This window comes from Glycine max, chromosome 18 (genome assembly GCF_000004515.6).
Source record: "Glycine max cultivar Williams 82 chromosome 18, Glycine_max_v4.0, whole genome shotgun sequence".
NCBI lineage: Eukaryota > Viridiplantae > Streptophyta > Magnoliopsida > Fabales > Fabaceae > Glycine > Glycine max.
In genome coordinates this window covers 48,327,960-48,388,368 of record NC_038254.2, presented here as the reverse complement: position 1 = coordinate 48,388,368, position 60,409 = coordinate 48,327,960, and the positions used below count along the sequence as shown (strand labels likewise).

The following is a 60,409-nucleotide window of genomic DNA, read 5'->3' as shown; positions in this document are numbered from 1 at the left end:
TGAATTAAAGATGTAGAAAATTATACATTGAAAAAGAACAAGTTATAACGTAAACTATTTAGTTAATTTTGAAGATGATATATATATATGAATTCGCCAAATCATTCAATTGATATAAAAATTTAAAATCCTAAGAAGACATTCGAGATGCTGTTAAGAGAATAAAGTCCATCACTTTATGATAAGAATATTCATATGAAAGTGAATATGAGAAAGAGTGGAGGCCTCGGAATTACATATTAAGGATTTACATCTCAATTTCATTAGTTTTTGGTGTTTGTAATTTCTTTTTGACTATCACAATTCATGCATATTTTTTAAAATTACAATTTACTTAGAATGTATTTTTTAAGAAACCAATATTTGTTCTCCATAGATAAATATTGTACTTTTTATTAAAAGATTAATTGATGCATTGATCCAAAGTAACTCCTAATCAATTTTAAAATTCATGGAATCAAATGAAAAAAACCGAGCACAAGAATTTTAATTTTTTTTAGAAAAGGGTTTTTAATTTATAATTCTTAAATATAATTATGTCAGTTAAAAATTATCAGTATGTTTATGATACGTGCAAAAACATGTTCTTTTCCAATTATTAATAAGATAAAGAATTGAAAGTAGTATAATTATAGTTTAACCATAGGGTTGACGGTGTATTAAAAGCGCCAACCCTTTCCTGTATCTCTCACCCCTTCAACGCAAGAACATATTCTTTTCCAATTATTCACTCGCGTCACCATAGAAGAACACCCAATCTTCCTGTAACGTTTTCACTCTTCACATCCTTTCACTGCACCCATGTTTTTTTGCCTAGTGATCGTTCTGAGTAGGGTCAATCCAACGTATTTATAGATCTAAAATAAATTTTAAAATGAGGTCTCTTTTGGTTTAATATTTTTTTAACAAAAATTAATATTTTTATTAAATATTTATATTTTATTGAAAATTTATTTGTTTTAATATTTTTGCGTTCTTAATATTTTTTTATAATATTTGTATCAGGAGTACAATTAATTATGTTTGAAAAATATTTTATATTCTTAATATTTTTTTATAATATTTATTTTAATTTCATTTGCTAATAAATTTATCAATTCATCTTTTAGTCTACGTTTAAAGTAATGATTATGAATTTTATTATTTTTAACTCGATGAATATGTTCTTGCATTATAGGATCAAATTCTACAATTATTTTAATTATATTTAAAAAGTTTTATTACTTTCTTTGTAAATTATTTCATATGTTCCTCAAAATGTTAAGTTATTTTTTGGAAGAGTTTTAATAACTACAATAATTCTAAATAAAATATTTCTTCAATGTTTCCTATCTCTATTTACTTGTTCTTGAACATACTTGTCAATTATTTTATTTTTTAGTAACCTTGTTTCTAAGTCAATTTATAAATTCAAATTAGCAATTTGCTCATCATTACTTATCTCATGATTCTTCAACTTATGACTAATATTTCTCCAATTCCTATTACCTTCATTAGCTAATTTAGTTGTACTAGGAATAAGATTAAACAATTTGCAAAAGAATCAAAAGATTTTATCCAAGTCTTGAGAATAAATTAATCATCTTCTTTCATGTTGTTTACCATTAGATAACTTCTCAATATAAAATGATGAAGAAAAGTGCTTTGAGAATTCATCCTTAGGAAAATTTATATTAGTAATTTTAATAGGACCTTTTTCTACTAATAAATCTCTCAAACTTGTACTAATATTTGTCCATTGACTTGGATCATATATATTTTTAATAGTTATTTCTTTTAATTTATTAATTTCTTCTTTCTTTTCATTTTGAGTTTGAGAATCGATATAATCTTATTCATTAACTAATAATACTCCTTCGCTATCTTCATTTTCATCAATTATTACATTGTTAACTTATTCATCAACTAATACTTATTCTCTATTTTCATTTTCATCAATTTCTATATTGTTAACTTGTTCATTCAACGAGCAATTAACTACACTTTTATATTTATTTTTATCTGTTTTGATACATCTATCTAGAGTCCTTTTTGTGATTCAATTAAAGCATAAACTTTTTTCTTTTTTTTAAGTTTTGAATAACCAGATTCAAATTTTTGAGTTGACACTTTGAAATTAATAAAACAACTAATGTATAAAAAATAAATAAAAATTAGAAATCAAGATTACGAAAAATGTTTAAAATAATAAAACCTAATTGCCAACTTGCAAAAGATTTGCTTTATATACTTCTTTGAGTTAGATACTTTACTGCAATGCTCTCTAAAGTTCGAAACTAATAAATGTAAAACAAAAATATTTTAAAATTTCAAGAAATTATACAAAAATAATACTGTAACTAAATTATAAAAATTACAATCGTATTTCAAAAAGGGAAAAAGAGAATAAAGGATTCAAATGATTTAGCCAAATGGATAAAAGAATTATTAAAATAACATGTGTAATACATTACATGTTAATCGGAATAGGAAAGTCAAGCAACAAATCAAAATTAAAACAAGGAATATTGAGAAAAAAAATCAATAAGCATATTTAATCAAATGAGAATAAAGGAAGGAATAATCTACACAAACAAAGAACCACAAAGTATAAATGAGAATGAGAGTGATATTTCAGCTAATTTGGAAGAGAATAGAGAGTGACTTTTGGATTACTTTCAGTAATTAAAAAAAATAAGAAAAAATATTTCAAATTAATTTTAATGAAAATTGATATGTTTAGATTGACAGATTAATTAATGGAAACGAGTGAGTAATTAATTTTAAGAAAATTATGGGTCTTATCATAAATTAAAACTATATTGTTTCTGTGTTATTTTTTATGGATATTATAAGAAAATATAAGTCTTATAATTATTAATATATTTTTTTGAGGCGTAATTTTTTTGGGAGCCTAAAACAAGGACTTTAGTTGCTTTACTCTTAGGCTGATCATAGTTAGGAGTTATTTTGCCCTTATAGAATCGTTTAGTGTTTTTAGGTGTTCTACTGTTTCTTTTCTTTATTATTATTATGGCTTAATTAAATTTTTCATACTTAGAATATAGTTCATTTTAAAAAAATTATCTAACATTCATTTTTTTCTCATATACCTAAAAAAAAATTGTATTTCATTTTAGTACATGCCGTCATGCTGCATTCGTTAAGTAATGATATGACAGAAGTGTCACGTCATCATGCTTAATCACTAACCACATAAGCACAAATCTCTCCACGTCATTAATTTTCATTTTTAAATATTTAAAAAATGAAATTTAAATCAAGCTGGGTTACTTTTTTTTCATTTTTGAAACCCTAAGACTATTTGGAGGCATTTGGGAATTTTGAACCCTAATAGAGGCTGTTCGATTCCATTTAAATTTCATTTTTTAAATATTTAAAAACAAAAATTAATGACGTGGAGAGATCTATACTTATATGGTTAGTAATTAGACATGATGACGTCACACTCTGTCTGTCATGTCATCACTTAACAGATACAATCTAACGACAGATACTAAAATAAAACGAAATTTTTTTTCAGGTATATGGGGAAAAAAATAAATGTTAGGTAGTTTTTTTTTTAAAACAAGCTTTCATGTATGAAAATTTTAATTAAACCTATTATTATTGTAGAAGTTGCAAGGAATGCTTGAATTGTTGTTTTAACCTTCTTCCTCTGCGAGCTTTTTGTTGAAATTCACTGTGAAGTTCTATTATTTACTGTATTCACAGGGCTGAGCCATAACTTTGGTTTAATTACGAGTTTGTTGCGTTTGTGCTGCAATTTTGCATAACTCAAATTGAGCCTTTTTTCACAAACAAAACAAATAGACACTTTTGCCATTGTGCTGCTACTGTTAAGAATAGTCCCACATTGGATAATTCATGAACATGATAAGTGCTTATATAGCTGGGTAGACCACCCCCTTAAGAACCGGTTTTTAAGGGGACCTTTCGGATGCCTTGGCTGCACTATAAATTTAATATGGTATCAGAGCCATACTTCATCGGAGCAGAGAGGCAGAAGCATTGTGAATACCATTAAAAATCACTATTTTCACCTCACCCAGGCCAATTCACAGTTACAAGTACTTCTTCCATCGCTCTTGCCCTTCCTATGAATTACATTGAATGGGCACTAGAATCTAACTCAGCTTTTGCTTCTGCTTTTTCAGTCTCATTATTAGTGCAAGATGACTCGTTCTAAAGCCAACAACTCGAAGAAACAGAAGGGCATTGACTTCAAGGTTTCCCCCATGGCCCTAGCACAACTCTATCATACACATTTCTGCATGTGTAAAACTCTGTTTATGAGTATTTTGTAGCCTTTTTACATGAGGCACTTGTTCAAAATTTTCAGAAAATAAGGCGAAAGGTTGGGAGGAAACTGCCACCACCTAAGAATACAAAGAATACTGATATTAAATCTAAAGGTACCCCTTCTGTTCCAAAATTCAAATAGTTCTGCTCATCACATGTTCATTTACCAATGGGTGTGCATGGTTTGTTTAAAACCAAATCAAATCCAAGTTAAAACTAGATATATGGGTTGGATTTTGAAACCATATCACTTTTTTCTTTTTTAAATCTGGTTTTGGTTTTTGGCCAAATTGATCTTTGGGCAAAACTTGATTTGGTTCAAAACCGGTTCTAAAACCAGTTTTTAAACCAAACTTTATTCTGAAACCTGTTTTGAACTGATATAAAATTAGTTTTATATATGAAGTTTGTAAAAAAATGGTTTTGAAACTGATTAACTGAACCATTTGTTAAGAAGTAATTAACCGGTATGGTTTGAAAACTGGTTTACATTATATGGATTTTTGAAATATGGTTTGCTTTGGGTTATGGATTGGTTTAGTTTAATTGCTTCTTTTGCAGACCCTCTAGTCTACTACCATTTTTTGTGTTAGCAAAGCAAATTGCAAGAGACATGGTAAAGTTTGTTGTATCAACTTAATAATTTGTTTGTTTTTGTTGATGCAAATAACAATCTGAGTTGTTTTCTTTTGCCTTACTTTATAGTTTTCTCAACAAATAAAATAAAATTCTACACTATCCTGTCAAATTAAAATATATTCATATAGTACAGAATCTCTCTTTTCCTCCCTCCCTATCTCTCTCTTACAACCCAACAAATGAAATTTCTTTTTAATTGTTTTTCAAATTTTATTTACTAATGACTTTAATGTCATGAAATAAGTTAGCGAACATTTCTTCAACAGCAATTGTTCTTCCGGAACAGAGTATAGCGGCACAGAAGACGGGTTTGACCGTAAACAAGAAAAGTTTGACTTTAAAAGAACTTCTCCAGCACACATCATATCTCATCACAATCCAAAAGTTCTTAGAGGTATATTTATTTTTTTATAATATGTTGTCATTATAGAATTGCCTTTAAATGTACGTATTAGTGTCATTAATCCTCTATAGAACTATAGAACAAATTTTAAATGGGCAAACTTTTTAACAGGGACTAAAAATCCAAATTTGAAATAAGTGAGGGACAAAATGCTTATTCAGTCCTATTTTTAAAATATATATATAAACATGAAAATTTTGACTATCTTCATATTGTTAATTTCTTTACAAAGTTAAATACAATCACATTGGATAGTTATAAATCAACAGTTGAATAGAGTAAAATCATATTTTATATAAAATTATATATGATGCAATATTTGGTGTATATTATGCTGGTATAATTTGATCTTCCTCCATATGTGTGTGTCCTTTTTGTCTTAGATTACTTTAGAGTTGTAACTTTTTCTCTCTAACTTGCAGTGAACTCTGGATCAAAACTGGTAAACTTTGTTAGAGGAACTCGGCATCAGTTTTATGAATCTCAGAGCATACTTGGCATCATCATCTACTAACATACTTTTCCCAAGTTTAAGTTGCAAGCAGTTTTGAGGTCTGCCTGCAGCCACTTTGTTTCACTTTGTAGAAATCTAAATTTTGCCTTTTGCTTCCAGTTGTCCATAGCAATGTTTTGTTCTATTAGTTAGCCTTATGTGATGAGGGTCAATGGCTTAGACACAGTAGATACTACATAGGTTTTTCCTATACAAGCAAGTATACAACAATAATGTTATGAGTAAAGATATCTGACCAAAATCTTGATGGTAATATAACTTTAAAAATTATATGAAATTATTTAAGCCTATATAATTATCTTAAGGAAGATAAATTCTTTTCATTTGTTATTAGTCCCTTTAAAAAAGACTAATAACAAATAAAAAACTATTAAAAAATAAATATAAAATTTATTAATTTGTCAAGAAATAAAAAAAAAATTGTCAAAGATCAAAAATAAAATTATTTTTTTATTAGAGACTCAATGCAAAATTTTTTTTTATCAAAAAACAAACATAAAATTTAGATATTTATCAGGAATTACAAGCATATTTTAGTTAAATAAGGATAATAGTTCAATGTATATGCACTCCACAGTATAAATTAATTTTATATTGTCATTCAATCATAAATTATCATTTGAATTATTTTAAGATAGTTATTTTAAAAATCAACAAATTTATCATATATTATGAGTTGGAGTTGGTGTATAAATTTTTTTATACTTTCACTTTGAGTACATAATACTTTTTCTCGTTGAATAATCATAATCATCCAAATATGCTGAAGCAATTTTTAAGACAATTACTGGATATAATATTATTCAAGATAATTGTTACAAATAAAATTCATTTGTTGATGGTTGGAAGGTCAATTTTGACATATATGACTCTTATGGGGTATATTTTCATGTTTTGCATTAAATTGATGAACCAACTAGGAACCACACTAATATGAATTGATTCATAAGACTATTTAGTAACATGAACAGTGAAAGAATCAATTTCCATGCGAGAAACCACACTTGCATCCATGCACCTATGGAGGGCACCTTTAAGCCTCATTACTCTCCATCGCATCTCATCACCTTCCATCGTTTCCATCAACCTTCTCACAACATTCTCAACAACTGAAGCACTAACCAATGTTGGTTAATTTGAAAATCGAGATAATACTGGATAAGTCTGAAGTCGTGTATAACACTTTCAGATTGAATCAAATTTCGGGGTTCAACCAAAATTGTTCAATCGGATAAAATCAGAAGATTATAATTCAAGAGTTTTGTTTTGGTCTTGTATGTTTTGTCACCCGTAATGCTTTCTGAACCAGAATGATTATTTATGATCAAAGAACAGGTAGTTTTTGGCGGTTGATGAACAGGTGGTTTTTGGCGGTTGATGGAAGTTTTATCTTTTTTAAAAACTGCCTTTTCCTGAAAGTCACTTCCATGTAATTTCCAAAATTTGCCTAAACCGAACATCTCGTTATTACATTAAAACAAGCGTGCACTCTTATTTTAACATAATAAAGAGATCAATTACACTAAAATGTCCAACAAACCTCCCCCATTTTAGTGTAATTACCGATTAAATCACCAAAATCATAACATACCACAAACTACTGCATAGATGAAATATCATGACGATTGAATTTCATCTTAGCAAATTACACGTTTCAAATATTCGAATATCAGGGTGTCACTAAGGATTGAACCCTTTCTATTCATAATGAATACATGAAGATAATCTGCACAATAGTTTATAACATTACTCTTGCTCGACACTAGTTTACTAGCCTGTGTCCCTATCCTTCATAAGCATATCAAAGCCAAGTCCCAGCTTCTTGAAGCGGCTAAACTTCATGCTTATATAGGTAGTCCTTTTCTTTCTTGCACCTGCAAATGTAATTTTTCAAAAGAACCATTGAGGAGTTATACTTCAACCTCCTTAACTTACAGAACCGAACACATACCTTTTGGGATACTTTTGATGATGTGTTCCAATCTCTACATGTTAAGCTTTCCACATTGAATTCAGCACCTAATGTCATATTAGATGGGAATTGGGTATCTTAACATAAGAGATTTCAGATGGACTTTAATCCTAATCCCACAGCCGGCCTTTTCACGAGATCTCTACTTAACCCTTTGGTTAAATGATCAGTCAAATTATGCTGAGTTCTCACAAACTCCACTGATATCACACCATGCATGATTAACTCCCGAACCATGTTGTGTCTAACACCCAAGTGTCTAGACTTCCCATTATACACTTGACTATATGCCTTAGCCAAAGTAGCCTGACTATCGCACCTGATAGACATGGGAGGTATAGGTTTGGGCCACAATGGAATCTCATAGATCAGATTTCTTAGCCACTCAGCTTCTTTACCAGCTGCTGCTAAAGCTACAAATTCAGATTCCATTGTTGAATTTGTAATGTAGGTCTGTTTCTTGGATGCCCAAGAGATAGCACCTCCTCCAAGGAGGAATACCCAACCACTTGTGGATGAATAATCTTTCATATTGGTTATCCAACTTGCATCAGAGTAACCTTCAATAACTGAAGGAAATCCAGTATATGTCAAACCATAGTCAATGGTTCCCTTTAAGTACTTGAATACTCTATTCATAGCTTGCCAATGATGAGAACTGGGATTACTTGTAAACCTACTAAGTTTAGCAACAACATAAGCTATATCAGGCCTAGTACTAATCATTGCATACATGAGTGATCCTATCGCCCTTGAGTATTCAAGTTGAGACACTGCTACACCTTTATTAGGTAATAGCTTTAGGTTAGGATCAATGGGAGTACTTACCGGAGAACAATCTTTAAAATTAAATTTCTCCAATATCTTCTCAATATAATGTGATTGAGAGATGGAAATGCCATTGTTTCCACGTTTGATCTTTATTCCTAAGATCACATCCGCCTCCCCCATACCTTTCATATCAAACTTAGAAGACAAAAATGCCTTAGTTTCATCAACTTGATCTTGGTCGGTACCAAAGATCAACATGTCGTCTACATACAGACAAATGATAACTCTTTTGCCATGAGTATCAAACTTGCTGTATAGACATTTATCTGCTTGGTTTAGAACAAAACCACTAGACAACACAACCTCATCAAATTTTTTATGCCATTGTTTAGGCGCTTGTTTCAAGCCATAAAGAGATTTCATCAGTTTACACACCTTATTTTCATTTCCTGGCATAACAAACCCTTCAGGTTGTTTCATGTATATCTCTTCATCCAATTCACCATTTAAGAATGCAGTTTTCACATCCATTTGGTGAATCACCAGATTATGGATAGCAGCAAGTGCTAACAACAGTCTAATAGTGGATATCCTAGCAACAGGAGCATATGTATCGAAAAAATCAATACCCTCCTTTTGCCTAAAGCCTTGGATAACCAATCTGGCTTTGTACTTGTCAACAGTACCATCCACTTTCATCTTTCTCCTAAATATCATCTTACATCCTAATGGCTTACATCCAGGAGGTAAGTCAACAAATTTCCAGGTATTATTTTGCATGATGGAATCCATCTCACTTTGGATTGCTTCTTTCCAAAATACAACATCCCTTAAAGCCATTGCTTCACTAAAAGTCTTTGGGTCTTCCTCAACATTAAGGCAATATTGATATTGAAATTCAATATCATTCCTTGACCCTTCAACCAAATAGAGTTGAAAGTCATCACCAAATGACTTAGCCTTTCTTACTTTCGTACTCTTTCTAGTTTCAGTACTAGTTGAAGGTATATCCTCAATATTAACTGAGACTTTCGACATGGAATTCATGTCCTTTGGCCTAGGTATAGATGTAAACCTTTGTTCATCAAAGATAGCATCCCGTGACTCTATAACCGAGTTCACAGCAACAGAATCATTAGATTCTAGCACATAGAATCTATATGCTTTAGAATGTTCAGCATATCCAATAAATATGCAATCTATACCTCTTTCACCTATGGTTTTCCTTTTAGGTTCTATAATCCTGACTACAGCCCTACATCCCCAAATTTTGAGATAACTCAAATTTGGTGTCTTTTTGTGCCAAAGTTCATATGGGGTTACCTTATTCATTTTGTTAGGAATTCGGTTCAACAAGTAACAGGCTGTCAACATAGCCTCACCCCAAAATCCTTCACTTAAACCCGAATAGGATAACATGGAATTCACCATTTCTTTCAAGGTTCTATTCTTCGTTTCGGCTACACCATTCTGTTGTGGTGTATAGGGAGCTGTAGTTTGATGTATTATTCCAGTAGATTGAAAATAAACCGGATCATAATACTCACCTCCCCTATCCGTACGAAGAGTTTTGATTAGCCCATTTTGATGAAGTTCTACCTCTTTCTTATAAATTTTAAATTTATCAAGAGCTTCATCTTTTGTATTTAATAAATATACATAACAATACCTTGATGCATCATCAATAAAAGTAACAAGATATTTTTTATGACCTAATGATGGAGTAGCATGCAAATCACACAAATAACTATGAATAAGGTCTAAGACTTTAGTCTCACTTTTAACATCCTTAAAAGGTTTCCTAGTGATCTTGGTCAACATGCAAGTTTTGCATTTTTCAATGTTCATATCAAAAGGAGGAATCATACTTGTTTTTGACATATCTTTTAATCTTTTGTAATGAACATGTCCTAATCTAGCATGCCAAATTTCTGATTTTGTCATATTAGTTATAGAACTACACGAGGCCATACAAACAGATTCATGAACAAAAGGAACATCGATGTTTAATTTAAACATTCAATTACAACGATAACCAAATCCAACAGACGAACCATGTCTTGACAAGATGTACTTGTCACTTTCAAGTACTTGCTTGAAACCACAATTATTTAAAACCATACCAGACAATAAGTTCTTACGAATACCAGGTACAAATAAGACATTATCCAAATACAAACTTTTTCCGGAAGTAAAAACTAAATTCACACAATCTAATTCTAGGATTGGTTCAGTTGCAACATTGCCCATCTTCTCAATAGAGCCATCATCGATTGGTCTAAATTCCTTGAACCAATGACGATCTTTGAACACATGGCTTGTTGCTCCCGAATCAAACCACCAAGCAACGTCATCATCCTGCACATAGAATGCATCAGATATTAGTGATACATGATTTGAATTCGTATTCGAATTAAAATTATTCACTACAATCTGACCTTGTTGCTTTTCAGGATCATTAGACCCACTTGGACCAGCCTTGTTCTTTCCTTTGAACACCCGGCAATCCCTCTTTAAATGACCAGGTTTCCCACACTTTCAACATCACAATTTTGTCTGTTTGTTTGGACCTTTGTTCTTATTTCCTTGAAATTTTCGTTTGTTACCTTTAGCATTGTAATTTTGCTTAACTGTTCCACTTTCCTCTACCATATTAACGGAAGAGGAACCTGCTACGTTTTTATCATTGACTTTGTCAATTTCCTGAGCCCTCAGCGACTCCTCAATCATGAAATGACTACCGAGTTGAACCAGAGTCAACTCTTCCTTCTTATATTTCAAGGTATGCTTGAAGTCTTTCCAAGAAGAAGGCAGTTTATCAATTATAGATGAAACTGCAATGGATTCATCCATTTTCAAATCATGTTGAGTAAACTGACCCAAAATCCGCAGCAGTTCATTATATTGTTCCATAACAGGCCTCAAATCAATCATTTTGTAATTAAAGAAATTACTAACTAAGAATTTGTTACTTGAGGCATCTTCTGCCATATACTTGGATTCAAGAGAGTCCCATAATTCCTTAGCAGACTCAACATTTTGATAAATATCAAAGAGAGAGTCAGACATACCATTCAGAATGTGTCCACGACAAATGTAATCGTCGTTCTCCCATTTCGAACGCTTCCTTGTTTGATCCAGAGTTTCGTCTTCCATAAACACCGGCATTGGTGTACTCAGCACATACACCACCTTCAATGTTGTCAAGAGAAAGTGCATCTTCTTCTGCCATCTTCTGAAATCCTGCCCTTCAAACTTGTCCAACTTCGCAAACTTGCTTGTCATCTTCGAACTATCATTCGTCATCTCGAAAAAATTTGATTCAATCTTTTGTTGGTTAATTTGAAAATCGAGATAATACTGGATAAATCTGAAGTCGTGTATAACACTTTCAGATTGAATCAAATTTCGGGGTTCAACCAAAATTGTTCAATCGGATAAAATCAGAAGATTATAATTCAAGAGTTTTGTTTTGGTCTTGTATGTTTTGTCACCCGTAATGCTTTCTGAACCAGAATGATTATTTATGATCAAAGAACAGGTAGTTTTTGGCGGTTGATGAACAGGTGGTTTTTGGCGGTTGATGGAAGTTTTATCTTTTTTAAAAACTGCCTTTTCCTGAAAGTCACTTCCATGTAATTTCCAAAATTTGCCTAAACCGAACATCTCGTTATTACATTAAAACAAGCGTGCACTCTTATTTTAACATAATAAAGAGATCAATTACGCTAAAATGTCCAACAACCAACACATTCCTTTTTGCCCAATCCTTCACAACCAAACCAACCTTGAGCACCTATATATGTCATCAAAACCGTGTTTCTTGGCTGGTCAAAGTGCATAGGTCATGCTGTTATTGGCACCCCCATGGTTAAGCTCTCCAAATTAACAAGAGTTTCATCCACATGCAGTGACTAATAAACCCTCCTGTTGAAAGGTGGCTCTGAATTTCCAATTGGGGTGCCCAGTCCCTCACAACTAGCCCCATGCCTTCAACTCTCTCTTCAAACTCATTTGGAAGCTCATGCCTTTTTTCCCTCATTTCCATTAAAGATGCCTCCTTTATTAGCATCTCCCAACACCCAGATAAACTTGTGCTTGCTTTTCTCCAACACTGTTGCAATCTCTTGGATTTGCTCCTCTGTGAAACTTGTTGTGGTCCCAAAAAACACATATATAACCAAATTTGGCTCTTGCTTATCAAGCCATTCCATGCATGAGTGTCTTCCTTTTGCATCTTCTTCTCAATACCTGCAGGGTTGAATGGCCCCAATGCCCAAAGCTTCTTGCCACCACCCTCCAACAACTCAATGTAAGGACCTTCGTATTGGACTGTTGACATGATAATTCAAGTTTATCTTTTAGTTTGTTTTCATTTGAAATCAAACTTAATTTAAGTTATAGATAATTTAATAGATAACTTAGGGTTCTGTTATTCTCTTTTATTCTATATATACATCTCTTGTGCTTATATGTTGAATAAAATCCTATTTTATATTCTCTATATGGTATCAGATTAGTTCCATGCCTAACAACATTTTTCAATCCACCAATGACTTCCCTTACCTCCCTGATAGAAATCACCACGGCCTATGTTATGATGAAGCAACCCAGCACAGAAGAATGGCTAGCAGACAAGAAGGAGACAAGCACTAAAAGGAAATCAAGCAGGCCACACCACTTGGATGATTTCGTGACTCATCCTGCACCTAAAAGCTGAGCTGGCAGTATGTCATTGGAAGGAGAAGATGCCTTGTCTGCTAGAATATCCATTCTGTTATTTGCTCCCTAGGACCTGCTGAAAGAATAAATTAGTTGTGCATTAGATGCTTATATATATGAAGCGAGAATGTAATGGAAAGGCAAGCAATAAAATCAGAAATTTCCTCTCTTAATCTCCCTTTTCTGGAGGTCTTCTAGTCCTCGAATTCTAGGGAAGCAATCCCTCTCTAAATTACGATTTTCTTGTAGTGAAAATTACGTATACGTACTTGTGTATATATATTTTTTATTTCGAGATGATCTTTTAATTGATTCGTAAGTTCCTGAAATATTTGACAATTTTAATTAGGTCCCTAAACTATTTTTTTAATTGGATCCTTTCGGCTAATTGTTGTTACAAAAAATTAATAAACACTTCTTTTGACCATTGATAGTTAGACTTGGAACTGACATTCTTGTTAGATGACTAAGGATGTTATGGATGATGTTTGGAAGAGTCTTGTTGTTCGTTATGTAGTTAAATGTTTTCTACAGGTAGGAACCATGTCGGGTTATCATAACAATAATTTCTTATCTAGGTGTATGATAAGATGGCTAGCATATTCTCTTAAAGACTTCAACTACTATTCTATCACTGTGACACCCTCTACCTCGACATATATATAAATAAACAAAATATATAAAAATATTGGTAACCAAATTCACACGGGTAAAAGGTTCACATTCACTTCATTATTATCAATTAAAACTTATTGAAACATATTTGGCTCAAAATAAGGCCATCAAAATTTACAGAGATATTTTATTAAATCAGTGAAATAAAATAAAATAGACTAACATCATGCCACTAATATAAAAACTTATGTCCCACTGTCACATTCTATCAGAGCGTTGTGTCTCGACGTCCTTCAGCGTAATGTTCCTTAAAGCAATTCACCTAGTCGTCTGCTCCCCCGAACACAAAGTTCAAGATCATCACAAGATCCAAACACAAACAACACACGGGGAGTGAGTTATCACATTCCTAACTAATAGAGAAACAAGACAACTAGATATACATATCATATAAACTAAATAAAATTTACTTACACGTAATTCACGTAATTCCACCACTTTGTCATTCAAAGTTCACTTTTCATCCATCAATCACACTTTTCAATCATCAATCACATTACACAAAAATCACATTCTCTGATCAAGATATAATAACACATCAATTTCATAATAAACAATTAGCAAGCGCATGAGACAGTTATGCTAAGACTCAAGCCTATATGCAATGTGGTACCATGTCAGTGAAAAACCACCCTGGGGCGCTTAGGAGTACATAACAAGACACACCACATAATAGGTTTGCCAGGTCACTCTCACTAAGCAAGATCATAGGGAGACCAGTCAGGGTCACGATGTTTTGCGAGAATGCTCCAACCATATGGGATCAGCATAGGCTTAAAGGAGCACTCAAACCCGGTGACCCCCAAGGCCTACACTCCGAAGAGTCCGTCAGGGCCTCTCCCTCCTGATTCAGATCCAACCCCTAAAATCATTTTAACACACAGACACTGCTAGTGAATTATACAATACCCACGACCTCACACTTGTGTCTTAAGCACGTACAACATATTGCGCTACAATTTAACACTGGTTCCTAAATAGGAACCTACACTTTCTCTTTAACACTGGTTCCTAAATAGGAAACCTACACTTTCTCTTTAACACTGCGCATTTACACTTTTCTCAAGATAACACTGGTCGGGTTATTGTACAATTCACAGCTTACAACACAAATAATGTCACATCAATAGTTAATCACACACTTATTCACAACCAAAACTCATTCACAATTTCACATCTCATAATGTTACAATCCACCATCACATGTTTTCACATATCTCACAATTCAACACCTGTTCTACTTTACACTTTTACTCAATCTCAATAACAATATTATAATCTCAAGGCAACATATCATTCCACAATTCATCACATATTTCATTTATAAGCACTGTTCATGAATTATACAATACCACGACCTCACACTCATGTTTCAAACATGTTTAACACAATTGCGCTACAATTTAACACTGGTTCCTAACTAGGAACCTACACTTTCTCTTTAACACTGCGCATAAACACTGGTCGGGTTATTGTATAATTCATAGCTCACGATATAATTAATGTAACATCAAGTGTTAACACATCCACTTATTCACAATCGAATATCATGTCCACACTTTAACATCTCATAACATCACATCAACCATCTCATAACATTGTCAATGATATTCATAAGGTACAACATACACATGTTCATGAAATTTAACCATAATATTCTCAAACTCCAACACTTAATAATTTTTGGAATCATACTACAACACTCTACAATATTATTTACATAAATTATTAATATAAATAGCTACCTCTATATCTATAAACTGGCATACATCATATTGAATCACAAATTTCAAAGTAAGCTTTCAATGCACAAGAAAAAGAGAAAATACAAAATCAATATCTCTCTCTAAATTTCTCCTTATTTTATTTCATCAATTCATATTAATTAGAAAAAGTACTCAATTTATAGGGTTCATGCTCAACATAATAGCATATCAATTTCACAACAATTGGTCTGTCAAACATATATAATTCACTGTAATAATTATAAGGATAAAATGAAATTGCAAAAACACCCAAAAATCCATTCCAATTGATATCTCTAAGGATCCCTACACATGTTCTCACTATTTCCCAATTGTGAATAACTCATCCCTTACCTCTAAGCGGACTCACGTGTCTTCCGACAACGATAACGGCATCTATAGCAGTTCCTTGAGATTCCTCAAGTTTTTCCTCCGATTGCTCCGATAGAATTCTCGAACGTCAGAGAGACGGAGAAGAGATTGAAGCCTCCGCTTGTACTGTCTCCATGCGATTCCTTTTTCTCCCACCACGAATATTATCTCGCAAATCCCAACGTTTAGAGTATGCGAAATTGAATTTCGAGCAACATATCCAAATTTCATGAATATCCAACGGTTAACGAAACCGGGATCGTAGTTTTACCGAGACAGTTTTGGGTTTCTGCGGGATAATAAAAAGTTACAATGCGAAGGGGTTTCCTCTAAGCTCAGACATGATTTTGCAATTCCCAACGGTGAGAATGCTCGAAATTGGATTGCGAACGTGGTGCTCAAATTTCACGACGATCCAACGGTTAATGAGTCCGAGATCATCGTTTTTCTGAGACAGGTTTTGTGGGCTGCGGAAAAAAGAAAAGGTTTTGAGAGGAGAAGGGGAAAAACGAAAATGAGAGACAGAGGAGGCTGAGGAGTCTGTCTGAAAAACCTAGCATGTTGCTATTTATAGCTAGGGGCATTTACGACCTATTATTTACTCTATTTATTTATTTTTATTATTTTTACTAAAAAAATTCTTAAATTATTTATGAAAAAATGGGATGTTACAATCACCATAGGAGAAGTTCCTCATTGATTTTCCAGTTTATTTTGTTGTGTCAACTACATGTATGATTCTAAATTGCAGTTGCATTGTGATTGTGGTTGCGGCCATTGTAGTTGCAGGCAGTGCGACTGCTATGATGTGGATTGCAGCTATTACAGTGTGGAATTGTTATATGTTTGTACTAAATGTAATAAAGAATTTTACAATTGTTCTAATTTTACAATTTTACAGTTATCTTCTATTCTAATTTCATTGAAGTCATTGTGCATAATTCAACATGTATCCCACTGTTAATGTTCTCCTCGCAACCTTTGTAAGTAACAATTATCATCTATATTCTAAACAAAGAAAACATGTATATATAACCGTTAGAATGAAGAGATAAAACCATATATAAGACATCAAAGAACAAATGTAAAACTAAATCAAAAGTTACTCTTATGCTGAGAAACCATGGAGAATTGAATCCCCATTTATGATTGAACATACAGAAACTATAAGCAACACATATCTTCAGGCACAAGACTTCTATTTTGAGACTGTTACAAAGAATTCAATGAATTGGAGGCAAGCCTATATAGTTTTCAATGCACATAATAAAGTAGTCTACTCCCATTTGTCATTGCCAGGGAAGGCCCAGTTGGAAATATTAATAGTTGACTTTCCATCAGGTGCAATTGGATCATATGGTGAATCTTCATCAAACTCACTTGGCATTGATTTCCAATATAGACTTGGTTCCCATTCTGCATCTTTGAGGACCTTCAGTATCTCTTTCAACACTATCTTGCTTCCCTCGGATGACAAGTGAATTCCATCACTATAAAATAACAAAACCACCAAATCAAATGAAAGAAAGGAATATGCAAATTTGAACCTTTTCAATTGAGGGACACTACATATGAGAGCACACACTTACATGAAGCAGACATCTTGCCAATTATCTCTTTTCTTAATAGCAGACCACAGATCAATGGCCTTGATATTCATCTCACGGCACACATCCAAACATGCCTCTGAATATATTCGACAAGCTTCATTTGTCCTTGATGGCTTCCCATCACTGCGTTCACTCCAACAATTTAAATTAAAAAAAATTAGGATAAAAGTGTTAGAAGTTCATTTTGAAATTTCTAATAAGTTAATCTTTATGATACAACATCAGTTTCCAGTAACGACAGGGCTTCTCTAAATAACACACTATTCATTTATTCATATTTAAATATATTATAATTCTTGCCCTGACCTTAATGAGCCTCTAGGACCCAACTCACCTAAACTGTTATCTACCAAAAAAATTTATAATTCTTAAACTTTCTTAAGAGTTCTATAAATAAGTGATGTATGAGATGCAAAGTAAGATTAGAAAAAAGAATTTAACATATTTTCTTCTCATCTTCTTGCTCCTAAAGTATCATATCTGTCTTTCTTTACCCTTTTATAAAGTCTAACAAAAAAAATGTATAAGGTTTTAGGAAAGCAGCCAGCCAACCTTTAAACTAAATTCAACTCTTGTTTTTAATTTGAAGGTGTAATCTTTTTACATATCACCCATGCTACATAAAACAAACCTATATAGTTCATGATATACAAGTGCCGGTTTGAGAAGAGAGCGAAGGTATGCACGTCACTGTAATCATGGCTTGGACATAAGTCTAGGCATCATTTTATTGATCAATCTAGCATTATTTTTGTGAACTTATAACAATCAAATAGAAAATCTATTGCAGTCAGAACCTGTTTGGGGTAATTGTTGCATCATTGATGGGAGGAGCACTGAGAAGTAGAATGCGAGTGTTCTCTGAGAGGCTCTAACAAATCATTTATTATTTGTGTCAAACTTTTGCAGCTACAATAATTAGAAGGGAAAAAAAATCCCATTTGTGCAAGCAGTGAACAAAGGTAAAAAAAGGTTTTATTGGCACTGGATGAACAAGTTTGGTGTGGAAAACAAAATACCTTGAGATGGTTAACAATCTTCCTCAAATTTTCAATGTATTCTTGGAGAGGCACATGAGGACCTAGGCCTGATGAGTGGGGAGTAGAAGAATCATTACCACCAAAGTAGGCAATGACCAATGAAGGTTGTACAGGGGCATCCTGAATTAGAGAAGTTGACAGAGTCTTATCAAGAATCAAATTAATCACATAAGCCATTAATCAAAAAGTTCATCATTGTACATTTAATGATAATTAAAGATCAGAATAATCTTCCAAATATGTCGAAGCAATTTTCTAAGACAAGTAAAGGATATATTTTCAAGCTAATTGATGCAAATAAAAATCATTTGCTGAAAGTAGGAAGGTTAATTTTGACAGATATGACTCTTATTGAACTTTCGAGGATAAAATGTAGTAATAACTGTTGGTTTGAAGGTTAACAACAATTGAGATTATAATTGAAAACATGCATGTATAAAATAAATTATGAAAGTAAATTGTAACCTGTAAACTTTTAACCAATAGTTTAATTTTCATGCATTATTAGTAATATTAATAAATTAGAAATAATCTTAACTATGATTGACAAATCTATGATTGAATGATGGGGTAAAAATCTTTTATATTATCAGTATTTTCTAATTAAATTATGTAATCAACCAGTTATTACCACACTTTAGACGAACTGATTTTGACCTCTTTTGTTAAAACACCCCATCCCACCGTACCCTAAAAGAAATTAACATTTATTAAGAAAGGGAAACAAATTTCACTCAGAAGGGGAAATTTCTTATTAACAGAAGCACTCAGATGGTGAATACCATACCTTAGGAAAGATTTTATCCAGAACCTGCAGAGCACGCCTTGAATTCCAACCAGCATATCCTCGCAAAACTATATCAACCTATGTCATGCCAATGTTGAATAGGTTAAAATCATTTGCCAATGTATTATTGCTCCCAAATTCAGTTCATCTTTCTACTGACGTTGCAAAAACTAAGGCATGGTGTTACATTGAGTGAACTCTTGTTCCTTTATACTTCAAATATAATGCAAAAATAAAATAAGTTTCATATAGTCTAAAAGAAACACATTTATATGAAGATTGGCATCGAGCAAAACTATGGGGAATTGACAGAATACACATTCCTTTGATAAGTTATGAATGTAATGAATCAGCTAAAGAGGAGACGTACATACATAATTTAAAATGATCTTTTTTGACAAAAAAAAGCATTAGAGTAACTTGCTGAAGTTTTGCCAAATTTCTCCGGATACTCCTTTTTCTCTTTCTATTTTTACACTAACTTCTCTAATTATTTGAAAAATATTACACCTATATTTCTTGTACATTATACTCACCTCCCTTAATTATTTGAAAATCATTATACTGTATACCTTCATAAAGACTAGGTTTTAAATATCGGTCGCGGTCACGTTTCATCGCATTTGTTGATATCGCGGATAAATACCGATGCAGTCTCAATTGTGATCACAAACAATTAAAAAATCTTGATATTTGGCCCAAATCACGGTTGCAGACCGTTTTTTAAAACAGAGGTTGCTGTAAACATTAAAAAAGTAGGAGAGTTGTGTGCAATCTTAAGAAATCACAAGGAGAATTAGTATAATTACGCAAAAGTTTATAGAGAAGAGAGGCTGACCATTCCAAAACAAGGGCATACACAAAACTCAACAATGACTTTCAAATATTTACAAAAAAAAGTTACCAATAACAAAGCAGCAAAGTCGTTATCGTAATTTAAAAGTTGACATACATACATATCAGAAGCATTCTTTAAGGTTGAGGTCATAACTCAATATCACATATGTACACGATCATATCCAATTTCATACACGATCATATGGGAAGAAGAAAAGTACCTTGCGAGCATACAAGTGAGAAAGATCAGCCATCCAACCTTCATCATAAAGACCATACTGAACAATGGAAGAACCGAACATAACAAACTGAGGCCTTAATAATGGTCCTGACATCTCTCTTTCTCTCTCACTCTTTCTCTTGAACGTTGAATATATACTAAAGATATAGTGAGCTGAAAAATTATTCACCTACTCACATATCATTTCCTTTTTTTTTATCTTTTTAAGATGCTCTTACTATTCTTTTATTTAATCTTTGTTCTTGTTTCTTTAGCATTAAACGTGGAATCCGTGTTGAAGTCAGAGTTAATATTATTTGGTGCAAGGATATTTTAAATTGGATGGGTAAGATGATCATTTTAAAAGAGAAAGATCAGACGAGGGAAAAAGGTCAAGAAAAGAATATTGCCACCCAATGCAATTGAGTCCGTGCATGGCATGATTAGTTGCTCTGTAAGAGAAGTTAGTTTTATTCTGTTTTTCTGTTTCTTATTCAGTTATGAGTTTCAAAGAGAAGAAGAGAGTTCACTCTCTAATGTAGAGATTCTACCTAGCTAGGAGTAGATTAGCTAGTACATGTTTATGGCAATTGACTATCCAAATCACTCAACAATTGTAATGGGGGATCTGTGTTCTATAATGGAAATTGATGCATGCATATACAATCATGATTATTGACTGCTAAAAGAGAGAATAAAGAATTGTAGATATGATTGGTAATATAATATGATAAGAAAAAATATAAGAAGAAATACTAGATATTAACGGGATATTTATGAAGTTCAGGTGTCTACATATAATTATTCAAAGATAATAGGTAAAAAAAATTAAGGCTCACATAACAATAAAAACTTTCATATTAATTTTAATCCTCTAATTAATTTAATGATTTTTAACCAATACTGCGCTGGCTGCACGTTCTGCAGGGAACCACGTGAAATTAGAAAATTTGTGTCTAAGGTAATCCACTTGTTCAAGATTAAATAGATATCTATTCACATGCGCACAATCCACATGGTGCGATTTTTTATTAATTATAGGCTTCAATAATATTTTGGTTGTTGCATCTTAACATTTTTTTATGTGATTTATATCCAATTATTTTTTTAGTTGTTGAATATCTCCTTTCTTGATCAGCCAAAATAAAGTATATTAGATAAGGATACCAAACCCATATGCAAAATACATAAAATGAGCTGTTCACCAACCTGCAGACATACCAAAATAACTATAGTAGTTTATTCAATCCTTCTATAACATATCCTACAACATTATATTGAGAACCTGTAATCCCTTCAAACATTATATGGGATTCATTGACCATTCATAAAAAGATAAAGAGAATTTTTTCATTTTATTAGACAACCATATTCAAGATCTAAATTTAATCAGCTCAAATACACACTTGACATTAGGGACCTCATAATAGAAAATAACATTGTTTTTATGTAGTCAAATAGATTAAACCGAGACAAACCAAACAAAAATTACCATGCCTTGTTCATTTTCTTTAACAATCGCATGCATGTTGTAAAAGATGGTCTTTAGAGACCATGGACAACAACACTAGGATCCTAAACACCCCATAGCAGTATTTCCAAATAAGTGACGAAAAAAAAAAAAGAACATAGTATGGGTTGCTGTTTTCTCCTCTGTGCAGCAAAATGGAAAAGAGTATTCAAGGTCTTGTATCAAAATGTTCCTTCATTCTCCCTCAAATTTGCTTTTGTTTGAATCCTAATAAGCACCAATTTCCACCCAAATATTGAAACATTAGAGGGCACTTGTGTACTCCAAAAACAGCAATAACGACAACAAATGGAGCTAATTAAGATGCGATCACACAACACCAAAAGTAAGTTTCGGCGGAAATTATTTTTCCCTTTTCCGACAATAGAAATGATCAGTAAAACATTTAGCTACAATATGATTTTGGCCAGGGTTTCCGCGGTCGGTAAAGGCCTAATTTATTGCCTGTAAAAACCAAATATTTTCAGTAGCATTTTAGATGGTCGCTACAAGTTCAAGATATGGATTTAGTTTAATTATTACAGGCTGAGACTATCGTGCGGAACATGTTGCCCTTTTTATTGGGAGTTATATTTTACCCTGAATTTTCATATAAGAAAATTAAAATAATAATTGATGGCATCAACAAACACATAATAAAAATATTATCATAGAATAGCATAACACAGAATAGATTTCTTTATACATAGTTTCTTAGAGAAGCACATCCCAACAAGTCAACTGCTATTACATGATTCTCTTTAATTACAAAATAAGAAAGTTTCACCAAGAGAACAAACACATTAAGTAGGATTGCTTCCCAAAAAACTGATTGAGGTACTCATCCACAATGGTGTATTTCAAATCAGGATATAGAGCTGAAGCTTCCACCCCAAATGCAGACTAAAGTCTTATGAAGTACGGACACCTCTCTTGTTTGCCATGTTGGACATGATTTCGACACCGACACACTTTGGCACTAGTCCGATGCTTCTTATTAGGTGTCTAATTTAAAAACTATTTTTGTTGATTTGAACATTAAGTTGTCACCTTTACACAACTCATACACTTGAAAAAACATAGAAGTTTGATTTAAAAAGATGAATATACCATCAATTTAGATATTTTGATATATGTTCCTCATATTTTATTTCATTAGAGTCTCTATGTTTGTGTGCATATGCTGTCTCCCCACGTCCTAGATTTTAGATGTTAGCTGTGTAGAAGTGTCCGTGTCCAGTGTCTGTGTCAAAGTCCATGCTGAACAGCTCAAATCTCAATTTCATAGTATGATCCCCCTTTCCATGAGTGGTTGATCCACAGGATCACAAGTTGTGACGACTCTGAAAAGAAAAAAAAAGGTAAGTTATCACTATTAAATCCAGCACGTAACCTGAATAATAATCACTCACTAGCCTTGAATTTGCTTCAGAAGTTGCTGCTCTGGGACATAGATTCTTTCAATAGTTATACCGATCTCTCTCCTGAAGAGTAACAATCTCATTAAACAAGGTCTTAGCAGGTGGTCTAATGTACAGAATTTTGTTGAAGGTTCTCATAAGTGGGAAGGCCGAGGTTATCCCTGGTGTTCCCATTTTCAAGTAGCGGACTCACCAACAACATCATTTAACAGTAGCAAACACTGATTTAGATTGCTAGCGTATTTTCTTAATGCTTCAACAACTATTCTGTCACTATAGGCGAATTTCCTCGTTTATTTTCCAGTTTATTTTGTAATGTCAAGTATATGTTTAACCTTTAATTTGATAGATTGAAGACATAACCATAAGACGCTGAAACAAATTTAAATTGGCTCATCAAAGAACAAATGTAGAACTACAAATTAACAGAAGTTTACAAACACTTATGCTGAGAAACCATGGAGAAATGAATCCCCATTTATGATTGATCACATAGAAACAACAAGCACCACATATCTTTAGGCACAATACTTCTATTTTGAGTTTGCTGCCAAAGAATTCTATGAACTGGGGCAAGTCTATATTAGTTTTCAATACCCTTATTAAAGTTTAGTCCCATTTCACATCGTCAGGGAAGGACCAGTTGGAAAGATTAACAGTTGATCTTCCATCAGGTGCAACTGGATCATAGGGTGAATCTTCCTCAAACTCATTTGGCATTGACTTCCAGTGCACAGTTGGTTCCCATTCTGCTTCTTTCAGGACCTTCAATATCTCTTTCAACACTATCTTGTTTCCCTCAACTGAAAAATGTATTCTGTCGCTAAAGAACAACCAAAACAACAAATCAAGTGAAGGAAACACATATTTAAACCTTTTCTATAAAGGGGAATATATGACACTATACTTACATGAAGAAAACATCTTGCCAGTTATCCCTTTTCTGAATATCAGACCACAGATCAATGGCCTTGATATTCATCTTTGTTGGTTTTGAGAAGAAAATTATAAAAAACAGAGGAAAGAAGAGAGACAATGCGTATGCGGAGGAAATAGAATTATTCTATTCTAATTCCAAATTGTTCTCAACAGCGATACAATAAATAGCAAAAGATAAACTAATTAGATGACAAGATATTAGCAAAATAGAATATTAAAACTAACTTGCTCCTTAAAGATAAGAACCACTTATTTGACTAGGCTAATCCATTAAAACTGCCTTACTCCTAAAATATAGAGAATCAACTTATTTACTAAATCCTATTTTAAAAATTGAAAAATAAAATATTATGCAGTTACAAAAGTATATCTTCAACACTCCTCCTTGCTTTTGGAACTGCAAACTCCAATTCTTTGAGTTCAAGTTTGTTGATAGGTAGTGACTTTGTAAACATGTTAGCCAGTTGATCTTTAGACTTACAATAAATTAAGTTCACTTCACCACTTTGTTGCATCTTTATCAAATAATAGAACTTGATGTTGAAATGTTTAGTCTTCCCATGACACACGGGATTGTTTGCAATAGCAATGGCTACTTGATTGTCAACAAAAAATTCAGTTTTGTTCTTTTGAGCAAATAGAATGTTTGGCCTTGTTGTAGTGAGATACATTAGACATCCAATCAAGCTCCCATAATATCCTTCATTAATGTTATCAACACCTTCTTCTTTTTTGAACTTCTCATTTTGATTCATTAGTGTGCTAGCAGATTTGCATTCCTCCATTTGAAACTTCATCAAATTTTCTTTTGCATATTTCCTTTTTTTCATGTTTAGCATTCTTTCAAGATGACAATGATCAAGTCTCTTGTGCCAGAGTTTCGTGGGTGTGACTTGAGTGAAATAGGTTGTATGCTCCTCCTCTGCTGGATCAAATGAAAAGCTTTTACCTTTCATTTTAACCCTTAGAACTTCCCGGCAAAAAATGTCATAGATAAAGCAATGTTGATGTTCAAAGGACACTTTAAATCCCTTTTTAATCAACTGACCTACGCTTAGCAAGTTTTGGTCAATGTTAGGTACATAAAGAACATCTGATATTAATTTGATACCTGAACACGTTGAAATTGCAACAGTTCCTTTTCCTTTTACTGGAATATGGCCACCATTCCCAATTCTGACCTTTGAGACATTAGTTGGCTTCAAATCCTTGAATAGAGTCTTATCATTTGTCATGTGGTTCGTACAACCACTATCAATCAACCAACTTTCACTTGATTCACTACTCAAGAAGCATGTGGCCACAAATAGTTGGTCCTCCTCTTCTTGATTAGCAATCTGAGCTCCCTCATCATGGTGATTTTTGTTGGGGCAGATCATCGCTTCATGCCCTATCTGGTTGCACTTGTTACATTTTGCATCTGGTCTCCTCCAACATCTGAAAGGTGCATGACCTTTTTTGCCACAATGCTAACAAGGTGGATAATTTTTCTTTTTATCCTTACCTTTGTTTTGGTTATTTGCACTGTTTTCGCTGCTTGTTGGTTGATTCTTCTTGAAAAAATCCTTTTTGCTTTCATCAACTTCATGATGTTTGGCGGGTAAAGCACCTTCGACAACACGATCTTGCCTCATCAACCTTCACTGCTCTTGAGCTTGCAGGGCATGTAGCACTTCTGTCCATGTGATTTTCGACAGATCTTTTGTGTTCTCCAATGAAGCTATAGATGCTTCATACCTCTCCGACATCGTTACCAAAATTTTCTCTACAATTCTCGAATCAGAAAAATCACTTCCCAACAACTTTATCTTGTTGGCAATACCCAACAATTTGTTTGAGTATTATTTGATTGTCTCTGACTCTTCCATCCTTTGAAGCTCAAATTCCCTCCTTAAATTCAACACTTGCATGCTTCGTATTCTATCATCTCCAGCGTATTCCTCTTTCAGATAATCCCAAATTGCTTTGGGTGATTTAAGAGTCATGATTCTGATGAATATCATTTGTGAAACACCAGTGAACAAACATGACCTCGCCTTTGCCTTCTTCATCTTTCTTTCCTTGTGATTTTTAATTTGGGTCGTGGTGGGATTTTCAGGCAGCGGATATATTTCATAATCCTTTTCCACAACATCCCATAAATCCAAAGACTCCATGTAGGATTGCATTTTCACTTCCCAAAGATCATAATTCTCTCCATCAAAGATTGGAAGAGTTATGTGAAAAAAACTTGCTTCACCTTCCATGGTAGAGGTCCCGTAAGAATAAGGCTCTGATACCAATTGTTGGTTTTGAGGAGAAAATTATAAAAAACAGAGGAAAGAAGAGAGACAATGCATATGCGGAGGAAATAGAATTATTCTATTCTAATTCCAAATTGTTCTCAACAGCGATACAATAAATAGCAAAAGATAAACTAATTAGATAACAAGATATTAGCAAAACAGAATATTAAAACTAACTTGCTCCTTAAAGATAAGAACCACTTATTTGACTAGGCTAATCCATTAAAACTGCCTTACTCCTAAAATATAGGGAATCAACTTATTTACTAAATCCTATTTTAAAAATTGAAAAATAGAATATTATGCAGTTACAAAAGTATATCTTCAACAATCTTGCGACACACATCCAAGCATGCCTCTGAATGTATTCCACAAGCCTCATTTGTCATTGTTGGCTTCCCGTCACTGGTTTTTTCAGTCCAACAATTTATCAAAGTTAAGAATGTAAATCCAAAATGTTAGACTAAAAGAATGTTGAAGGTTCTAAGAAAGCAATTTAAGATTCAACTCTTGTTGTCATGTTGATGGTGTAGAATTTTACATATCAGTCATGTTATTTAAACAAGCCAATAAAGTTCATTACATACAAGTGTAAGTTTGAGAGAAAAAAAAAAGAGGTTAGGAAAGAGTTGGATCCATTATACACTAAGGTATGCATGTCAGTATGTCCCTATAATCATAGTCAGGACATAAGTCTAGGCATCACTTTATTTTTATCCGTCTACCACTATATCTGTGGAATTATAATAATCAGATATAAAATCAATTGGAATTAGAACCTGTTTGGGGTAATTGTTGCGTCTTTGATGGGAGGAGCACTGAGAAATAGAATGCGAGTGTTCTCTGACAGGCTCTAGTAATCATTATCATTTGTGTCAAACATTTGTAGTGACAACAATAAGAAGAAAAGGGAAAAAAAATATGACACAGGTAAAAGGTTTATTGGCACTAGATGAACAAGTTTGTTGTGGAAAATAAAATACCTTGAGATGGTGAACAATCTTCCTCAAATTTTACTCATGTTGTGAGAAATATTTATGCATAATTTGTTTGTGTTTTGAATAGTTTATGGGGCTTGAATCGAGCCCATTCATGCTCGCGAAACAGAGGTTTTTCACGAAGCACGGTCATGCTTGATGAGTAGCACGATTGTGCTTAGTGAAAATCAATTGTTTCTGAAGTCATGCATGATGAGAGCACGCTTGTGCCCATCATCAAGTTCATCAAGCACGCCCATGCTTGATGAGCAACACGCTTATGCTTAGGCGCAGTGATGAGTTGACCTTGACCATGTGAGCATGGTCGTGCTCCTTGAGCATGACCATTCTGAGTTGCATGAGCACGCCCGTGCTAGAGTGGTTAAGCACGGTCGTGCTTAACCTGAGAGCGCTCATGCTCAAACTCCAATGACATATATGATTTTAAATGTTTATTTTAATGAGATGATTAATCATATGGACATAACATATTAATATTATTATTGTGTGATATGTATATGATGCATGAGGCATGATAACATGGGATTATGAAAGTGTGATCAATTATGTGTAAGTGGCAAGTTGAGTATGTTAAATTGTGAGATAACACGTGTATTAAGATATGTGCATTGAGTTATGAGCTATGGACCGTACAATTACATAACTATGGGTCTTTTGAGGACAACGAGTTTTTGCACAACGAGTATTGTGATGGGATCCACTATCGGAACCCGACAAGTTGAATCACTTTGAGGTGCGACGGGTTAAAATTATTTTGAGAACAATTGAGAAGTCGTGTATTTTGTATAGTTCATAGATAGAGTTTGTATGTTAAAATATTTTCTAGGTTAGACCTGAATCAAGAGGGAGAGGCCTTGACGAACTCTTCAGAGTCTAGGCCTTGGTGGTAAACATACTTGATTTGAGTACTCCTCTAAGTCTATGTTGATCCTATATGGTTGGAGCATTCTAGATAGAGTGATCCTGACTGGTCTCCCTATGATTTCACCTAGTGAGAGTGATCTGACTTATCAGTGTGTGGTCTATCTTGTCATATACTCTTGGGCACCAAACGAGGTTTTTCACTAACATGGTATCACATATCATCTAGGATTGAGTCTTAGTATATTTGTTATAGAATGTTTGTGTATTGATCATTATTGACTGGTTGAATGATATTGTGTTTTAATCCTTGAGTACATGAATGATCTGAAAATGTGTGAGACATGTTGTGTTGAGACGTGATGTTACACAATAAGTGGTGGAATGACGTGAGTTGTGTTTAAGTAAGCTGTATTTTATTTATATGATATGTATATCTACATGTTGTCTCACTTCTCTCTATTAGATAGTAATGTGATAACTCACTCTCTGTGTGTTGTTTGTGTTTGGATCCTATGATGATCTCGAACCTTATATTCATGGGAGCAGATGATTAGGTGGATGGCTATGGAGAAGCTCATGCTAGAGGATGCTGGGACACCATGCTCTAATAGGATGTGACATTGGGGCTTAGGGTTTTATGTTTTTTTATCATATGTTAGTTTGCGATATGCAGTTGAACATGATTTACTTCTAATAGGATGGTACAATCTTTGTTTGAAGCCAAAACATGTTTTTATATTCTTACCGATAAGTTTTAACTTGGTTAATTGGTGAATATGAACCTTTTACTCCGTTGAGAAGTTTTATATTGAGTTGTGAAGTAAATATTTTTAAATTATTCCCACTATTCTATGTTTCCTTTCCTTATATGTATGTCAGGATAAAGGGTGTCACATATGTGTTATATAATGTTTGTGGGTGTTCTATTTGTAAATTCATAATTAATTTTTAGTAGCCTAATAGGCAGGGTTATCAAACTCTCGAGTTAACTCGCTAACTTTTACGAGTTTACGAGTCCACTTGTCCTCTGCGAGTTGACTCTTGAGTAAACTCTTTTTTTAGTAGACTCTGAGTAAACTCTATAAACTCTAAGTAAACTCGATAGACTCTTGAGTTTATCACCGAGTCAACGAGTTAGAAAATTAAAAAAATTATACCAAAATGTAAGTCATTTTTTTATTGTTTTCTATGTGTTTAGCATTAACATATCTTCATTTAGCGTGTGATTCTCAAATACAAAATTCTTACCTTTAATAATATCAAACCCTTGTTCTCTAATAACATCAAACCCTCAATGAGAATGATTTACCACTACTATAACCTCTATAAGTTATTGTCTACTAGTGATGTGTTATTACTAAACTTGGTTATTTAAATATTTTGAACTTTATGATTTACTGATTTGCTTTATTATATTGTTGAAATGTTTAATTAGTATGTTATTTATAGATATTTTATTATTATTTTTATATGAAGTAGACTCTTACGAGTCGAGTCTATAGAACTCTCACGAGTCTGCGTAAACTCTCGAGTTTGATAATCTTGCTAATAGGAATTTTTTATTTAATCATTTCAGCTTTAATTATTCAACTGTGGATTCTGTGACACCCTCTACCCTCACAAATAATGAATAAAAGGAGATAAAATCATGCAGAATTTTTAAAAAAAAAATGCATTGACTTTAAACTAATTTCAAAAGATAAAGGGTTCACACTCACTTAATGAAAACATTGTAGGAATTGTTTGAATAAAACAAAGTTATCTCGGCTCAAAACAAGGTCATCCATGCTAAATAAAGAAAACTAAAACAGAAAACATAACACAATTATATTGTTTACGGAAATTATAACATGCGAAGTAAAATCCTATGCCCTAATGTCACACTTATCAGAGCATGTCTCTATCACAGACTAAGTCTCTCTGGCTCTATCATGAAACTCATCATATGATGGCTCACCTGAAATAAAATGGCAATCAGCCCAAACACAAACACACACCAGGAGTGAGTTATCACATTCATATATAATAAAACAGTAGAGCATGTGAAACATATAATACTTAAAGCTGAATTTAAATAAATAATATCACTTCACTAAATCACACACATTATTCAAATCCATTCAAGTTCACACACTCTAGGAGATGACATCAAATCACAATTGTTAACTCAATGAAAGTCAAACACAAGCGTTATGCAACAAATATTCTAGACTCAAGCCTACATGCAATGTTGTACCATTTTTCAGTGAAAAACCTCGTCGTACGCCTAGGAGTAAATGACAAGACACAACACACAATGAGTATGTCAGGTCACTCTCACTAAGTAAAATCATAGGGAGACCAGTCAGGGTCGCACTGTTTTGCGATAATGCTCTAATCATGTGGGATCGGCACAGGCTTAAAGGAGCACTCAAACCGGATGACCCCCAAGGCCTACATTCCGAAGAGTCCGTCGGGGCCTCTCCCACCTGATTCAGGTTCAACCCAAAAAAAATTTAAACACACAGACTCTACCTATGAATTATGCAATGCACACAACTACTCAATTGTTTTCAAAATCTCAATTATTATTATTTTTTTCAAAATAATTTTAACTCATCGCGCCTCAAGTGATTAACTTGTCGGGTTCCCACAGTAGATCTCATCACAACTCATCGTGCATTAACTCGTCGCCCTTAAAGGGTCTTACAGTTGAGTGATTACATAATTCATAGCTCATAACTCAAAACATACAACATCTCAACAATCATGTAATTCACAATCCATTACGTACCAAATGATTATCACTTACACATCATCTCAATCACATTTTCATAATAAAATAATTTATCACATCTCATGCATCCTACACATATTATTCAATAGTAACATTTACTTGACACAAAAAAATATAAATTAAATTGAAATATATTAATAATAAGAATTCATGGTAGTATATACGCTCTAACCAAATGAAAACATTTAAGGATAAAATAATGATATGTACCTCTAAGTCTCGATTAATTAACCAGTAAGAATTTAACTAATAGGTAAGCACAAATTATGATCAATGAAATATATCTAACCTTAAAGCGTATAAATATATTTATATGTAATAATATATGTAATACAGCATAGTACAGTTACACGAATTAACAAATATGTATATATATGTAAATTTGTAAAGCGGAACCCGTAATTGTTGCACAGCCTTTATGAAGTAATAACATATAATTACATAAAATAATATTTGCAATAGTATTAAAGTGGAAACCATAACTATTGCAAAATCAATGATAAAGGAATATTTACAACATATTTAAAATGGAAAACATAACTATTGTACAGCCATTTATGAAGAAATAATTGTAATTACTAGCTTATATAACATATATAACTAAAAAGAAATAAAATAAAAAATTTTATAATAATATTTAATTTATTTATGAAAAGCAAATAATTTCTATAACCTCATTTTATTTGTTATTATTATTGTTGTTATAGAAATCTCAAACAGCAAAACGGTACCACGAGGAATCATGTACAAACACTTTCACCCAAAAAGCTTAATATCTACTTTATATATATATTTCAACAAAGCCTAGTACGTACGTGTGGTTCATAAAATTTGATTACAAACAAAAAGGAATACAATTATTTGAATCAAATTTTTCATTCCAATGATAACAATTCACTGACACATTCTAAAAAAAATGGTAAATTACAAGCATCAAACAATGAACAATCATACGCATTAATATACAAAATAAATCAAGTAATAATAATTGACAATTTAAAAAAAAATTGATATACACTAAAGAATATCATATCAATATGCACTAAACAGGATCATAAAATTTTATAATAATAGATATTACATTCAATTTAGCGTATGAAAAATTCAATTTGAAAGGGTTCATGAATTAAAATTTTATAAAAACAATTCAAAATACCCAAAAATTGATCCTCTAGGGATCCCTATACATGTTCATTCTAATCCCCAAGCGTGAATAACTCATCCCTTATCTCGATGTAGTTCTCCGTTAGCAATTGTGGTGTCTCTGGTGCTCTCTAGAGCTCATCCTCCGATTGCTCTATTAGGGTTCTTGTGTGTCATAAGGAAAAGAAAGGAACAAAATGTGTTTTCTAAAAGCTATTCTAGGTTAACATTTGGCTTATATAATGGGAAATTATGACCTATTTACTTTTACTTATTTATTTATTTATTAATTTATTAATTTTATTTATATATTAAAAGTTACGGCTGTTACAGATTCTTTTGAGGCTTTGTTGGATGAACATGTTGAAGTAGATGAAAATAATATTCCACCTAATGAAATTGAAGAAGATGAACCTAATTTGTCTTAAAGGCCAAATAAAAGGTCTAGGAATCTTTCATCTAGTGTGTGGAATTTTTTTGACAAACCTGTTAAATATCCTTATGGAAAATTGAGGGTCAAGTGTAAGTATTGTAAGAAAGACCTTATGGGTGGTGGGAGTTTGAGTGGAACTTCAACTTTAATTCGTCATATGACAAGATGTGAGAAAAAGCCACATTCAATTGCAGAGTTTGATGTCAGGAAAATTGTGCTTGATCTTACTGGAAAATTAAGAAGTAGAATAATTAATCAAGAGGTGTTACATGCGAATATTTCTATGATGATAATTGAACATGATCTGGTATACTCTTTTGTTGAATATAAGAGGTTTAGGGAGTTGATATTGTATTTGTTTCCTAAAGCTAAGATACCCTCTAAGTGTGTTGCCACTTTGCGTGTGAACAAATTATACGAAAATGATAAGCTAAAGTTGAAACATGTTTTGTCTAAACTACCTGGTAGAATAAACTTGACAGTAGATGTGTAGACTTCTTGTACTTTAGAGGGTTATATTGCATTGGTTGCACATTATGTTGATCAAAATTGGAAGTTGCAAAATAAAATACTAAATTTTGTCATTTCCCTCCACATTCTAGGCATGAAATGGCCAAAATAATTTATAGTTTCTTGAAAGATTAGGGGATTAAACGAAAAATCTTTTCATTGACTTTAGATAATGCATCTTGTGATAATAAAATGCAAGACTATTTGAAGGATAGACTTCTTTTTATTGTGTGGTAGTGATTATTTTTATATTCGATGTATTGCTCACATTTTAAATCTTATTGTTCAAGAGGGGTTGAAAGTTGCTAGTAGTAGTATTCATAAAATTAGAGAAAGCATCAAGTATGTTAAGGGGTCGGAGGGAAGAATGAAGACTTTCAAAGATTGTGTTGCTAAAGTGGGTGGTATTAATACCAAGATGGGTTTGCGTTTAGATGTTGTTACTAGGTGGAATTCTACTTTTTTTATGCTTGAGATTGCACTTTTGCACCAATGTGCTTTTATTAGTCTTGAATTTGAAGATAGAGGCTATCTGAATTGTCCTACTAATGAAGAATGGGATAGGGGTGAAAAATGTATGAATTTTTGCATCCATTCTATCAAATTAGTGAGTTGGTATCTGATTCTTCTTATCCTACATCCAATTTGGATTTCCTGCAAGTGTGAAAAATTGAATGTTTGTTGATTATAAATGAGATTAATGAAGATTAGACAATTAAAGCCATGACAACTGAAATGAAAAAAAATTTGATAAATATTGGAGTGTTTATAACATGGTTCTATCCTTTGGGTGCATTCTAGATCCTCATTTCAAGTTTGGATTTTTTAGATTTTGTTATTCAAAGTTTGGTCTTGATTCAATGGCTATTGAAGCAAAGTTGAAAATTGTGAAACACAAGTTGTATACTTTACATAATGAGTATGTTAAGTTGTATTCGGAAAAAAAAAAAAAAAAAAAACACACACACACACACACACAACTTGCAATGTTGCTTCAAGTCAAAGTTCATTACAAGGGACTTCATCTATTAGTACTTTTGCTAGTGGAAAGTCATCAACATCAGAGTGGCTTACTGTGAATGTAAGTTCATGTTTTTCTTTACTCTTTTAGTCTTTTTATTTTGTTTATTTTACTTTTTTTTTACCTTTACTTACTATTTTTTTTAAATAACTTAGGATTTTATACAATATGAGAATGAAACTTTGTCAGGTGTGAATAAATCTCATTTGGACACATATTTGGAAGAGCAAAAACTTTCTTCTCAATATCATCCAAATTTGGATCTTTGGCAATTTTTGAAGGAGAATAAAGCTAGGTTTCTAGAACTTGCATTGATGGCTTATGACATTTTAAGCATTCAATTATAACTACGGTTTCTAGATCAAGATTTAGTATTAGTTCTAGGGTACTTAATAAATACTGAATTGCACTTCTTCTTGAAAATGTGGAAGCCTTCATATATATTAGAAGTTGGAGATTAGGATTTGATGGTAAATGTTATATTACTTTCTTAGATGTTACATTAAATTAATTATTATTTATCTTTTTAACTAACATACTTATTTTATACTTATGATGTTGTGATAAGTTGTAGGAAAAGAAAATGAAAGTGTGGAAATTGAGAAGGATAGTGAAGCTAAATCAAACATGGAGTCAAATGTTGTGATTGGAAATGCTTGAATCTTGATTATGTTTGTTTGGTGTATTTGATTTAAGAATGTTTTATGTTTGATTTAATTGTGTGTATTTGTATGTTTTAATGGTTAACACTCTAAGGATGTTTTAGTTAGTTTGTATTTCAACTATTTTGACTATATTTTGTATTTATGTGATGTTGGACTTTGGCATTTATTAAATAAGTTTAATCTTTATGATATTTTACATTATGTTTAAGACTGTTTAAATTTTATGTTAAGATTACTTGTATTCTCATTTTTAATATATTCTTTTAGCTATTAAAAAAAACTTATATTTTAGCCTAAAAAATAAAAGTAAAATTAGTCTAATTTTACATTTTTTTTTTAATCAAAAAAATAATTTAGGCTCGCAAACTGGTTTGTTTATCCGCAGGCTTTGCATTTCGGATACGGATTTTAAAAAAATCATTTATTTCACAGACCAAATTTATCCAACCGGTATCGAACATAGGCCTCATGGACAAGGCCTTAAATAAGTCACACCGTCTGTATACTCATCCCTAACTAGACCTTGACATCATATGTAACTACTAGAACCAAAATGTAGCATTTCACACACTTGATGGACCAAAATGAAACCTTTTTTAAAAAAAAACTTTAAAGTACTAAAATAAAATTGTTTAAAAACATAAAAGAACAAAATAGAATCATTTAAAACCACATTGTTTCAATTAAGATGCCACATCATTATTTTAATGAGCATTAACCGACACATCATATTTTTCTGTTAACATATTTAATGTTTCAACCAAAAAAGACCAGTACAAAATTCTTTAAAACATAAAAAATTAAAATAAAACTTTTAAAACTTAAAATAAAAATATCAAAACATAAATGATGAAAAGTAACATTATGACCCGACTTTCAAGGAGTACGTGCATCCTACTAGTACTTGCTAGTTTTCCTCACATTAATTGACTATATGGATAAATGTCATTGAGCTTTTGTTTGCATTCTAGAAAATGGTATAAGTAACTAGCTATAATTCAACCAAAAACAAAAAAAAAAAAAAAAAAACAAAACTAGCTAGCTATATGTTTGTCTCGTATAAGCTTTCCGTATCCTTGAATTAAAAAAGTTCAAATCTACTTTCCCTTGATTTGGTGGTTTGATTATTACTTTGTGTTTAATTAATAGTTTAATTCTTATAGTTTCATCATTTACACATTTTAGTTCTTATAATTTTAAAGTGATTTTTTTGTCTTTATAGTTTACATTTTAATTCTTTTTTAATCTTTGTAGTTTGAACGTGATATTTTAGTCAATTTTCTTCTAGTCTTTATAATTTGAAAGTGATTTTTTTTAGTTCCTATATTTTATATTTTAATTCATTTTTAGTCTGTACTATCAAAATATGAGTAAAATTATCGATTACAATTAACTACAAAAATACTAGCAAATAATTCATAACTAATCTATGTAAGATAAGCTGTAATAAAAAAAGTAGCTTATATTTTATAATTAATTATTTTTATATTTTTCAGTAAGGACTAAAAGGTAATTAAAATACAAGACTAAAAAGATCACTTTCAAACTATAAGAAGTAAAAAAGAATTAAAATAAAAGGTATAAGAACTAAAAATATCACTTTTAAATTATAGAGATTAAAAAAGAATTAAAATGTAAACTATAGAGACAAAAAAATCATTTTTAAACTATAAAGATTAAAAAATACCAATCTTAAAACTATATATACCAAAATGAGAATTTATCCTACCGCTAGTCAATCAAGGGAAGCAAGATAACATCAATATATTAAAGGCCTAAAGAAGCATAATGGGAACAAAGTATTTGCTAGAAAACAATGTCAAATGGGGAATTAGCTCATCATGATTTTCAACATATGCGTTCTGCAAACTTTATTAATTGGATTTATATTAGGATTTACAATACCAAAAAAATTCCTGCACATAGCATATCTCCTCAAGACATGTTTTCAATAACAGTCTCATCAATTGGCGGAAAGAACAAAACCTTCTCCTTTTACTCCTAAAAACCTTGATCGAGAGAGTAAGAGTGGAAAGAAGATCCTAAACCATATAATAACATAATCTTAGTTTCCATCCATCATAGACCCTAGAGTACTTAGTCCTGCATCATAATCTAACACACTAATTAGGCTTTAACCTAATAAAGATACGTGTACTCGGTTATTCTTAAACTCAATGAATGATATGATAGACATCTAGAAAAATCAGAATTTTATGAATGATAGTGACTGAAATATTCACGAATATAATAAGATGAGATTGTTGTATTTATTATAAAAAAATAAATAGTTATTTTCATTTCTAAATGTATAAGTTGTTGATAAATTTATCTTTGAAATATTAAATTCAAAATTTAATCCTCAAAGTATATAAAGAGCATCAAATTTATCTAATTATTAACTTTTATCTATTATTATTAATAAAATAGCATACAAGACATAGAGAGACAAATTTGTCACAAAATTGATTATCAACACGGTCATGCCGAACATGAAAGAAAATGTCAGTAAATTATTATTATTAAACTTAAATTCACTAATTTTTTATTGAACGAAAATGTCAGTAATTTTTTTTGGATCAAAATATCAATATGTTTGTATTGATCAAAATGTCACTAAGTTATCATTATTGGACTAAAATGTCATTAATTTTTATTGGACTTAAATATCAATAATTTTTTGTTGGACCTAAATATCAATATATTTAGGTTGGACTAATTTATTAGACTCCAAATGTTTATTAGTAAAACAAATATACTAATATGATTATATAAAAAAAAACGTTTGAAAAATTAACACAAAACTGAAACATGATACAACATTAAAGATTAAATAAGAGACTTCTTCTAATAAAATTTCAATTAACATCATCGAGCACTTTTGTTTAGATATTTTATATTATTTTAAATTTTGAAAAAAATTAAATAATATATACGCAAATATTAAAACTAAATAACTACAAAAAACTAATAAAGCTATATATATATATATATATATATATATATATATATATATATATATATATATATATATATATATATATATATCAAATGAAAGTATAACATACTTAAGATGAAATAAATTCATAAAGTAAAATTCATCTTTAAATTTTGTAATTTCTATCTATCATTTTAGTTTACCTTAAATAAATGAGTAAGTTTACATTATGATAATAAGCGTAAATTTGTTAAAATTATTTTTTTTTCTGTTTTTTAAGGCAACTTTTTTATACATAAATATACCTTCTTCCTTAAAAAATAATCTTATAATCTCGTTTAAAGTATAGTCACAATTAAAAAAATTCATTCGTTTCCAAGTTTGTTTAGTATATATCATATCAATTCCATAAATTCAAGTTGAATGAGTGATATCTCTTGAGTTACCAATTAAAAAAAGGATAAATAATCATTTTCGTCTCTAAATGTATAAATCATTGACAAATTCGTCTCTGAGAAATTAAAATTCAAAATTTGAAAAAAAATTACCTTCAAATTATATTTTACCCTTAAATAAAATAAAATTTGAGATCCAACAAATTAGTCTAATAGATATGTAGGTCTAACAAAAAATTGCTTATATTTTGATACAATAGAAAATTAGTGACATTTTAATCCAATAATAATGAATAACATTTTAATCTAATAATAATAACTTAATAACATTTTTGTCTAATGAAAACATATTAACATTAAAATTACTGATATTTTTGTTTAACAAAAATTACTGACATTTAGGTCCAACAACAGTAACTTAATGACATTTTCATCTAATCTATTCAACATGATTGCGTTGATAATTAATTTTATGACAAATTCGTCCCTCGATGTTGTAGACTATGTTATTAACAATAACGGATGAAAGTTAACAATTAGATAAATTTGTCACACTTTTTACATTTTTAGAGACTAAATTTTTAATTTTAATCTTTCAAGGACAAATTTATTAGCAATTTACACAAAGAAATTATATATCAAAAGTAGTGAAAGTATATAGCTACTCCAAGGAGAAGGGAAAGTATATAGCTACTTCAGCGAAAATCAAATGCAAAAGAACTTCAAAACGGTAATACACAATCTGAAAGCCCTACTAAGAAACCTATTATACAAAGAATGAAGTACAAAAACAAGTATGATCATTAAAAAAAAAACACCCTGCTCGTACAATTTTCTATTTGGTAAGGGTTGTGTTACCTCAGTGTTGCCGGAATCCAGTACTCTTTGCATACACATAATAACAGTTTAATTACATAACAAGTGGGATGCAACACAATCAAACAAAGGAATGATACATACAACGGCAACAGAAGCAGCAAAGGCCAAAGTTGCAGCACTAGCACCCAACTAATGATTCGACCGCATCAGATTATTCTACTCAGAGGATGATCAGCTTGCTCTATAGCTTTCAACATAAAACAACTCTAGGCCAAAACACATCCAAATATAAAAACCACTCTAAAATGATGCAAGGAATCCCGATGGCTCACTTCAGAAAGTGCTTTTCCAGGCCAAGCCATACCTCATGTAGACAATTGGAACCTGCCACTAGGCTTTTTTCTTCTCCATCCCTGATATTTCCATATTCAAAACCTTTTAGTACAAGCAAGATATTAACATACATGAAAAATAGGGGGAGAATAACACTTAGCAGAGGTAAACTTACAAAGGCGGCGTAATACACAAAGGTCAATCCAGCCAAAACAACAAATGCAATTTGGAATACATTGTACCTGTAATGTGATAACCAATAAGTCAAACTATATTATACTGTGTTTCTACCAAATTTATAGCTATGCAAAGTTTACAGGTCCTCATCTTAAATTCGCCATGGATAACAATAAATGACACATGAGGCAGGTTATGCTACTTACACACTAAAAATATAAATAAAAAGAAAGAATTTACAGTCCTTTTGATCTCTAACATGTCGCATCAATTTACTGCACGCATTATCCAATCCAACAGCCTACTTATTTAAATACTTTAGTTCGTCATTTTTTAGTATTTGAAGCACAATTCCTGATAGAACTTCAACAGAAAATATGGGATTTGTTTGAATTCAAATTGGAACAATAAGATGGCAAACCCATTGTGTGCTCTAGATTTACAACATAGTGAAAAGAAGGGACCATTTTTGCCCCACCAGAAGGCAGAGCAGGAGAGGCAGAAGAATCCAGACTGACTCACTTGTACAAATATTTAATTCCTCGAAGAGACTCCAAAGTGTGACCAAATATTTCCTGGGCTGCAGTTGCTTGAGCATAGTAGGCAAATGCTGTGGAGCAGAACTGGATCACACTGAAAAGGTAAAACAATAGAACTTTCAGCAAGGTTGTACAGCACCCCATTATCATGACAACATAACAAGTGCCTTACGCTTTATATAGAACACTAAGTGCTATACTCCAAACCATTTGTTATACTGCACAAACAATGACTTAATTTCCCTTTCCACTTCCAAATTTAATAATTTCAAAGGGGAAAATCAAATCCCAACATATAATAGTATCCCCATTTTAAATTTCCATTCTTGTGAAACTCTTCATACAATGTGTAGCCAAAGAATCAAAAGCAATACAGACAACACTCGGAGGTAGAAACTTTAACTTCAATACAGATAACATCCCATTTGGAATGTACAGACATACTGACCTAATGGAACAAAGAAGAATAAGGCCCACATTAAACAGAAAAGAGTTCATGAGAGTTGCTCCCCACCTGCCAGAGATAAGATCACATCATAAGATACAAAAGGTATACCAAATTACAAAAAATGGAGCACATGATGATAAATCTGTCAGCACAATTTTATTACTTCATGGGATGTATAGTAATGAAAACTAGTCTCAGTCCAAGCATCATGGCACCAGCAATCACAGCAAGGAGAAGGTAGAAGCAGAAAAATGCAAATGCAGCAGTGCCAAGAAGACCTGATGAAAGAACAAATTACATATATCATCTAGATTAATTGAAAGAATATTACATATAATATAATGTATCAATTATTATACATAACTGAAGGAAAGAAAAATAGCCTGAGTTTTCCAACATACCCCAGACATCATCTAGCTTAATGAAAACTTCATTCAAGAAAGGAGAAAGTGGAGGATCAATTAATAGGTAGATAATAATATGAGCGACCCATGCCACTGAAACAATCAACCTGTTACAATTTTCAAATTTTAGGTTAGATAAGAAGCATAACACCTGTTAAAGTAAGCAATCTTTGTAAAACTATGTACAACAGTTCAAAGCAACATTATTCATTATACATTTATACATCATACATTATAGCTTACCCTAAAATTCCCAAAACAAATTTTGCCAGGTAACCAAGAACTGTTAGTGCCCATGTTGTCTCAGCCTGTATTCATGCAAGCTTAGTCAGAGGGAAAAAAATTGCACGTTGATTATGCCTGAATTAGAACGTTAGAAATTTGATTACTGACCTTTTCCCCTTGTGGATACACCTCTTCAAGAAGCTTTACATCTTCTTCTAATTGAAACAACTCCTAGAAAATTATGTGAGATGGACAGGTAAATAACTAGTATCACACAACTATGAATATGTCAGCAACTGCATACTTTCTACCACAAACTATAACAGCATGCATCAAATTATTATAAGGAAAGCCCGAGCTAACACCTGTTTCTGAAAATTTATATGATAAATCACCAATATTTGTTTACCTTCTCAACTTCCTTCACATTTTTACGAAACTTTCTACCCTTTGAACCACTTCTTTCTTCCTGATGGAGTGCCTCAGCTGCTTTCTTTAGTTCTCTAGCTTTTTTACCCAGTTCAGTGGCTTCCTACAGTAACCAGCCAGCCACACCATAAATATAGTATGGCATATCATATAACCAAATACACACATAATCAACCATTTAATATATCTCCTTCAGTAACAATATAGCACCTTGATATACTGTGAGCGAGTGATAACAGCCTTTGGACGCCGAATAAATGAAAATATAAGTCCTAATGGAAGACAGGCAATACCAACACCACCAAATATCTGGATTGAACAGTGAGAAAACAATGGTTAAATATCAAGAATGGGAAAAGAAGTACTTAATGTGATTTAGTATGAAAGGCTTATTTAAATAAATCCATTAAGAGACTGCTTTTGTTCAGTATTTTTATTTTATTATATCTAACAAAATCTCAATTGCTAAAGAGAATAGAATAATACAGTAATTCGCTCAGTCTCACACTTACAGAAAAAAGTATAACCACAAGTATTTATTTATCCAAAACAATAATGTTAACCAAACAAGTCTAAAAACCTATGCCAAATATGAAGCAGGAAAATTGAAACAGGTGAATTAAATTTTATGAAGAATGAGCTTACAGCGAAAAGCACAGATCCAACAATTGTAGCAAGTGCAACAACATATTCTGGAAAGGTAGTACGCATGGTCCATGTTTTCTCTGATGAAGGACTAGCAGAGAATGCTGAGCACTGGTTTGAGGACAATGTGGGGAAAAAAGGAGTATGAGCAACAGCAAAAATATTACCTCTGAAAACAACAAAACTAGCCAACAGAAAAATAACAACTAGTGCAGAAAAAGACCTGATGGGCACCATTTCCGATACAAGGTTGACCACTACTGAATGTCCATGTGCTAGGAAATGAAGTTGTGGATGAAGAGAGATGCCTAACAGTAAAGTCCACCTTACCCACGAGCCCTAATATATCAATCATGGAATAGAAGCATAAACAAACACAGTTTAAAGCTACAATTAAACCACATCAGATTTGACATATTTACTCAAGATTGTAGGTCTGGATTGTATTGTATCTTTATCTTTATTGAATTTGAAATGACGAACAAAAATGACTATCCTTCTTGAAGCAATGACTAAATTCTGAATCATGACTTTAACTCTTTAAGATGATTATGAATTATGTAGTATTTTTTACACCTATAAATATAATTTTAAATATTTTAATTGTTTACTTTATGTAGAAAGGCTTTACGTATATGTTCCATTTCCAAGCCAACCTACATCAAAAAGTGAACATTGTCCAGGAAACAAAACAGGTTTAATTAGTTGAAATTTTCAATAACTTTGTTTTTTGTCTCACATGACTCCTTCCTGCCTGTCCTGTCCTATGCTACAAACCACATGCCTAACACAATTTCACTCACATAAACTTTTAAATAGTTCCTTCTTGCAATGCAGTGTGCACTATTATTGCACAAAGACCAACCAACAAACTGAGTTCTCCTTGCTTAACCCCTGCCCATATTGTGTTACCAATAATCCACTAAATACCACTCCTAATCCATCATCACATAGACATTACTCCTCACTTGTAAAGCACAAAACTTTGGTAAGCATCACTTCCCCACTTCCTTTACAAAAAACCCTGCAAATTATTCATATTAATTTTCACTCTCCACTTCTATTTACCAGCCCATATCTTTCCACACAAAAAAACTCATCTTTTCACATTAAGAGGTTGTTCTACAAAAATGGCCTTCAAACAAATCCAATCCATTATCCAACCACCCAATGTTGACAAATGTAGCAAACACACCAAGTATCTCACTTCCCATAATCCTGTTAGTCCAACACTCCCAGTCTATCATCCCACATCAAGAACCACAGCACCCAACTCTGCTTCATTCACAAAATCTCTAAAACTTTCACACTACCATCGCTACAAAGAACAACCCGATAACTCCCTGAAAATGTGATAAACCCCACTCTCTCTCTAGTTCTAATTTTCCCCCACAAGCACTACTAACACATGCCCACCTTTCCTTTCCATTTTAAGATTCATTTTAAGAAACCGCACAACCAAAACACCCATCATCTAATCAAACCACCCAAGGTTCCCATTTCCAATTTTCCACAATCCCTAGTCTCCGATAACACAATTCAACTAATAGTGTGTTTGGAATAGATTCATGGTGAGAAATAACCAATTACTTTTTAATGGTGAAGGCAAAGCAACAAATAGCTGCTTCCACTTTTTTTAAAGCACCACCATGATTTTGAGGAATAGAATTGATTGTTAGGTCTTATCCAAACACACTATAAAGCATACAGCACGAAGCGCGCACAGAGAGCAAGCGAGAAGGAAGCATACCATACAAAATACCCAGAACGAGGGCGCACACTATAGCCGTGGTGACCATCCACAACAAAGCACTCTTGATCCTCTTTCCCACACTCCTGCACACAAAGTCACAAACATTTCATTCAAACCCACGAAACACTTGACGAAGATTCAAATTTCAAACAATAACAAAAACCTCGTACTTGTCCTGGTCGCCCTCGTAGAAGAACATGGCGAAGGGGATGACGAAGAAGACGAGGACGGCGTCGAGGATGTAGACTGCGAGCCAGAGGTCCTTCATGGGGAGAGTGAGGCTACACGCGCCGTTGTAGATCGCGTGGCGGCACGCCTGGCGATTCGCCACGTCCGCGGGGAGCATGAGGATGGAGATAGCGGCGACGGAGAGGCCCAAAACGACGACGAATTTGGGGAAGTAGGCCTGGTTGGCGTCGTCCGGGTGCTGGTAGTTCACGAGGAGGTACACGTTCACCAGGAACACGATCACGCACACCACCACCGCCACGATCACCAGGGCGAGGTTGAAATCGCCCATCTTCGCTACGATCGTATCAGAGGAATGCGCGGAATTGGGAATTAGGGTTAGGGTTTGTTCGGATCTGGTTTAGAGAGAGAAAATGAAGAGGGAGAGAGAGGGGGGGTGTGGGGGGAAGGAAGGGGGATTTGGTTTTGTCTCCGGTGGTGGTTTTTTGCTACGGTTAGAGGTGGTGGTTTTGATGTGAGGGGGAATTTACCGTTGCGTCCTTGTGACCGTTGGCGAGGGGAGAGGGGTGAGGAGGGAACTGTTTGGGGTATGGGTGTAATTATAAATGGGTGGTTCGCTGTTGCAACTTGCAAGCGAAATTCAAACCAGGCTGTACTCCAAATCATAAAGGTAGGGGAATTGGTGATGCTGAGGTGGAGTTCGGTAATCCCCGTACTCCAAATCACATTGGGTTAAGAAAGTTTGAGTTTTCTTTTTTTTATTAACAATCTTTTAACTAAAATTCAGAATTTAATCTTTGGTTTAAGCATCAAATCACAACTGAAGGTACATTACTTTATCCCAAAATAAATCAGATGAGAGAAGATTAATTAAATATCAAATAAAAAATATTATATACCCATAATTAAACAAAAAAAAGTAAAATAACTATAAATATTTTAAGTCCGAAAGATTTTCCTGTTAGATGAGGACACCATTCCCTTCCCTAAATTTTCTTACATTAAAAAGTCTCGATTAATTTTGTATTTAAACTATCGTTTTAGTTGAAAAATTGTGTTGAATTAAGCAATTGCATTATTAAAATTTTGAAAATAGAAAAACTAATCTCTTATAATTTATTATACTTTTTTTTTGTATAACCAAGTACCTTCCAGAGCCTCACTAAACCCCTTAGCATTGGGCCTTTGCATTGGGTTGGTCTATTGAAGGGTAAGATGTTAAAAATATATTTTATAAAATAATTTAAAATTAATGAATCACGTTGGTATTGAACTTGTGATTTTGATGTTATTAGTAAAACATTCTAACCAATTGGATTGATAGGTCAATTATGTTAAAAAAATAATTAACGTAACTATATAAAACACTAAAATTTTTAATATATATATATATAATACACATATAAGTTCACACAATAAATTTATAACGATTAATTTTGATATAATAATGTATATATGTAAACTTAATTGTTATAAAATTTATTATTAGATCAAAATTAATTGTTATAAAATTTATTATGTAAACTTATATGTGTATTAAATATATATTAGAAATTTTAGTGATATATATAGCGACATTAATTATTTTTTGATATAATTGACTTATTAATTCAGTTGGTTAGAACGTTGAACTAATAACGCGAAAATCACAAGTTTGAGACTTAGATGGATCATTAATTTTAAATTAGTCTGTAAAATATATTTTTAATATAATATGGGTCATACAGATTACCAATTCATGAATCCCATACAGATTGCTTATATAAGGGTATTTTAGGCTTTTTCCTCTCACGGCTAGGTGTATTGGAAAAATGATGGGTACATGAAGAAAATCTCAATGTTGTAACTTCATATACAAGAAAAAATCAATCTCACACTCTAGTTAAGGAAGGAGAGTGACAAGCCTATGCCTTTTATTATTTAATAATTATTGGGTTTCTCTAACATAACTAGGATGTTGTTGGGTGCACCAGCCATATTGCTTGTGCACCCAGCAATAAATGGATATTCTGAAAATACCCTTACATGGTTTCTTTTTTCTTTTAAGTTTTTTGTTTATTGTTTGTAACGCATTCATTCCTTCATTTTGTTGGTTTCTTTTGGATTTTTTATTTTCGTGAGAGGAGAGGTGCATTGTGGCTACTTCGATCGAGGTGAAAATGTTATGGAGGTACGTCGGTAAGTGGTGATTGTGGCAGTGGTTGGTGTGGTTGTTAACAGAGGTAGGTCGCATTTTTCGTTTTTTTATTTTCTACATATTTTACAAATTAAAGAATCTGTAAGTTATATAATACTTCCAAATTGAATAATCTGTAGGTTTTATATAACTTACGGACTACCAATCCGTATAAGTTATATGGATTATTCAATCTGTATCACCCATACGAATTGATTAATCCATATAAGTTATACGAATTTATAATATTAGTTTTAATTAAAAGAAATATTTATTGTTTTTTATTTTTAAAAATTATAAATATATTAATATGATTGTTATAAAAACTAATGTGTCAAAAAATTATTTATTTATTTATTTATTTATTTCAAATGTAATTAGTATTACTATTTTAAATATTTTTAAATAAGTGTAGTTTGATAATTAATTTGTAAGTATTTACTTTTATATCTTGGAAATGGTATTAATTGTAAAATAATTTATGCTTATAATTTATGTATAATTTATATGAGTTGTTATGGTATAAAATTGATTTTTTTTTTGTTATAATTTCATGAATTAGAATTAAGTTCAATAATATGATTTATTTTACTACATATGGTTAGGTTATAATTTTTTTATGTATTATATGGTTATCAATTTTAAGTAGAAAAAGTTGATGTTATTAGTTTTTAATATATAGGGTTATCAATTTTAATGTTTTATATTATTATATGCAATAAAAAATTACCTAGGGTTTTGTGTAATAGTATATGTATGGTATGGTTGGGGATTGTTTGTATGTGATTGAAATTTTTGAATGTTTTGTTAAGATGGACGAAAACCAATGGATGTATGACAACATAATGTCTGAAGAAGATAATATGAATGAACAAAATGAAGACGAAGCTGGTGTGAAATCAGAACATGTTGATTGTTCTTATGCGTTCAATACTTCTCAGGTATTAATATGATTTTATGTTGTTAAAGTAAGTTATTGAATGTGTGTTGAAGAGTACAGGTGTTTGGATTGCATTGTAGGTGTTTGCTATCCGTGATGACGTTTTGAATTGGGCTCAAGCTGTTGCTTATGAAATTGTTTTTGTGGTAGTCATTATGAGGTCAGACACATACACTGGTATGAGAGGAAGAACTTCATTTGTCTTAATTGGTTGTAAAAAGAGTGGTCAATATAAGTCCAGGAAGAAAGATTTTGTAAGAAGAGATACTGACAATAGGAAATGTGAGTATCCCTTTAGGCTGTGTGGGAAACCAGTGGTTGGAGGCCAAGGATGAATAGTAAAGTTAATGTGTGGGAGTCATAATCATGAAATGATAAAGTCATTAATTTGGCATTCATACGTTGATCGATTGACTAAGGATGAAAAGATAATTATTGCTGATATAACAAAGTCAATGGTGAAACAAAAAAATATTCTGATAACGCTGAAGGAGCACAATGTCAATAGTTATACAACAATCAAACAAATATACAATGCAAGAAGTGCATATCGTTCTTCCATAAGAGACAATGATACTAAAATGCAACAACTAATGAAGCTTCTTGAACGAGATCAGTATATTTATCGACATAGATTAAAGAATGAAGATGTTGTACGTGATATCTTCTGGTATCATCCTGATGCAGCAAAGTTATGCAATGTCTGTAATTTGGTATTTTTGATAGATAATACCTACAAAACAAACAGGTACATGCTTTCGTTACTTGACTTTGTTGGTGTGACACTAACGGGAATGACATTCTCTACAAGTTTTGTCTATTTGGAGGAAGAACGTCTAAGTAATGTGGTATGGGCTCTAGAACGGTTTCGAGATTTTTTTTTCTCAAACGTGATGCCCTCCCTAGAGTTATTGTTACCTATAGAGGTCTAGCATTGATGAATGCAATGAAAATTGTATTCCCTGAGTGTACCAACTTGTTGTGTAGGTCAAGAATGTGAAAATCTTAGGCATCAACAACTTCATCATCAACAGCTGCTTCTTGAGTCTGTTCGTAGACCTCGTTAGCTGTGTCATCCATGTGATGAACATCCTCAGCAATAGAGGCAACTTCTCGTTGCCTATGTACAAATGTTATGCGCCTTCGCCACCAGGGAGTTTCATCTTAATCACGGTTTACTTTTCTCCCAAGGTTCTTCCTGTAACCCTGCCTAAAGTCTAACCGAAACATCTAGTTCTAACCATAATATGCACATTTAAATCATCATATCAGTTTATGTCAAAATTCAAACAATACTTCAATCAATTACTATTTAATAATTCATAAATAAAAAATTATTTTTTTTATATATTTTTAATTAATTTTATGTAATCAAAATAACTTCGTTATTAGAATACAACTTAAAAAACACTATATTTAATTAATTAAATAAAATAACAAAAAATATGTGTCTCCTTGCATATTTTTTTACAAAAAAACTAATACACAATCATTATCAAAATATTTATAATTAAAAAAACAACTATTTCAAAACAAAAATCAAAATAATATATTTCTATTAAAAAAAAAGAATAACTATTTAAAAACAAGATTCTAAATAATATATTTATAATTAAAAAAACAATAACTATTTAAAAACATAATTCAAAATAATATATTTATAATTAAAAAATAATTATTTAAAAACAAAATTCAAAATAATATATTTATAATTAAAAAACAATAGCAATTTAAAAACATAAATAAAATTAATATATTTATAATTAAAAAAACAATATCTATTTAAAAAAATAATTGAAAATAATCTATTTTTAATTAAAAAAAATAACTATTTCAAAACAAAATTCAAAATAATATATTTATAATTAATAAACATCAACTATTTCAAAAAAAAAATCATAATAATATATTTATAATTAAAAAAACAATAGCTATTTAAAAAAATAAAATTAATATATTTACAATTAAAAAACAATAACTATTTAAAAACATAATTCAAAATAATCTATTTTTATTTAGAAAATAAAAAATAACTATTTAAAAACAAAATTCAAAATAACATATTTATAATTAATAAAAAAATAATAAATATTTAAAAACAAAAATCAAAATAATATATTTATAAATAAAAACATTAACTATTGAAAAAAAATTAAAATTAATATATTTATAATGAAAAAAACATTAACTATTTAAATACAAAAATCAAATTAATATATTTATAATTTTAAAAAAATAAAACATTTGGATTAGGTAATCCGTATGAGTTATATGGATTGGGTAATCCGTATAACTCATGGATTACCAAATCCGTATGCGTTATACGAATTCAAAACACCACACAAATGAATGAACAAATCGTCAAACGCTTACCTTGATGGCGAAAACAACACAATGGTGGTGGAGACAGTCTGAATGACGACAATGGAAGCTGAGGATGGCGGTGGCACGACAGAGAACACAGAGAGATGGAGGAGGAAAAAACTTCGTTTGCGGCATCATGCGGACTGAACGAGGGAGCCTGGTTTTTAAAATTTAAGTGAAGGACATTTTTGTCACTTCACTTAAATTGTTGGGTGCACAAGTAATGGTGTTGGGTGCACTGAGCAACACCCACATAACTATCCAATGTTAAACCAAACCATTGGGCCCATTTATTATGTGAATAACTATTGACACCTCTTTTGCTATTTACATCCCATGTGCTTTAAAATTATTTTGTTCCCAAAATACCTTCTCTATACAATGAAAACATATTTTCATTGTAATAGAACGGATAAAAAAATACGCAATAAAAATACGTTTTTGTTGTGTAAAGTACAAAATGAAAACATATTTCTATTGTGTGTGTTTTTGCACCCACTCTATCATAATGGAAATACTTTCCATTTTGTTACAACTAAATCGGTTTGACCTGACAAATTTAGAGGTTGAATCGATGACCAGACGACCCGATAGATCATGCATTTTTTTCTTTAACTTTTTTTCTACAACTTTACAACATCACTTATGAGAAATCTCAATTTATACCTTACATTTGTATTCTTTGTAGATTTGTTTACTTTTTACCAAGCCTAATTGCATATTGAGATTTAAGATGATGATAAAGTTATTGTCAGTTCCAATCTAACTTCTTTCCCTTGTTTAATATTGTTATCTATGAGTAAAACTTGTATTTAGTTTATCTCTTCTAGTAGACTTATTGGTTTCAAAAATATCTGTTCTTTATCAAAACAATAATGGGATGAATGAAAATATTGTATTGTCTAAATAAATCAGGTTTTATAAAAGTTCATTGAAAAAATATCATACTCAAAATTTCAAACAAGTTTAAAATTATGCTTCTAAATATATATGTTGAATTTTGTTCTAGAAGTTATGAAATTATTTAATTTTTTTAATATTGACCAGATCATGTGGATCAACTAGTGACTCATTGAATCGATTCATGACTCAATGAATCAATACCTTAACTAAATCAATTATGGATCTAACATTGGATGTTACACAAATCTTATCTCGTATAACGTCATTTCATATTCTATCTTTTTTTTATGAACACATATTTATGTTAAATTCTCATTTATACTACTCTCACCTTTTCATGTTATTCCTTTAAAGTTCAATAATCACTATCATATAATATAGTTGTATAATAAAACTTTTCTTTTAGAGATTGAACCCAATATATTTAAACATGAGCTTGATTTATATATTGGATTGTTTCAACGGAGTTTAATCTCTAATTGATATATATATATATATATATATATATATATATATATATATATATATATATATATATATATATAATTAATATATAAGTTTTTCAAATAATTGTGTATTAATCATAAAAAATAGTTAATAATTAAATAATATATTCATTTTTTTTTAATTTGGGTACACAAGGAATGAAAAACAGCAAAAGAAAGCTACAAAGCAGAAACTAAATCAGATCCCACTACCAAACTCTACGCATGCAGCGAGCCCTTGATCTGATAGAAGGTATCTCTATACTTGTGGAAATTAATGTATACTTTGCTCCTGGCCATCCTCAAGTAACAAGGCAATGTTTTCACCAATAATATATTCAGCTTTGAGATAAGGCGGTTGAGGAAGTGCCCAAGCATGAGGGGAAGGATGATGATGCTTGCTAGCTGAACATGAGCATTCATAATCTCTGCGTGAGTAACTTTGATCATGAGACAAACATAATTAGCGTGCCAAGTATTAGCTAGAGGAGAAAATAGAAAATATAATATATTATATAACATGATATTTTAATTTTTTTGTTACTTCTTTTATTCTATAATTTAATTATAGAAAATATTAAGATCACATATTACGTTAATAAATTAGATTGATTTGATCTTTTTCCATATACATATTATTGGGTCTTGATCCAGATACAATCAAGTTCAGTTCACAAAAATGACTGTATATATATTAATCGAGAGCTCAATCTAAAAGAATAATTCATTAATTATGAGAGTCTCATAATTAATGTAACTTAAGTTACATTAAGTTTATTATTCTGCCCAACATAGAACTTTGTAATAAAAGTATTACGAAATCTTATCTTGAGATCAAACTATAATGCTCGGTGAATGTAAAGTTATCGGGGTTCGTAGAATTTTTTTACAGTCATCCTATGTTAAAGAAAAAATAAATGAAAAACATGTATTGTAGTTTTAAAATATTATTAAATACACATTACTAATTGGCACACATTAATTTTTTAAAAATTTTAATGAACACAAAAAAAATTAAATTAAGCATAATATACCTTTCAGTTAGAAAAAGAACGAAGACGTACAATAAAAGGAAAAAAGTCGCAGAACCCGAATTCTAACTAACAGTTGGGTTCTTCAAGACTTGAACCCAATTTCAATCAGAGCTGTGAAAATTGAAACCCAAGTGGCCACGTTTACTCATATAATGCTCGGTTGCAGTGAAAGTCGACTCTAATCACAATTAAAATTTACTAGTAATTAATAAATTAAATCAATAGATCGAATGTTATAAATTAAATTAAATGTCAGACCAACATATATATCATGGATATGGAGATCTTATTAGGGTTAGGGACCATCATGCATGCGAGATGGATTTGTGGCATTTCCAAGCACATAGGAAGAACTAGTATCTTTTTCATTGCTGAGTTGTCTCCAGGGACACTTCCTATGGTTCAAGAAAAAAAGTTTTTTAAAAAATAGTTTAAACACTACTCAGAATTTTGTTCAACAAAAAAAGATGTGCACAACATAACTCGATCCTCTATTAATTTTTCGTTAAAATTTAACAGATTCGTTCATGGGAGTAACATGTATGCAATTACTAATTTGTTTCCAAAATTATTATGAGAAAATTAATATTGCAAATTATCACTCTAAAATTTGAATCATGTGTAACTTAATTTATAACCTTTTAAAAAAATATCTATTTCAATCTATAATATTTTGAAAGTGTGTAAGATGGTGTACGTACCTTTTTCTTTTTGGTGAATAGACAGTGTAACTTATAATCTAGAGTTATTTTGAATTATCTATACCAAACGTGTGGCACGAGGCATATGTTTTTGATAGTCTAGTGTCGTCAAATTACACATAATTGAATTGCTCTTTTTGAGACATGAGATTTCCTTTGAATGCAAGTCTCCACGCCTTTTTTTTTTCCAGCAAAAAAATAACGTGTAAAAGTGAAAATATATTCACTCTACATCCATTCAACTCATTTTAATTTAAAAAATAAACATATGTTTATTTCATTTAATTTTACACTTCAAAAAGTTATCATTTTAGACAAATATTTCCCACTTGTAAGCCGTTTGGAATAGCATTTATTTTGTGAAAGTTTAGAATAGCGTTGAAATCACATTTCGGACAAATTGTGTTTCAATGCGAAAATGTCAAAACAATTATGTTGTAGCTTTCATTTGAAATTTCGTTGGTGTTGGATTCAACTGCTTCTCAAACATACACTAACGTATGTCAAAAAGGATTCACATTTAACATTGTCAAAAAAGTGTGAATCAAATAAAACAACGACACACTAAGTGAATGTTTGATAATTTGTTGATGGAGCACTGAATGAATGTTGGCCAATACATCCTCCTTATTTTTTCGTTCATCCGTTGGATTTGTATTGTGCATTGCAACAAAACAAACGGAAAATCAAACAACATTTAATTCTTTAGAGTTGTAAAGTAGCTCAAGGTACTACTATCAATTTTTTTTTATAAAAATAAAGATGAATATCTATTTTTGTCTTTAAAAACGTGTAGCGATGAAAAATTGACTCCTAAAAGATAAAAAATTTAAATTTAGTTATTAAATGTGCAAAATATAATATATTGACCATATCATTAAGTGACTTCCGTTATCCTTAATGAGACCACATTTGTGACATTTGGCTTCATTACGTGGCACTTTATGTGTGCAAATAGATTGCCACATCTCATGATGAATGAGACATATTAATTTGTCAGCGCATTGGCGATGGTCTCCCACCGTGGGAAACACATTTTATATATATTGTTGAATTCATATGTTTTTAAATCAATGATTGAGATTTAACTTTTTTTTTTTGCTTTTTTTCCTCTTTTGTTTCCTAAATTATCCATGGTATGTTCTTCTTCAATGCTTGTCACTTTCTCTCTCCCTCCATCTCCTTCTTACTCCACCATAACCCCTTCCTATTTTGTGGTTGTGCCACAACTCAAGATACAAATCCAATTATTATATTGATTTGAATCAATTTGTTTCTTATTACAGAGATTAGGAAGCATTTATGACTCATATTTGAATTGCATCATAGGAGTACATGTTTGTGAAGAATCATCGTTGCCACACTCATCATGCGAAAAGAATTTTGCATTTATGTTTGCGCACCCACAACTTGTCAATGGTAGACTCTATTTGCAATTCCAACAAAGACGAAGATATTCAAGAACGAATATCTCTCTACATCTCACGACTACAATAATGATCTTTTAAGTCGGTTATTTAAGACCTTTTACGACGATTTTGAACCATCTTAGAAGCTAGTGTCGTAATATCGCAATGCACTTACAACGACGATTTTTAAACCGTCGTAAAAATTGATGTTTTACCGTCTTAGAATGTAGTAGATACAAAGGCGGTTTCCGTACTAAACCCAACATAATATGGCGTAGTCAACATGTGAATTCTAAGACGGTTCTAAGAGAACTATCGTAGTATGTCTTAGAAACTAAGACGGTTATCAAAATAATCGTCTTAGAATAGTGTTTTTGCTGTTGGATTTCTACGACAATTATTTTGACGACCGCCTTAGTTTCGAAGACATACTACGACGGTTCTTTTAGAATCGTCTTAGATAGTTTTTTTTTTGGTGATCACTAGTAGCTGCTATCCCCATCGCTTCCAGTTCTCCATTCGCTTTGTGACAAATGGACTTTAATTCTGTTGTTTTCGCCACTACAAGTTGATCGCTAGTTCCTGGACTTCACTAAAAATACTTTTTAGATTTTTGTTTTGAACTTTGGCTCAACTAGAAGAATATATAGCTACAACAAAAAAAGAAGCAATATCTTTAGGAATAAATCCAACCAGCATTTGAGAACTTAGTGGTTAAGTGTTTCCCTAAGTTCATTGAAACAAAACAAGAAATAAACAATTAAAACACAGTTAATAATACCTTGAAGGAAACACTCCAACAGCAGGCCTAGGAACAAGATCACTACCAAAGCCAATGGGAACTGAAGGGAAAATAATTCTGTACAAAAGCAAAACAAAATATTAAAAAAAAATAGTACAAAAGAAAGTAGAACTTCATATTTGGCACAAAATGTAATGCAAGTTTTTTAAGAAGTTCATATTAGCCACATTAGCCACAAAAAAGTATTCCCTTCTATGATGGTTCACATTTAGCCACTCAATTCACAATGAAGAAATTCATCATTGAACATAAAAGATTATGGTATCATAGTCAATAAGTTTTTTAAGAGAATATTTAGCACAATAAGCATCTAAGCATGTCCAGACATAGAAATTCAACTGTGTGGTGGAGAGAGGGTGGTCTAGACATAGAAATTCAACCAGACTTTGAAGAGACAAATTAACAAGAAATTGATTACATGGGAAAAAAAATTCCAAGAGAAAACAATAATATAAAAACAGGTCATGTTATTAATGCATAGAAGAAACTAAATATGCAAGGGAAGAGGAAAAAATTACCTCAAATTTAAAAACAAAGAAGCCTCTTCCTTTTGTTATTTTGTGTTCGTGTACCTCATACATTCTGCTCTTATTGTGCAGGCCTTCACGTAGTATGCACAGAATGGACTCAAATTGATTCCGGTTCATAGAATCTCCAACCAGCATTAGTCTTTTACCTTTAAGTCTCACCAAGAAGTCTGTGGCATTAAATCTTCACGTAACATTGGAAAGAAATGAATGAAGCATATATGAATAGCTATTTTTTCAGTAAACTACTAAAAGATGAAAAGCAAAGAATAACTGTTTGAAAAACACTTTAGTGACTAAATTAAGAATTAAGAATAGAGTACGTTCAGTCTTGATGGGAAGGTTCAACTAAATCACATATTGTAAGTATTGAAGAAAAAAAAAGACAATTCCACATGCAACATAGGGTAAATATAGTTTCTAGTAATTTATATTAAGTATATCTCTTGAGGTAACATGTTAAATATATTTTCTGGTAATTTAAATACACAAAAATATTTATTATATATATATATATATATATATATATATATATTATAATGTTAGACAACATTCTTTTATATAATTAATTTTTTTCTATTTTAAATTAATCTTAATTAAGACATATATTAATAATTAATTTAATTATTTCAAATAAGAATATATAATTATTCAAATTACCTCAATTATTATATTCAAATAATTCTATGAACTAAAAATATAAAAAATTTCTTGCTCAATTGCTTAAAATGTCCCTATAATTATATTATAATAAAAAATAAAAAATAATCTTAATTACCTTAATTAAAGCATATACTAATAATGACTTTAATTATTTCAAATTAGAAAATATACTTATTCTAATTACCTTAATTATTATATTTATATAAAAAGTTTAAAACCATCTTAATAACGTTAACTAAAACATATACCTGAGTTACTATCAATTGATTAAATTATTTCAAATTAGAAGATGATTCTGATTACCTTAATTACTATATTAATATAATTGTATGAATTAACAAATAAAGAATAAAATATAGTAATTAGAAGATGATTCTGATTACCTTAATTATTATATTAATATAATTGTATGAATTAACAAATAAAAAATAAAATATAGTAATTAGAAGATGATTCTAATTACCTTAATTAAAAGATGATTCTGATTACCTGAATTTCAAATTAGAAGATTATTTTGATTACCTTAATTACTATATTAGAAGATGATTTTGATTACCTTAATTGTATGAATATACAAGCATGGGAATATTAATAAGAACATTATTCCTGCCTCAACTTTTGGGAATATTAAGAACAGCAACACTGCTACTAGCTATATATATATATATATATATATATATATATAACAACAGCCAACAGGTGAAGATATCAAACAACAGGTGGCATACCTATTGGTGGTGTGGTAAGTTCCCTGATCAAGGCCTTGTTTCTCCTGAATGTAATTGTGAAATATTGATTAACCATAAAAAAGCATAATAACCTGCCTAGGTTAGCTTTGCTATTCTTAGCCGGTCCCAAGCCCGGATAAAAGGAGAGGGTTGTGTTAGGCTTTCGACAGCCAACGTTAAACTTTGTCGAATCTTTATGACATGGATCAATTACGTAATAATGTGAATGCTAGGTCGTTGCCCGGAAGCAACGCGCTGTATGGCTCGAGTGCAGTGTCAAAAGACCAAGGGCCGCTGCATCGCCGCCCGGATGTAGTGAAAAGTAAGCAAGGGTTCCCACATTTTCGTGAACGGGTGTGGGTAAAGAAGCTAGTTCATGACAGGAGGATTCGCTTTGGTACATGGAATATAGGCACACTTACTGGAAAATCTATGGAAATAGTGGATGTTATGGTGAGGAGGAAGATCAATTTTATGTGCCTACAAGAAACTAAGTGGACAGGTGAAAAAGCGAAAGAATTAGACAACTCGGGATTTAAGCTGTGGTATACGGAAAAATCAGATCAAGAAATGGGATAGGGATTATTGTGGACAAGGAGTGGAAGAAGGATGTCGTAGATGTAAGAAGAGTAGGAGATCGTATCATATCCTTAAAATTGGTAGTGGGACAGGACACCTTTAATGTTATTAGTGGGTACGCACCTCAGGTTGGGTTAGCAGAACACTTTAAGGTAAAATTTTGGGAGGATCTAGAAGGGGTACTTCAGGATATACCCCAAGGAGAGAAAGTTTTCCTAGGAGGGGATCTCAATGGACATGTAGGTAGCGTGGATAGAGGTTTTGAGGGGGTGCATGGGGTTTTGGCCTAGGGGAGATGAATGGGGAGGGTAAATCCATCTTGGAGTTTTCAGAGGCTTTGGATCTTTCTATAGCCAATACATGGTTTAAGAAAAGAGAGGAACATCTTATCACTTACAAAAGTGGAGGGACATGTTCTCAGATAGATTTCTTCCTTATCAGGAAGTCTGATAGGAAGTATTGCTTGAACTGTAAAGTTATCCCGGGAGAGAGCTTGACTACCCAACATAGAGTTTTGGTTATGGATGTAAGAATTAGAGATAGGGCAAAGAGAAGAAGTCCTATGGTAGCACCAAGGATCAAATGGTGGCACTTGAAGGGTATGAAACAAGGAATCTTCCAACAAAAGATATGGGAGGGATGGTGTGGACAATTACAAGGAAGTGCAAATGATATGTGGAACAAGACGTCCCAAGAGATTATTAAAGTGGCTAAAGAGACGTTGGGTGAATCTAGAGGTTTTGGACCTAGGGGTAAAGAATCGTGGTGGTGGAATGAAAGTGTTCAGAGCAAAGTTAGAGTAAAAAAGGAGTGTTTCAAGGAGTGGTCTAGGTGTAGAAATTTTGAAACTTGGGATAAGTATAAGATAGCTAGAAATGAAACCAAAAAGGCAGTGAGTGAGGCAAGAGCCCAAGCTTTTGACGGACTATACCAAGCTCTAGGAACCAGGGACGGAGAAAGATCTATATATAGGCTTGCTAAGGGTAGAGAGAGGAAGACTAGAGATTTGGATCACGTAAAGTGTGTTAAGGATGAAGAAGGCAAAGTCTTAGTGCATGAAAAAGATATCAAGGAAAGGTGGAAGGTGTATTTCCACAAATTATTTAATGATGGATATGGATATGACTCTAGCAGTCTAGACACAAGAGAAGAGGACCGGAACTATAAGTATTATCGTCGAATTCAAAAACAGGAAGTAAAGGAAGCGTTGAAAAGAATGAGTAACGGTAAGGCGGTGGGGCCAGACAACATACCTATTGAAGTGTGGAAAACTCTTGGAGATAGAGGTCTTGAGTGGCTCACCAAACTCTTTAATGAAATTATGAGGTCAAAACGCATGCCGGAGGAATGGAGGAGAAGCACGTTAGTGCCAATCTATAAGAACAAGGGGGATATACATAATTGTGCAAATTATAGGGGAATCAAGCTCATGAGTCATACCATGAAATTATGGGAAAGAGTGATCGAACGGAGATTAAGAAAGGAGACTCAAGTTACTGAGAATCAATTTGGTTTCATGCCGGGAAGGTCGACCATGGGAGCGATTTATTTATTACGGCGGGTGATGGAGCAATATCGCATGGACCAACAAGACTTGCACTTGATTTTTATTGACTTGGAGAAAGCGTATGATAGAGTGCCTAGAGAGATTTTGTGGAAAGCTCTAGAGAAGAAAGAGGTTAGGGTTGCATATATTCGAGCTATCCAAGATATGTATGATAGGGTATCGACTAGTGTTAGGACATAGGGTGGAGAGTCAGAAGATTTTCCCATCACAATTGGTTTGCATCAAGGGTCAACCCTTAGCCCCTACCTTTTTACCTTAATTCTGGATGTCCTCACGGAACAAATCCAAGAGATAGCGCCGAGATGCATGCTTTTTGCAGATGACATAGTCCTCCTTGGAGAGTCGAGGGAGGAGTTGAATGAGAGGTTGGAAACTTGGAGACGAGCTCTAGAAACACATGGCTTTCGCCTAAGCAGAAGTAAATCGGAGTATATGGAATGTAAGTTCAACAAAAGTAGGAGGGTATCTAACTCAGAGGTGCAAAATAGGAGACCATATTATCCCTCAAGTCACATGGTTTAAATATCTTGGGTCTGTAATACAGGATGATGGAGAAATTGAAGGGGATGTGAATCATCGCATTCAAGCAGGATGGATGAAATGGAGAAAAGCATCGGGGGTGTTATGTGATGCAAAGGTACTGATCAAGCTAAAGGGAAAGTTTTATCGGACTGCGGTAAGACCGGCGATTTTGTACGGAACAGAATGTTGGGCGGTCAAGAGCCAACATGAGACTAAAGTAGGTGTAGCGGAGATGAGGATGTTGCGGTGGATGTGTGGTAAGACTCGACAGGATAAAATTAGAAACGAAGCTATTAGAGAGAGGGTTGGAGTAGCGCCTATTGTAGAGAAGATGGTGGAAAATAGACTTAGGTGGTTTGGGCATGTAGAGAGAAGACCGGTAGACTCTGTAGTGAGGAGAGTAGACCAGATGGAGAGAAGGAAAACAATTCGAGGCAGAGGAAGACCCAAAAAGACTATAAGAGAGGTTATCAAGAAGGATCTCGAACTTAATGATTTGGATAGAAGTATGGTACTTGATAGAACATTATGGCGGAAGTTG

At 32.0% G+C, this 60,409-nt stretch overlaps 3 protein-coding genes and 1 pseudogene across 3 annotated transcripts; all 4 read right to left on the bottom strand.

The window, feature by feature from the left end:
- Nucleotides 1-6,809: 6,809 nt before the first annotated feature.
- LOC121173966 (zeatin O-glucosyltransferase-like) lies at nucleotides 6,810-12,943 on the bottom strand (annotated as a pseudogene).
- A 4,257-nt stretch (nucleotides 12,944-17,200) lies between these two features.
- LOC100527807 (SGNH hydrolase-type esterase superfamily protein) lies at nucleotides 17,201-20,735 on the bottom strand. The gene is made up of 6 exons (NM_001250782.2): nucleotides 20,611-20,735; nucleotides 19,553-19,630; nucleotides 18,745-18,885; nucleotides 18,523-18,596; nucleotides 17,705-17,848; nucleotides 17,201-17,605 (listed from the first exon to the last, which is right to left on the bottom strand). Exons 1-6 carry the CDS (start codon nucleotides 20,722-20,724, stop codon nucleotides 17,392-17,394), a joined length of 765 nt encoding a protein of 254 aa, NP_001237711.2. The 5' UTR covers nucleotides 20,725-20,735; the 3' UTR covers nucleotides 17,201-17,391.
- A 3,414-nt stretch (nucleotides 20,736-24,149) lies between these two features.
- LOC100788945 (GDSL esterase/lipase CPRD49) lies at nucleotides 24,150-27,777 on the bottom strand (the record flags this gene model as incomplete). Its single annotated transcript, XM_003551506.1, has 5 exons — nucleotides 24,150-24,363; nucleotides 24,452-24,522; nucleotides 27,094-27,169; nucleotides 27,544-27,617; nucleotides 27,748-27,777. Coding segments are annotated over 5 exons (465 nt in total), but the record flags the coding sequence as incomplete, so codon positions are not given.
- An 11,473-nt stretch (nucleotides 27,778-39,250) lies between these two features.
- LOC100816750 (LIMR family protein At5g01460) lies at nucleotides 39,251-45,192 on the bottom strand. Its single transcript, XM_003552197.5, has 14 exons — nucleotides 44,450-45,192; nucleotides 44,277-44,362; nucleotides 42,750-42,865; nucleotides 42,527-42,637; nucleotides 42,092-42,190; nucleotides 41,862-41,984; nucleotides 41,621-41,683; nucleotides 41,471-41,535; nucleotides 41,225-41,334; nucleotides 40,987-41,101; nucleotides 40,824-40,889; nucleotides 40,359-40,469; nucleotides 39,835-39,901; nucleotides 39,251-39,739 (listed from the first exon to the last, which is right to left on the bottom strand). The coding sequence occupies exons 1-14, from the start codon at nucleotides 44,797-44,799 to the stop codon at nucleotides 39,692-39,694; spliced, it is 1,530 nt and encodes a 509-aa protein (XP_003552245.1). The 5' UTR covers nucleotides 44,800-45,192; the 3' UTR covers nucleotides 39,251-39,691.
- Nucleotides 45,193-60,409: the final 15,217 nt, after the last annotated feature.

Bases quoted from the DNA above. Each gene is read 5' to 3' on its own strand.
- LOC100527807 (NM_001250782.2), bottom strand. From the start codon at position 20,724: ATGTCAGGACCATTATTAAGGCCTCAGTTTGTTATGTTCGGTTCTTCC. The intron at 18,886-19,552 runs GTATGGTATTCA...TCTCTAATTCAG, and splicing joins TGGATAAAATCTTTCCTAAG to GATGCCCCTGTACAACCTTC. The intron at 17,606-17,704 runs GTAAGTGTGTGC...GTTATTTTATAG, and splicing joins TGGCAAGATGTCTGCTTCAT to TGATGGAATTCACTTGTCAT.
- LOC100816750 (XM_003552197.5), bottom strand. From the start codon at position 44,799: ATGGGCGATTTCAACCTCGCCCTGGTGATCGTGGCGGTGGTGGTGTGC. The intron at 42,638-42,749 runs GTCTTTTTCTGC...TCCTCAAACCAG, and splicing joins TCGGAAATGGTGCCCATCAG to TGCTCAGCATTCTCTGCTAG. The intron at 40,890-40,986 runs GTAATAAAATTG...TATCTCTGGCAG, and splicing joins ATTACTATACATCCCATGAA to GTGGGGAGCAACTCTCATGA.